The sequence below is a fragment of the Neofelis nebulosa genome, chromosome X, assembly GCF_028018385.1.
Source record: "Neofelis nebulosa isolate mNeoNeb1 chromosome X, mNeoNeb1.pri, whole genome shotgun sequence".
Taxonomy (NCBI): domain Eukaryota; kingdom Metazoa; phylum Chordata; class Mammalia; order Carnivora; family Felidae; genus Neofelis; species Neofelis nebulosa.
Genome location: NC_080800.1, coordinates 42,653,176 through 42,721,065, shown reverse-complemented (window position 1 = coordinate 42,721,065; position 67,890 = coordinate 42,653,176). Strand labels below are relative to the sequence as shown.

General features: G+C 47.5%; 5 protein-coding genes and 1 long non-coding RNA gene across 21 annotated transcripts in view; 1 reads left to right on the top strand and 5 right to left on the bottom strand.

The window, feature by feature from the left end:
- Positions 1-5,719, bottom strand: part of WDR13 (WD repeat domain 13) — a 7,424-nt gene extending 1,705 nt beyond the window's left edge. For 2 of the 6 annotated variants that reach the window (XM_058712754.1, XM_058712756.1), the window contains exons 1-8: positions 5,530-5,687; positions 5,114-5,193; positions 4,185-4,425; positions 3,420-3,529; positions 3,161-3,291; positions 1,956-2,263; positions 923-1,103; positions 679-820 (exon numbers count right to left, since the gene is read on the bottom strand). In XM_058712754.1, the coding sequence (XP_058568737.1) occupies positions 679-820; positions 923-1,103; positions 1,956-2,263; positions 3,161-3,291; positions 3,420-3,529; positions 4,185-4,425; positions 5,114-5,154 (1,154 nt within the window). In that variant the 5' untranslated portion in view covers positions 5,155-5,193; positions 5,530-5,687. Of the gene's footprint in view, positions 1-678; positions 821-922; positions 1,104-1,955; positions 2,264-3,160; positions 3,292-3,419; positions 3,530-4,184; positions 4,426-4,842; positions 5,054-5,113; positions 5,194-5,529 lie in introns of those variants that run through there. The other 4 variants (XM_058712757.1, XM_058712759.1, XM_058712755.1 and 1 more) reach the window with 4 other exon arrangements.
- Positions 5,720-21,222: 15,503 nt separating this feature from the next.
- RBM3 (RNA binding motif protein 3) lies at positions 21,223-24,813 on the bottom strand. 4 transcript variants are annotated; one of them, XM_058712885.1, is made up of 7 exons: positions 24,682-24,813; positions 23,972-24,091; positions 23,610-23,716; positions 22,861-22,966; positions 22,659-22,764; positions 22,143-22,228; positions 21,223-21,811 (listed from the first exon to the last, which is right to left on the bottom strand). In XM_058712885.1, exons 2-6 carry the CDS (start codon positions 24,072-24,074, stop codon positions 22,168-22,170), a joined length of 483 nt encoding a protein of 160 aa, XP_058568868.1. In that variant the 5' UTR covers positions 24,075-24,091; positions 24,682-24,813; the 3' UTR covers positions 21,223-21,811; positions 22,143-22,167. The 4 variants fall into 4 exon arrangements, with proteins under 4 accessions (XP_058568868.1, XP_058568869.1, XP_058568870.1 ...); XM_058712886.1 differs by having other exon boundaries at positions 22,147-22,228; XM_058712887.1 differs by having other exon boundaries at positions 22,143-22,225.
- A 5,472-nt stretch (positions 24,814-30,285) lies between these two features.
- On the bottom strand, positions 30,286-44,901 carry TBC1D25 (TBC1 domain family member 25). Of its 3 annotated transcripts, none has more exons than XM_058714809.1 (6): positions 44,666-44,901; positions 42,774-42,883; positions 41,662-41,816; positions 32,458-32,585; positions 32,159-32,347; positions 30,286-31,883 (listed from the first exon to the last, which is right to left on the bottom strand). In XM_058714809.1, the coding sequence occupies exons 1-6, from the start codon at positions 44,783-44,785 to the stop codon at positions 30,522-30,524; spliced, it is 2,064 nt and encodes a 687-aa protein (XP_058570792.1). In that variant the 5' UTR covers positions 44,786-44,901; the 3' UTR covers positions 30,286-30,521. The 3 variants fall into 3 exon arrangements, with proteins under 3 accessions (XP_058570792.1, XP_058570793.1, XP_058570794.1); XM_058714810.1 differs by lacking the exon at positions 44,666-44,901 and adding an exon at positions 44,244-44,365; XM_058714811.1 differs by lacking the exons at positions 42,774-42,883; positions 44,666-44,901 and adding an exon at positions 34,519-34,628 and having other exon boundaries at positions 41,662-41,797.
- A 2,830-nt stretch (positions 44,902-47,731) lies between these two features.
- On the bottom strand, positions 47,732-52,470 carry EBP (EBP cholestenol delta-isomerase). Of its 3 annotated transcripts, none has more exons than XM_058714808.1 (5): positions 52,356-52,470; positions 50,746-51,064; positions 49,101-49,137; positions 48,841-48,971; positions 47,732-48,223 (listed from the first exon to the last, which is right to left on the bottom strand). In XM_058714808.1, exons 2-5 carry the CDS (start codon positions 51,044-51,046, stop codon positions 48,000-48,002), a joined length of 693 nt encoding a protein of 230 aa, XP_058570791.1. In that variant the 5' UTR covers positions 51,047-51,064; positions 52,356-52,470; the 3' UTR covers positions 47,732-47,999. The 3 variants fall into 3 exon arrangements, with proteins under 3 accessions (XP_058570791.1, XP_058570789.1, XP_058570788.1); XM_058714806.1 differs by lacking the exon at positions 52,356-52,470 and adding an exon at positions 51,950-52,039; XM_058714805.1 differs by lacking the exon at positions 52,356-52,470 and adding an exon at positions 51,944-52,027.
- LOC131503221 (uncharacterized) lies at positions 52,158-52,947 on the top strand. Its single transcript, XR_009257353.1, has 2 exons — positions 52,158-52,249; positions 52,375-52,947. It is a non-coding gene; the product is annotated as an uncharacterized LOC131503221 (long non-coding RNA).
- Positions 52,948-53,053: 106 nt separating this feature from the next.
- Positions 53,054-64,910, bottom strand: PORCN (porcupine O-acyltransferase). Of its 4 annotated transcripts, XM_058714801.1 has the most exons (15): positions 64,756-64,909; positions 63,920-64,092; positions 61,542-61,734; positions 61,185-61,228; positions 60,609-60,790; positions 60,398-60,528; positions 60,265-60,282; positions 58,967-58,981; positions 58,743-58,868; positions 58,482-58,582; positions 57,227-57,303; positions 57,071-57,134; positions 56,879-56,964; positions 55,777-55,887; positions 53,054-53,533 (listed from the first exon to the last, which is right to left on the bottom strand). In XM_058714801.1, the coding sequence occupies exons 2-15, from the start codon at positions 64,053-64,055 to the stop codon at positions 53,432-53,434; spliced, it is 1,386 nt and encodes a 461-aa protein (XP_058570784.1). In that variant the 5' UTR covers positions 64,056-64,092; positions 64,756-64,909; the 3' UTR covers positions 53,054-53,431. The 4 variants fall into 4 exon arrangements, with proteins under 4 accessions (XP_058570784.1, XP_058570787.1, XP_058570785.1 ...); XM_058714804.1 differs by lacking the exon at positions 63,920-64,092 and having other exon boundaries at positions 64,756-64,910; XM_058714802.1 differs by lacking the exon at positions 58,967-58,981.
- Positions 64,911-67,890: the final 2,980 nt, after the last annotated feature.

Here is a 67,890-nt window from a genome sequence, read left to right as displayed (position 1 = left end):
CATCCTGTTGGGCAGTGGTTTTCGGACATCACTGGACAGCACTTGGGGAACTTTTCAATGTACCAATGCCCGGTCCTGCCCCAGAGCTTCTGGAATCAATGGCCTGGAGTGGGGCCTGGCCAGGATTTTGTGAAGCCCTTCAGGTCATTCCAGCATGGGCTGCAAACTGCATTTGGGTAACATGTCATACATCAGCAGGGATGGTAAACTCCTCCACTCAAAAAAATTAAAAAAATAAAAAAAGATGGGGCACCTGGGTGGCTCAGTCGGTTAAGCGTCCGACTTCGGCTCAGATCATGATCTTACAGTTTGTGGGTTTGACACAATCAAAAAAGAAGAAAAAAGGAAGGAAGGAAGGAAGGAAGGAATGAGAACAGACCTCTGCTTTCAGGGGGGCCCAGTCTATGCTATGCCTCACGTTGGTCATCTGTGAAATGAACGCGATGACAGCACCTTCCTCACAGGGCTGTTGTGGATTAAATGAAGTGGTACATATGAGGTGCTCCAACAGGGCCTGTTGCCAGCAACTGCCACGTAAGCACCAGCGACTTCTGCCATTGCTACTACCATCGCTATCATCATTATTGTAAGGAGACCAGGCTTCTCCACTCACTGAACTTAACCTGATGGAGGAGACAGGCCCTGCATCTCCAGGCAGCCCAGACAGGGAAGACCCACCTATAGAGCAACAGCTTGTTGAGGCAAGCGTTGATGAGTAGTGAGGGGTCCCGGGCCTCGCGGCTGACCCAGGAGCGGGCAGAGATGCTGGTCACAGGGCTACCCTCATGCACCACCAGACGCTTGGCTTTGGTCAGTTTCCCTGTAATAGCGGAGGGAGGGGAGGCAAAGGTGAGGGTGAGGGCCCGTGCACTGGGCCGAGGGGGAGTGCGAATACCTGGATGCAGGCCTGGGACCTGCCTACCTGTGGCCATGTCAAAAAGGAAGGAGAAAACACTGCCGCGGTCATCTCCTGCCCAGAGTAGCCGGCCAGGGGCATCAAAGGACAGAGCGAGAACCCGGCCCGTCAGCTTGCTGGAGCCACCCTTCACTTTCTTGCCCGTGGAGATGTTCATAACGTGCACGTTGTGCTTGGCATTCCCCACCTGTGGGTGAGATCTGCGTGCTGTCATCCTGCTCTCAGCCAGTCCCTCCTCGAGTCTGACCATAATGGAGCCACTGTGGATGGGACCGGCTGGTTCCTACTGGACTCTAACCCCAGTGGGGCTGTGGGAGGTAGACTAAAACGCGACCCAGGCCTGTGATCCTTCAGAGCCAGCCCCTCTTGCAACCTAACCAGGATAGACAGCTGCTCCCGGACTAAGGGGGTCTCAGACCCATAATGCTGCCCCTGAGGCAGCACCCCCTGTGACAGGCAAACCACAGGGCCGTCCTAGGCTGGTAATAATAGCCGGTCTGCTTCCTGCCTGGTCCTTGCTGGACACTTGCCCACACTGGGGCTGGTGCTGCAGCAGAAAGGATCCCAGTGCATAAGCTCATGCAGCCGGTCCCCTCTAGGCCCCTCAGGGCCAGGCCAGATTTTCACTTCCTTCCCCCACCCTCTGACTCTCCATCCTGGGGTCGGACCGCAGGATGACCCTGCCACTGAGAGTGGCAGGACCGCTGCCACTGGGACTAGCCTTCTGACTAGTCACCCTGATCCCCAGCCAACAGCCCCTGCACTTGGAAAATGGCAGCACTGCTGTTGACAGGACCGAAAGGGCTACCAGAGCTGGCACTCGGCCTCCTGACCAGTCCCCACTGGAGTCTATCATAGCAAGGTCACCCCAAGCCAAGAACCGCGTCCCCATTCTGACTCATTTCCATCTGAGTCTGACCACAGGGGGACTTTGGTGATGGACTGGAGGGGACCGCCCTGACCCTCAGACAGATTCCCTGGGACAGCTCTCCCGGCCCAGCATCCCCGCCCTCAGTGAGTGGACACCCTGGGGCCTGACCACAGTGAGGTTGTTGTTGACCGGCTGGAAGGTGCAGCAGAGCAATTCGGCGCCATCGGGGTCAGGAATCTCCCGGATGCAGCGGCCGTCTTCAGAGGCCCAGATGCGCATGGTAGCATCGAGTGAGGTGGACACAAGGATGTCGTTGGAGAGGGACCAGGCAAAGTCGGAGACGCCGCGGGTGTGGCCCCGCAGTACACGGAGCACAGTGGGCGGGGCAGGCACCAGCTGGCACAGTGAGATGCTGCCGTCGAGGGAACAGCAGGCCAGGCGGTGCCGGTCGTCATTGGCGAAGCGCACTCTTGGCACTGCAATGCCAAGGAGCCGTTCGTGGGACTCAGCACGCTCACCAGGTGCTTTCATTTACATAAGGCTCTGACGTGTGGGCCAGGGGCCAGGACCCACCATGCCAAGCACAATGGCCTCAGCAAAGGGCTTTCCTTGGCAGGGGAAGGGAGTTGGAACCCCAGAAGGCCCTTTTCCAAAAGCTCCCTACACCTCAGCAAGCACTTTACAATTACCAAGGTCTCGGCAGTTTGCAAAACCCGTGCGGCCTTTTGCAAGGAGATTTCTCTGTAAACGTTCTGAACTCTTCCAAGCAACTCACAACCCAGAAGCCTTCTGCAAAGTCCTCTTTTAAGCTGCTGAGCCCTTTTATGGTAGATAAAATACCTGAGATTTTGCACAGAGCTTTACTTTGCAGAGAGCTTTTAGGTTTGCAAAAAGTGGTTTTTTTTTTTAAGATTTTTAAAATAATCTCGGGTGGGGGAGAGGGGGAAATGGGTGATGGGCATTGGGAGGGCACTTGGGATGAGCAGTGGGTGTTGTATTTAAGCGATGAATCATAGGCATCTACCCCCAAAACCAAGAACACACTGTATACACTAGGCTCACTCAGCTGGCCCCTGTATGGACCTATATGGTAACACTGTATGTCAGCCAACTTGACAATAAATTATATCCAAAAAAAAAAAAAATAGTAATCTCTGTACCCAATATGGGACCCGAACCCACAACCCCGAGATCAAGAGTCGTATGCTCCATCAATTGAGCCAGCCAGGCACCCCCACAAAAAGCTTTATGGATCGCAATTCCTCCTTCGGAGGTGGGCCAGAGACTTTGCATTCCAGAAACATATGCACTGAATAGTTGTCACAGTTTAGGCAAATGCATGGTGATGCGACCCGCTACCGGGGCTGGCTTACCTGCCTCATCCACGTGCTGGTCGAAGACATGGTACATGCCCGCAAACGCATAGTTCTCACTCAGTGATGTGTCCCCAGCCATGGCTCGACTTGCTTCTGCTGCTGATGTGGGTACCACGCTGCCAGGGGGCCTGGGCCCCAATGGGAGTGGGAGATAATGTGAGGTGCCTGTTAGCATTCAGTTTGCTGTTGCCCCATGGCCCTTCTCCCCCCCCCCCCCCCCACAAAGCCCCAGCTCACAGCTGCCCCTGGGGCATACCTGTCCTCATAGACAGCACGGTTCATCTGTGCCTGCAGCTGGTAGGAGCCTCGGCTGACGGAACGGCGGTGCCCACGAGCCCCCAGGGCCCGAGGATCATCCTCAAAGTCCTGCAAACAGAGGGTCATGGTGGGCACATCTTAAAAGAAGCCCCCAGGAACTTATGGGGTCTGGGGTCTTGAAAATATGCCTAGAACCAGATCCCTTCTCACCCTAGCCACTGCCACCACCATCGCTTGGACTACTGTGGTGGCTTCTGTGCTGTTCTCCTGCTTGCCTCCTTCCCCCACTCAGTGGATACTCAATAAATGTTCTGTGAAGAAAGAATGAACACTTTCCCCAAAAAAACACTCAGCTCAGTCTCTTGCTTCATTCAAATCTCAGCTCAACTGTCACTTGGAGACTTTCCTGATCATCCCCATCAAAAATAGCTTCCCTCTGTCCTTCACACCAGTCTCATTTTATCCCCCAAGTCTGCTTTATTTTTCCATCTTAGCACTCCTCACTATAAGCCACGTTAATTATTGAACTTGTTTATCTGATTTGGTATGCCTATTGCACTATTTATCCTGTTTATTGCCCATTTATCAACCTGCTTATCTTGTTTATTGTCTGTTTACTGACTTTAGATTATCTCTTTTTGCTCTATGGTCATCCAAGAGCCTAGAACAGTGCCTTGCACTTAGCAGGTGCTTGACAAGTCGGCTGAGTGAATGTATATGGAGGCAGGTGGTATTTATGGCAGGAGCGTGGGGTGGAGCTCACCTCCATGCGGTCAAGGGTAGTTCGGCTGCTGCGCACGATGCTGTTGCTATAGGCACGAGCACTGCCTGGCTCGGAGAGGGGCCCGTATCGCTGGCCCAGCAGCTGCCCACGCAGCCTCAGGTACTGCCGACGCAGTGCCGGGGGGTGCCCAGCCTTGGCATTCTCCCGCAGTAGCTGGCTGCGCCGACGGATATACTGTGTCCGAAACTGTGGAAACGTTGGTGTGCGGTACGCGTTGTACCTATGATGGCAGGAGGCAGGATGGGCAGCAGGCACAGGACAGAGGGAATCAATCAGCTCAAGGGACAGGGAAAGAGAATGAGGTGTGTGGCAGTGAGAGGTCAGGATGGCAAGTGATCAGCAGCGGTGATGGGGGTCCCTCTGGTGCTGTGAGGAGGGTGGGTCTACAGTAATAAAGGGCATGATGATGAGGTCAGTGTGGGGGCAATGGAGGCCGTCTGAAGCTTTGCTGGATTTGGGATGTGGTGACCGAGTCAGTGTAGACAACAACACGGGTCAGGGTGACATGGTGATGGGGGTTAGTGTGGGGCAACGGTGGAGGTCAGTATGGGATGGTGATGGGGTCAGACTGGGGAAGTGATGATGGTAAGAGAAGTCTGCGGGGGGGGGCAATGGTGGGGAACAGGATGTCACTAGCCTGAGCTCCAACACCCCCTCCCAAAGGCTCTGGAAGCACAGCCTTTTGACGCATGCCCACATCTGACCGCACTTTCCAAGCATGCTCTTTACGACCCTCCGGCCAGCTCTTCTCTCTGCGGGCAAGCCCCCACACACTGCTACTGCGCATGCTCACCTCCGGCATGCCCACGCAGCCGCATAAGGCAAGTTCTCCGCCCAGCCTCACTTATCGCCATTGCGCATGCACCCCAGTAACTTCCGTTCCCATGGGCTTCGACCCCACGCCTCACCTCGCGTCTACTGCTAAGACCTGCTGCCACACCGCGGCCATTCCCCGGCCTCCTCTTCCGGCCTGTCCGCCCGCGGGAGCCTGCAGGATAAGGGCCTGGAATGTCAGCGTTTCAAGTGAAAGGACTTAGTTCCTCCCCTTCTGCCAGACGACCGTTGCCATAGACACTTAGTCCCTCTACGCCGGGACGTCGCGAAGTAGCACCCGGCAGTTAGCATGGTCATCACCCCAGCCCTGCCCTCCCCGGGCAGCTCCCGGAAGATTCACACCAGCGATTCGGATCTGATCCCGCCCCTCCCCGGTCGCCATAGCGACGCCCCACCCCCGGTCTAGCAATCATTGGCATTCTCCATCCATCTTCTTGCCCCCCGCCTTCCCTTTTTGGGTTCAAGAGCAGGGCCCGGGATCAGAGACCACCTCCGGGGCTGCCTCCGGCTCTTGAGGCCCCCGGGGCGGCCCTGAGACCAGTGTCACCCTTTTCTTGTGTCTCTCTTCTCCCTCTCTCAGGCTTCAGGCAAGATGGCCGCCCACTGCCAGGAAGAGCTGTCAAGCGCAGAGCGAATGGATAGCAATCCTTCGCAGGGCGTGGGAGAACCACGCAGGCGCACTAAGGGACAGCTGCTTCCGGCACAGGATAGAGGCTCCACCCCTCAAGTTCTGTCCTCCGCGGGTCCGTAATGACGTTTTTGGTATACCCAAGAATAATGTTCAGGGGCCAGAGAGTGCGAATCATTCAGTAAAAATTAGAAATACGACGTTCCTTTGAAAGCGTGGTATAAGCTGCTTTTTTAGCATCACAATCTTGGCCAAACAAGATTTGAAGCACAGAATCAAAAATAAGCACACATGCAGAGGCTCCTAGAATGTTCTTCAGTTCTTAAAGTGACTGATAGGCCTCCAGACAACCCTGGGATGAGTAGTCTGTTCTGGAGTGGGCTTGGATAGTCCCAGGAAACTTGGTCTGGGTCTGAGCCTCCAAAGACAGAAGACATTACTTAATGTACTTAAGGCACAACAAAATTTGGATCCCAGGAGACTATCTGAACCATCCTTATTTCAACTCATAACAGGAAGCTGCAACTCTTATTCACCTTTTTTAAAAAAAAGGAACCTCTATAGGGGCGCCTAGGTGGCTCAGTCGGTTAAGCCTTCGACTTGGGCTTAGGTCACCATCTCACGGTCTGTGAGTTCGAGGCCCCCCGCCCCCGTCGGGCTTTGTGCTGACAGCTCAGAGGCTGGAGCCTGCTTCAGATTCTGTGTCTCCCCTTCTCTCTGCCCCTCCCACGCTCATGCTGTCTTTCTGTTTCTCAATAATAAATAAACGTTAAAAAATTTTTTTAAAGTAACCTCTATGTCCAACGTGGGGCTCGAACTCACCACCCCGAGATGGAGTTCACTAGCTCTACCACTGACTGAGTCTGTCAGGTGCCCCTCTATTCATCTTAATGTGGTCAGGATTAACAGAATTTACAAAATTGAAATACATACTACCTTCCTATTGAATCTTAACACCCATCCACTGCTAGAATTCTCAAAAACTTTTTTCACTTTTGCACTATTTTTTGTATTTATTGCACAAATACAATAATCTGAAGTTTTTTTTTTTTTTTTTTTTTTAAATTTTTTTTTTTTTCAACGTTTATTTTATTTTTTGGGACAGAGAGAGACAGAGCATGAACGGGGGAGGGACAGAGAGAGAGGGAGACACAGAATCGGAAACAGGCTCCAGGCTCTGAGCCATCAGCCCAGAGCCTGACGCGGGGCTCGAACTCACAGACCGTGAGATCGTGACCTGGCTGAAGTCGGACGCTTAACCGACTGCGCCACCCAGGCGCCCCAACAATAATCTGAAGTTTTAAAGCCACCTGAAATGAGGAGCACACCCAAAACACGTATTGCCTTTTGTGTGTTCTAACAAAAATAGACCACTCTGTTTTGTATCGATACAGCACCTCCCTTGTCCATGTAACTAATCTATGGGTGTCTTTTCAGGATGTTAAATACCCTTCTATTTGATGGTTGGTAAAGAATAAACTATTTTACTGCATAAACATGTAACCACTAACACTTATTGGATAATGTGCTGGAAACATGGTGATTTACAAGTATTAATCCATTTAATCCTAAAAACTGAATGTTGTGGGACCCATTACTATCCCCATTTTACAGATGAGGAAAGCTGAAGCCCAGGGAGTTCAAGTTCATTTTATTGAACTAGTCTCCTATTTGTGACCAGCACTGGCTTTATTTCCAAATTTTTTTCTTGCTATAAAGGATGCTATGATCACTGCCTTTCCCGTTTGCACCTTGATCCTCCTTGGACTGAGCCCCACCCTTTCGTACCACCACTCAGCCTCCAAAGAAACATGGTGGGGGGAAAAAGTACAGGAAAGTCAGAGATGCCAGCAAGATTTACTGTCTTACTGCTGGAATTGATTCTTTTGTTGCAGTTTTTATATGTCAAAAAGTTTCAAAATTATTATTTTTTAATTTTTTAATGTTTATTTTTGAGACAGAGACAGAGTACAAGTGGGGGGAGGGGCAGAGAGACAGGGAGACACAGAATCTGAAGCAGATTCCAGTCTCTGAGCTGTCAGCACAGAGCCCATTGTGGGGCTCGGACCCACCGACCATGAGATCATGACCCGAGCTGAAGTCAGATGCCCAACCGACTAAGCCACCCAGGCACCCCTCAAAAATTATTTTTTTAAGTTTACTTATTAGGACAGAAAAAGAGAAAACGAGTGGGGGAGGGACAGGTAGAGAATCCCAAGCAGACTCCACACTGTCAGTGCAGAGCCTGATGCAGGGCTTGATCTCACAAACCATGGGATCATGACCTGAGTCAAAATCAAGAGCTGGATGCTTAACCAACTGAGCCACCCAGGCGCCATTCAAAAATTATCTGTAAAACTTCATCGCTATAAGGCGATTAAGATATTAGATAAAACAACCTAATGACAGGGTCGGTGTAAGAAGGAATTCGTTATTAATGCATAGAAAGTGTTCACAACATCTGTTGCAGGAACGTTTGCTGGTATTCTGAGAAGTACTACAGTACTTTCAGAAGGTGGTGTAACCTGGCCGCTGCTGCCAGGTCTGCTGACCAGGAGCTGTGGTCTTTGGGCAAGTCATTCAAACCCTTTGTGACTCAGTATCCTCATGTGAAAAAAAAACCAACCTGTCTCATAGGGTTATTGTGAGGACTAAATGAGTTAGCTGGCTTGCACTAGCATCTGGAAAATAGAAAATACCCACTAAATGTTGACTAATGTTAGTTGTCTTAGAACATTTTCCCAATAATGGATCCACTTGCCAGAGGTAATTCTGGTACAGAAATAATGTGAATTAACCATCACAGCCACCTGTTGCATTTGTTGTGTGCTTTGTGTTTTTTTTCTTTCAAATTTTGCTTTTAAAAGGTGTACACACCCTCACTGGATTAAAAAGGGTTTTGAACAAGCTGGTGACAGAAGGCACTTTCAGTATGCTGGGACTTATAAACTTGCAGGATTTATCTGCATGAATGGCAGGCAGGTCCCTGGGTGGGCAAAGGAGGGTCTGGGTGAATAGGAAAAGGGATACATAGGGCAGGGAGAGAAAAGGGGCCTTCAGAGGCAGAATGCAGCTACAAGTGGGAGGCTGACAAAGCGGCAGTGGCAGCAGAGTTTGGGGAAGAAGAGGATGAGATAAATGTGTTCCCATCCCGCTCGGGCTAGCTCCATGTGTGGAGTCTGACAAACTTTCTAATAAGTTCCCAGTAAAAAGCCAGGACAGAAATCCCCAGCGGTTACCTAGTCAGGACCCCTCTCGCTCTTGAGAGCTTTGTACTTTCCCTCAATAAACTCTATGGCTCTGCTCGCTCTCTGTTGTCATCCATCTGTGAGATTCATCCTTCGACTCCGTGAGGCAAGGACCAGTGTCCCTCCCACCCTCCAGTAACATTTTGGTGCCGAGACCCTGGGACCGCCAGAGGGTGAGTAACAGTGGACTCTTTCCTTTCCTTTTCTGAACGCAGGATGTCCTTACCAAGACTCTCAAAACGAGGCACCTGTCGGCCAGTTAAAAGCAGGTCGTGTGGCCGCCAGTCTCGAGTCTCAGGCTTCTGGGTAAAGGTTGGTCAATCCCCCCTTGTGAAAGGGGAACGTTGGTCTAACCCTAACCAGTTCCCCTTTCTGCTCTTGGTTTATTCTTCCTTCCCCTGTCCTTCTTAAATGCCTTCTAAAACCTCTCCAACCCCAATGATCAATATGCTCCAGCAATTAGGGGCTCGTCTCACGGTCTGGAATCCCTCGTTATAACCGTGGCTCGTTCTCCACCAAACACCTGGGGATCTCTTGGGTGCAGCAGTTTCATAGGGGGCCCTACTGATTTTGTCACTTAGGGAGGAAATGCTGTTTGTGTAGCTGTCAGGACCTCCCCTTTAAAAGTGTCTCTCGTGAGAGTCTCGATGAAGCAGAGAGATCTTTCCCGTTTTTCTGTTGTTTGGGGAGACAAATGTTTTATTGTCAGATATGACTCAGTCTTCCGTGTGGTCAGTGCTCTAGGCTTGAATGCGAGCAGACAACATTTGGGTCATTTCCCCTCATGACAAGCTAGAAGCAGCTTACTATCGTCAAGTGTTTTGTATTCCCTTGGTGTTGAACACTAAGAATGGGACAAGAGATCTACCATCAGTGCCTTCTTTGTGGGCAGCACCAGCGGGAACCTTAACAATCGGGACCCATCTGCTGATAGGATGTGAGGCATATAGGAAGGAAGGATGCTTGGGGGGGGGGAGGTGAGGAAATAATGACTGTGTGGACTAGATTCCCTGGGTTGGGGGTGCAAGCAAATTGGTACGACCGCGAGATGAGGGCCCTGTCAAGGGGCCTCCAAAGACGGAGGTCGTCAGAGACCCTCTCGGTTATGGGAAAGGTTCATCCAGGGGCACGCATAAGGACTGGAGATCCAGCACTCCGAACCTGCCCTGTGGCTCCCAGTGGGCACCCGAGACACATAAAAGGATGGAGACCGGCCCTGGGGGTCACAGCCCGGGGAAGCCTCCTCTGCACGCAGCACATGCCTCCCCGTAACCACCCCAGCTGTTTGCTCGCACCCATAAGCTTTACAGATAACAAACCTTGAATCACTAAGCTCGCCAAACTCCTTAAGACATTTAGAAGGATCCCGAGGAAGGAAGGCAGGGTTGGGTGGGGGCTAAAGCAGGGGGTCACAATGGCTACCCCACTCGTCCAATCCTTCTTAGACCCAGGGTTCGAGGCCATCCTCTCATCTTGGGGAGGGCGGGTCAGGGACGCCTTGATTCTACAGGGGAGAGCTGATATGCTGGGATGCTTCATAGTCACTCTATAATATAATAGGTACGGAGATTCTTGAAGTTCTTGACTCGTACCCGGATGGCCAGATGGGTCACAAACCCTCTGCAATGGGGAACTCCTCTGGAATGTGTTCTGAGAAGTTGGGAAAGATTTGATCCACAAATGCTCAAAAGGGAGAGCATGAAGTTTTTTTTTTGTTCCCAGGCTTGGCCTCAATATGGCCTGGGGGATGGAGAGTCCTGGCCTCCTGAGGGAAGTATTCAGTACAGTACTATCTTACAGTTAGATCTATATCGTAGAAGAGAGGGCGAATGGTCAGAAGTTCCTTATGTAAGACCTGTAAGTTAGGTGCCGACCTCCCGGCCCCTGTAAGGAGCCCAGAAGGGCAAGTACTTGCAGATTTGCCTGCTGAGGCCTCTTCTCAGGAAAAGCCACCTGTTAGACCTTCATGTCTTCCTTATCCAGGATTGGCAGGGATGAGAAATCCTCCCCCTGAAAGGAAGGCACATTCAATGAATCCATTGACCGAAAAGCCTCCTGGTGAATTTGGCCCCATGACGTTTCCATTTTTCCTTGCAAGATTCTAAGCAAATAAAAAGAACTTGTGCAAATTTGCAGACAACTATGATCGATATATAGAATTGTTCCAAAACCTGACCCAGGCTGCTGAAGAAAACACAGGCCATCCCTAATGAAGGGGACTCTGACCCTCTCTTGCTGTTTCTCCTAATACACTCTGGTTACGCTAACTGTATATGGGGGCTTATCCCTCATTCATTTCCTGGGTCAATGACCATGATGATTAGGGCCAACTGTCTCTGGTTGGTGTACCTTGGGATAGAGACACTAAGCAATATTCCCAAGCATCTGCCCAAACTCCTTTTCTTTCAGGGAAGTTCCCGGTCTTCTCTGGCCTGAAATGGACTGCTTAATTCCACTTGTTGGTAGAAGAAAATCTGTATCTGCTCATCTGTCCGAGCTGACAAGCTCTGGGACCAGGAGACCTTTTTCTCTGCCCTCTGGCCTTTTATCAGCCTCCAGACCTCTTGGTGGCACCTCACCTCTTCTGCTTTCCCCTCCCCATCCTATTTCTGTACCACGTGGGTGCAGCTTCCATAACTGACTCCTAGACCATCTGGGTGCCTCTGGCACCATGGGTTCCTCCTCCTCCCCTCGCTGTCAAGGAGCCAAGAACACCCCCTTAGACTCACACCGTCCACTTCAGACCTCCTCACTGGTGCCCCAGGTAAAAATTGACAATGGGGAACTTTTTAATGGACACAGGTGGAGCGTAATTAAGACAGACGTGTTTTTTGAATTATCAGAGTTAAGTATATAAAACTTTTTCTACGTAGGTTTACTGAAGGTCAAATAAGCTCATAAATATCTCTGTTGCAATTTGTCAACAAAAAATGGCTTAAAATGATGGTTAATTTTGTCTGTCTCAAAGTCTTCATGCGTAACTGTTAAGGTAGCTTTCAGGGTCTTTGGCTACCTAAAACATTAAAGGTTCACTTAGGTAATAAACTGGATTGAATCCATTGGACATTTAGGCCTTTTCCAAATCAAATGGAATATGAACGCATTGCTTCCTAAACATAGGTTTGTGCTTTTGGCTAAGAGGCAGAAAAACTAAGGATATTTAAATCTGTTGAAAAAAAAACATGGTTTGTGCTTAATTGATTCATACATTTGCTATCTACAAAAATATTCTGATGTCACGGACAGTTCACAATTGGTCACTACTGGAGACTAAGTTTTCTAAGAGTTAAAACTCTGCTAAATGTAATTAAGCAATGCTCCACATTTGTATTGTTTCTATTTAGCAAAGGAAAGGGTGCCTGTGCCTTACGAGGAATGGATAATATATGATGGGCTTTTACCGGGATACATGGGAGCCATTTTGCTACACTTACCCCGCGGTATGCTGATTTGTAACCAGGTAGATACTGTAAAGTGGACATCCACATGGCTGGAACATATTTATGTGGGCACTGCTGAAAAAAGCAAGGGAATAAACCTCGACTTTGGCCCTTTTAGCCCCCTCGACGGCTGATTTTATCCTTACAAAAACGGTTTTTGCCAGCCTTTTGAAATATATTTGTAAAGAGGATTACTGTTGGGCCAAAATAAAATTAGCGCATCCTTCCACAACCGGGGAAGTCTTCCACCTCAACCTCCTCCTCTTCGGGTCCTCGATCTATATATCCAGACTTAAAAATGTGAACTTCTGCTCCTTGCTGCCCACTTTACCCAGGCCCTTCCCATAATGTAACAGGCTTGTTGCCCCTACAAGAAGCTAGAGTGACAGAAGGGGGGACGCAAAGAGGCACCACCATAATAACATTACAGGTAGCTTTTTCATTGTAAGATTTAAGACAGGTAAAAGGATATCTAGGTAAATTTTCTGATGATCTAGATAAATATACAGAGGCTTTTCAGAATATTACATATGTTTTTAAATTGACCTAGAAAGATATGAATGATGGTGTTGTTAAAACAGTTGCTTAAGGAGACAGAGAAGCATGAGGTTCTGGCAGCGGCTGAAAGACGTGGGAATGGGAAACTAATGAATTATCATGGGGCTGGAGTTCTTATAGGGAATTTCCTGTTTCCTACTGGGGCCCAGGTAGATCCATCCCAAGATCCTAATTGGGACTATGACCATCCCATTGAGGAAGGATATCGCCGCCACTTCCAAGCTTGTGTTTTGGAGACATTAAGGAGGTCTAAATTTAAGCCCTTAAATTGTGCTAAATTAGCCACTATTTTATAAACACAGAATGAGAGCCTGATGGCCTTCCTGGAGAGGTAGAGGGAGGCTCTCATTAAATATTTGGCCATCTCCCCTGACACCCCTAAAGCTGAGATGATTTTAAAGGACAAATTTGTCAATCAGCCCTAGATATTCAGAGAAAATGCAAAAATTGGCTGTTGGCCTGGAAGGGACCCTGGGGGAGCTCTTATGAGCTGCCAATCAGGTATATTACAACTGAGATCAAAATAATAATAATAAAAAAAAACAGGAAAGGAGGCTTAAGAAAAACCTGAGGCCTTAGTTGAGGCCTTACACTCTATGTCAGACCAAACTTCCTGAGGTCCTGGCACCAAATGCCACTTATGTGGCCAGTTGGGACACTGGAAACGAGACTGCCCTCAGAAGGGACAACAGAAGTCAAAGCCCTGTAAGCCATGCCCCTTGTGTGGAGATAATCACTGGAGGTCTGAATGCCCTCGGGGACCTCTATCTGCAAGGGCTCAGATAACCAGTGTCCTTGAAAGGGACTGATGGGTTCTGGGACTCTTCAAGGTGGCTTCGGGAGCCAACTGTCTATTGGAAGCCCAGACCCTTGGGTAACTCTGGAAAACTCAGGTAACTAAAAAGCTGGTTCGTTTCCTTCTTGATACCGGAGCCACCTTTTCTGTCTTCCTTTCCACTCCAGGCCAACTATACAGACACAGTATACTGATTAGAGTCATTTCCAGAACACTTATGTCTAAATTTTTCTCTCAGCCCCTGGGCTGCATACGGCGAAAACTAACTTTCTCTTTCTTGATAATGCCAGAGAGCCTTACTCCCTTGCTAGGAAGGGACATTATAACTGAATTAGCGACTATAGTGCTACTAACTCCAGGACAGAAAATCGTGTGAGTTTGGGGGAATTACTGGATATTGTAGGCTGTGGATACCAGGGTTCAGGAAAATAGCTCACCTGCTCTATCAATTATTAAAGGAGACTCAATCCCACCTACTCTCCCAAGGAAATGAACTGGGGCTGACTCCCAGATACTGTCTCCAGCCCTCGGGATGGTTACAAACAGAGCCGGGCAATTACTAATACCGAGCTCCCAGAGCTGGAAGAGCATTAAAGCACTGCATCAGGCCTTTCATTTAGGGAGGGATAAAACTTATCAAATGGCCCAAAGGATGTTTACTGGGAAAAATCTGTCAAGGACAGTTCGGCAAGTAGTAGCGGCCTGTGAAGTCTGTCCTAGAAGCAATCTTCTCAACCACAGACTTGCTCTCCCAGGCAATCAAGGACCTGGAGGCTATCCAGGGAAGACTGACAATTAGATTTCACTCACATGCCAAGGTCAAAGAGGTCCCAACATCTGTTGGTACGGGTTGATACTTTTACTAATTGAGTAGAGACCTTCCCCTGCAAGACAGAAAAGGTGCAAGACGTAATAAAAGCTGTGCTTTATAAAACAAATTTTTAGGCCGGGTTCAGTTTACCTACAAATTTGCAAAGTAATAATGGTAAATGGCTGTCTTGGCTCTTTCTCCGGTAGGACTCCCAGCTTTTGGAAAAGTTTTACACTGCAAAATAGAGCAAACTGTCTGCTTGCTCAGCAGAACACCAAATGACACGTCACAAGCATTAGATGCTTTACATCAAGAATGAAACGAAGTTAGGGCCAGACTCTTGGAAAATCGAGCCACCACGGATTACTTACTGCTCCTCCATCGCCTGGGTGGTGAGAGATTCCCTGACATGTGTTGTTTCAATATGACCAATAATTCCCGTAATCTCACAGCTGATAGATGACATTTGGACACAATTAGGCAAAGTTAGGGTCTCTCCTGGATTGTTTGACCGGTTTGGGAACTGGGGACATCTTAGAGATGTCATCTTGGTGGTCAGTGTAATCTTTAGTTTGTGTTTTCCTCTTTGTGTCTGCCATTGTTTGTGCCGCCTCCTGCCTGCCAGCCTTCCTGTAGATCCACACCGTGGGCCACCCGACATCCCCTTGAGTAGACTCTGACTGCTGTACCCCCACACTGTCCCTTGTCAGCTTGAAAAAGCCAGAGCACTCATCATCCCTGTTCTCTAATGGCAGTTAGGGACCCTATTCCAGGGGGGAGAAACGAGTAGGGAAAGGGTTACATTGGTACTTACTACCATTAAAATAAGAGCTTGGTTAGGGGTGCCTGGGTGGCAGAGTCAGTTAAGCGTCCAACTTTGGTTCAGGTCATGAGTCCACCATTTGTGAGTTCGAGCCCTGCGTCGGGCTCTGTGCTGACAGCTCAGAGCCTGGAGCCTGTTTCGGATCTTGTGTTTCCCTTTCTGTCCTTCCCCTGCTTGTACTGTCTCTCTCAAAAAAATGAATGTTAAATTTTTTTTTTAAAAAAAGTCAGAGTTTGGTTAGTGTTGCTGAGCTGTTGGGGGAAAGGAGGAGGGATGAGAAATAAGTTTAAGCTAGAACCTGAATGAAAAGGAGCCAGATACACACAGCTCTGGAGGCTGAATGTGCAGATAAGGCCGATGAAGCTGGTGAATGACTGACTCAGAGAGGAGGCAGAAATCACTTCACAGGACTAGAAATGGGGTCCCTATGCTCTTAAGATCTCAATTCCATTTACTTGGTGAAGGATTTGGGGCCAGATCATGGGCTTGGGAGAGACTGGACCCTGGGTTTAGGGTACCTCAGTCCTCGGCAATATAGGTAAATAGTCCCAGGCCTTGCTTCTTCTTGTTTGTTCTGTTAATACACTGAACTACATCTCATTGCTTTTCAAAATGTCAAGGCACCCCAGCCAGGTTTTGGGGACAGCCTGAACTTACCAGGCTCTGACTACATCCATCTTCTGTAACTGTCACAACCACCCCAATGAGAAAGGTGTGACATTTAGCGCCACTTTGAAGATGAGGGAAGTGCACCCTGGAGGGGTTTACCACCTGTGGTCACAGAAGTTGAAGACATGAGTACTAGCATTTGGACTCAGGCAAGAAGTCGAACTGGACTAATTTTCTTATCCTGGATACTGGAGACCACCAACCCCTGGTAACCAGCTGGCATTGTTGATGGAGTGCTCCATTCTTCTCCTTTCTCTGTACATCCTCAACAGCAAGTCTCAAGTCCATTTCTACTCCTGTCTCTTTGACCTCCTGCGCTGGTAGGTCCACACTGAAACCCACAATAGCTCCTAGCTGCTCTCAGGCTTCCTCTGCAACTTTGCCTCTTGTTGTTCTTCCTCTGTCAGGTTAGGTTCCAGCCACTGTCTTTCTTGCACATCCTTCGAAAACTGCTCAAACTGTAAAATTGCTACATCCCTTCTATTACCTGTCACACTTAACAAATGCTAACATTTATTGACCACATCTAACTACCACTGTTCTAGGTGCTTCCTGTATCTTAACTCATTTAATGGGCTACCTTTATTATCTCCATTTTATAGGCCAGGAGAGAGTTTTTTTTAAGTTGATTCATTTATTATTTCTGAGAGAGAGAAAGCAATCACAAGCAGGGGATGGGCAGACAGAGACAAAGAATCCAAAGCAGGCTCCAGGCTCTGAGCTGCTGGCACAGAGCCCGATGTGGGACTCGAACTCACAAACTGCGAGATCATGCCCTGAGCCGAAGTCGGACGCTTAACCGACTGAGCCCCCCAGGCGCCACGAGGCAAGGAGAGAGGTTTTAAGAGTTCATCGGTATTGGGCGCCTGGGGGGCTCAGTTGGTTAAGCAACTGACTTCGGCTCAGGGCATGATCTCACGGTTGGTGGGTTCGAGCCTCACATCGGGCTCTGTGCTGACAGCTCAGAGCTTGGAGCCTTCTTCAGATTCCGTGTCTCCCTCTCTCTCTGCCCCTCCCCTGCTCACGCTCTGTGTCTGTCTCTCAATAATGAAAAATAAACGTTAAAAAAAAGAGTTCGTGGGTATGGAGGTTGGAAGGCAGGACCTCTAGGGCTGGGCAAAAGGGTAGTGCTTCTGACTGGAAAAGCCACAGAGGTCCTGAGATCTGTGATTGAGGGCGGGGAACAGGATGGGGTTCTAGGGCCAGTATCTGGAAAATAACAATGTCAGATGCGAAGAAAAGGAAGCTAGTAGGGAGAAAGGGAGGGGGGAGAGAAGAAGGGGGATAGAAAGAGAGAGAGAGACACAGAGAGAAAATATATCCCAAGCAGGCTCTGCACTGACAGTGTAAACGCAGGGCTCAATCTCACAAACCGACTTGTGCGCTCTCTCCCTCTGAAAGTAAATAAGTAAACTTAAAAAAAAAGATACCATACAGTAGGAAACACCAGGAACTCTGCACATTTCATTCACTCAACCCTTCTTCCACTACATGGACCAATGGGAAGACTGGACTCCAATGAAGAAAAATATACCTCTTATTATGGATTACAATCATAAAGGTTAAAATAGAGACTGCAAATTGTGGGTTCAGATGACTATTAAGAACTTAAAAAAGTAAAGGAAATTTCCAAAGAGTTTTACTTAAAGAAAGCTTAAGGGTGCCTGGGTGGCTCAGTTGGTTCAGCGTCCAACTTCAGCTCAGGTCATGCTCTCCTAGTTCGTGGGTTTGAGCCCCGTGTCGGGCTCTGTGTCAACAGCTCAGAGCCTGGAGTCTCCCTTTCTCTCTGCCCCTCCCCTGCTCATGCTCTCTCTCTCGCTCCCAAAGATAAAATAAAAACATTTAAAAAAATAAAAAATACAAAATTTAAAGGTTAAAAAATTTAACTCAACACTGTACTAAGAATGTTTACACAGAACACCATGGACTGTTTTTAACAATTTAGAAGCCTTAACTTTCTTTGTGCATTCATTGTATGTGAAGACCATGCAATAGAATCTAGGGTAGCTGTCCATAATCAAACTTTTCTGCAGTGTATTGTATGCATATTCACGCTAACTGGAAAAAATAAAGGTTACCAAAAGCTCTGGGGCACCTGGCTGGCTCAGTCAGAAGAGCATGTGACTCGTGACCTTGGAGTTGTGAATTTGAGCCCCACATTGGGTGTAGAGATTACTTTAAAAATAAACTTAAAAAAGAAAAAGATTACGGGGTGCCTGGGTGGCTCAGTCAGTGGGGTATCTGATTCGGCTCAAGTCATGATCTCATGGTTCCTAAGTTTGAGCCCCACATCAGGCTCTCTTCTGTCAGCACGGAACCCACTTCAGATCCTCTGTCCCCCCTCTCTGCCCTTCCCCTGCGAGTTCTCTCTCAAAATAAATAAACTTGTTAAAAAAAAAAAAAGATTAAGAAAAGCTGCAAGTCAGGTCTTGTACCAAATTTGAAAAAAAACCCAAAACCAAAAAACACCTGCTGCTTCTAGTTTCTCAGATCTTTGTGCACTCTGAATGATAAAGGATCACAGCCTTTAGGTTAGCCTGGGGAGGGATGATGGGGTGAAGATGGATCCTGGCAGGGACTGTAGGTTTTGTCCCAAGAAGCAGAGTGGTAGAACACTGGCTAGTGATCATTATCTAGTATGTCTTTTTACGTCCCTGAAGTATTCACAGCAACTTACTTTGAAAAACCTTTTGGGGGTGCCTGGGTGGCTCAGTCGCTTAAGAGTCTGACCTCAGCTCAGGTCATGATGTTGTGGTTTGGGAGTACCAGCCCCGCATCAGGTTCTGTGCCAACAGCTCAGAGCCTGGAGCCTGCTTTGGATTCTGTCTCCTCTGCCCCTCCATTAATTGCTTTCCCTCAAAAAAACAAACATTAAAAAATATTTTTTTAACTGAAAAGAAAAACCTTTTGAAAGTTTCCTACACCTGGGATGCCTGGGTAGCTCAGTTAGTTAAGCGTCCAACTCTTGGTTTTGGCTCAGGTCATGATCTCATGGTTTGTGATTTGAGCCCTGCATTGGGCTGACAGCTTGGAGCCTGCTTGGGAGTCTCTCTCCCTCTCTGTCCCTCCCCTGCTCTCAAAATAAACAAACAAAAAATTTCCTACACCCCCAAACCCAGAGTGCATGGGGCATGGGTGTGGGTTTACTATCAGTAATTTGCCATGTTCTAAAAGTCCATGAAGTGGGCATTATCATTTCCCATTTTACACCTGTTGAGCCTGAGGCAGAGAAATTTAAACTGTGAAGCAAGATCTGAAAACAGTTTTTAGCCCACATGGAGTGGGAAGAGCAGGGCCTTGGATTTATTCTTGGAAGGGGTAAGGAGGCAGGGTGTCTAAAGTAGAGGTTTGTATCAAAATTTGGGGTATAGGCAAGATCCAAGGCTTGAAATATTTGCAAGCCAGGGACTTACTTGGCCTTCACGGGCCTTAGGACAGAGGTTTCCAAGGCACCTCTGCATGGGAGTTTCTGGTCTCCATGGTTCTTGAGGAACTTGCACACTAGAGAACACTAGGTAACTTCTGGTCAAACTGAAAGCAGAGGACTGACTGATAGGTCTGCATCCCATTACCTGGGAATTTGGATTGGCAATTACAAAGAAAACAGGAGTCCTCTTAAGCCTTTTTCTTTAGAGCAAATAAACAGCAAGAGACTGGGCCTCCCTGGGCTTGATTACAAGGACCTCCTGTTTTAAGTAAACTCTACGCCCAATGCGGGGCTTTAACTCACAACCCCAAGATTGAGTCACACGCTGTACAGACTGGAGCCAGCCAAGACACCCCTGTTAAGGTACCTTCTAACATCACAACAGGTCAGGTCAACCAAGTTTTTTAGGTCTAGGAAGCTATGGTCTTCATGGGCTTCACTTAGATCACTTTGTTGCAGGAACTTTGTGGTAGGTTATGGGATCCTATCTTGGAACATGTCAAGGGTGAGGACGTTTTACTTCCTGACAGGCAGGGAGCGGAGGTGCCCCCCTGCTGTAGCCTATCTACAAGGCAGTAGTGGTATTCTTCCTGCCAGCCTCCACTGCCTTAGCCCTCCAAAGACCCAGCACAGAATGTCTCCTCAAATACCCAATATCCAAGTGGTGGTGGTAGTCATGCCTTTACCTGGTCCTGGCTCAGTGGGCGAGACAGCTCTGAGAAGTTCTCCACCTGCTAAAGATTCACAAGTGCTTGGGTGAAATGGTCCTTGAGGCCTGTCCCAACTAGCTGGGACCAGGAGGCTTCCACTACTGGGACTCTCACAATACAGGGACCCATAGTCACAGTCAGGGTGCTGTAACAATACCAGACTGGGTGGTTTATAAACTCAGTTCTGGAGGCTGAAGTCTGAGTTCAGGGTACCAGCTTGGTTTAGCTATGGTGAAAGCCCTCTTCTTGTATCCTCACATGGCTGAGAACAGAAGAGGGAAGGCACCACCCTTTATGACCGCACCTAATCTTAACCACCCAAGGGCCTCACCTCTGAATACCATCATATTGGGGAGGGGAGAATTTTAACATAGGACTTTTGAGGGAACACACAGTTCACTAACACACTCTGCATAAATGAGGGAATAAGGCCCTTTATGATGTTCTGGAACCTACAATCTGGTGGTACTTGGCTATCAGCCAGGTGGAAGCCACAGACTCACTGGAATCAGGACTGAGGAATGAAGACGAGCTAAGGTACAAAACCAGACCAGACTGGGGCACCTGGGTAGCTCAGTGGGTTAGGCATCAACTCTTGATTTTGGCTCAGGTTATGAACTCCAGATTCATGAGTTTGAGCCCTGTGTCCGCCTCTTCACTGACAGCAGAGCCTGCTTGGGATTCTCTCCCTCTTTGCCCACCCGTGCTCTCAAAATAAACTTTCAACATTTCAAAGAAACTGGAAATGCTGTTTATGCCAATGTTTAAATCCCATCTGATGCTTTAATTCTCAGAACAATCCTGTGATGGCACCCACCTGATGCTCAGAGAAACTAGGGAGATGCAAACCCAAGCAGTCTGATTCCCAAGCTGACAGTATTCAAAACAATGGGAAGAGGTCGTCTCAGGGACCCACCCCCACACTTCATGTATATATACCCCAACCAAACTCGGAGACTCTTTTGGCAACCACTGCTTACCCCCCAACTAAATTCCTTCTTGAAAGCCTCCCCTCTTGATCTCCTATTTTAAGTTTGAAAACTAGGTTGAACAAAGAAAAAGCACTATCAGTATCAGTTTGTTTTCACATTTCAACTTTTTAATCAGCTCCGTGAAAGACATCCTAAATGCTAAGTGAAACACAACAGAGTATTTTTTCTTCCAGTATTAAAGAAAAGGACATTCACAAGTTCTAAGAAACTTCTGTGTATCAGGGTGGTGACCTTGAATAAAAACAAAACAAAAACCCCAAATCACCTCTAATCATGTTCTTGCAGCTGCATTTAGAAATTGCTTCCTAATCACGATAAACATTGTATACAGGTTTTTAAAATGTCCCTAAATGCACATCATTTGAAAAAAAAAGTGACCAAACATTTTTTGCCATAGCCCGTAATCCTGAGAGCCCAAACTAAAAAACTGGTAAAAAGAAAAATACCCAGACTCTACAAATGTCCCAGGATTTGTCTTTAAATGGGAGGAAAAACTTTAAAAGACATATGGAACTTTCTAAAAGGTCTTTGTAACAAGCTACCTTGGGAGCTCAATTCAAAAATAGAAGTTGATGTACTAAACAGATTTTTCAGTGCAGCTCCAAAAATCTTTATAAATACAGCCATTTGGAAGGATGATCCTGGATCAGAAGTTTTATTCCTTGTGTATCTGAGAACAGTAAGAAGGGGGAGAATTGTAATGTTGGGAAGGCACAGGCAAACATGCTCACCTCCCAGGGTTGACAAGGAGTGCTGAAGGCTGGACAACAGCAATACCGCTTCATCTCCTCCATGCCCAGCAAGTGTAGATTATAGGGGAGACAAGTTTTTAGACACGCCCCACCCCCAGCAGACTAGCCTTGACAAGGCACCTGAGAACAAAGAGGCCTAGGAATGGTGTCAGGTGGGACAGGTGAAGAATGTGCAGGCAGAAGGGGAGTGAACGAACAGGACAGGGCTGGTGGACAGAGGTCTGCTCAGTGGCAACATATAAGCCTCACCTACATTAGGTGCACATGCCTCATCTCAGTTGTCATAATTGTCTCTGTAATTTCCTCCTGAGTAGCGGTCATAACCGCCCTGGCTTCTGGGAAAAAACACACGTCAGCATTAACAAGGATGTATTATATACACCTTGATATTAACAATCATACTTATTTACATATCCTGTCATTTTTGACATATCATAACATGCGCTTCAGTGTGTAAAATGGGATATATTCAAGCACATGAATACTGTACAGAAATCACATAATTACGTGTAGGATACTTACAGCATAAATGCAATATATACAACTAACAAATGATACATGTTATGTACATTATGTCTATGCCATCTTACAATTAATGCACTATACAGAACCCAAAACGTGTTAAATTTCATATTTATACTTTCATTGCATTTTGTAGAAACAAATGCTAGCAACACTAAAATGGGCACGTATGAACTCTCAGGCAGCTGAGCTCTTAAGAAGGAAGCAGCGCCACCAGAGTACCCCAATCCCTTGGCTACCCACCTGCCACCATAGTCTCTGGACCTTCCATATCCATATCCATATCCATACCCATATCCTCCAGGTCGACTGTCGTATCTGCCACTCCCATAGCCCTGGTCCCCACCACCTACAGCAGATCAAGAAAAAATTAAAAGGCAGTTGTCCAGACAGAGGTCACTAACAAGTGGCTCCCTCCCATACCCAAACTTACCACTGCACCTACCTCTAGAGTAGCCGCGACCACGCCCATGGGCCCCAAAGGCACCCCCTCTAGCTCCCCTGGCCGACTTGCCCGCGTGATCCACACGGATCTGGCGACCATCCAGAGACTAGGTGTGGGGAGACACAAGGAGGATGGATTGGTGGTCAGACAGGACAGTGGTAAGGGAAGAATGGGTAGGGCAGGTGGGCAAAAGAGCCCAGAAACTCCTGCTGGGCACCAGGTTCTGGGTGCCATGTTCCAGAACAAGCTCCTTTGACCACAATGGCTTTATCAGGAGCTATAGAACCCCACAAAATGACCTGAATCCACCGTGTTCCCCCTGCTACTACTTACATCTTGACTGAACTCAGGCCGAGTTCTCCTCCCCACTCCTATAAGCTGCCCCACTATTAGGGCTAGACAGACACCTCTCTTGGTTTGAGACTTCAGAGTCCATCCCAGAAGACTCACGAGGTCCTCTCCGGGCCAGGCCCGCAGGTCTGCAGACTCTACTACCTAAGCCCAGGGCAGGTCAACCATCCACAGGTGGCTTCTCGGCCTCATGCAGGACCAGTCGTCGCCTCCCAGGCAGCCCGGCTCTGTCTGCCGCTGCCCTCCACCCCCTAGAACAGAAGGCAGTCACGCTCCTGTGAGTGGGCACTGCGGGGTTTGGTGGCCGCGCTGCCCCTAGCAGACACAGAAGGAAAAACAGAAAGAATGCTGGAAGTGGCAGATGGGGGCAGGGCCCCTATGCAGGCAGGAGGCCTCACCTCTCCATTCATGGCTCTCATGGCATCTGAGGCATGCTCTGGGTTGGTGAAGGTGATGAAACCAAAACCCCGGGATCGCTGAGTCTCCCGGTCTTTGACAACGACCACTGGGGGAAAGGAGAGAGAATGTGAGTAAAAAGAAATGAAAAGCGACAAAAGACCATCGGATAGACAATGAACATCTCCCACCAATCCTCAATTGAAAACTATGGAATTCCTGTAAAACTACACCTTAGGCCTAGCAACAGGAAAAGCAAAATTGTAAAAACCTAGGGTCCTGATTTTTCTTATATTTCTTGAAATGCAAGGCTCCCAAAACTTTCACAAATACCCACTCATCACGCATCTGGCTCACGTCTCACCTTCAGAAATAGGACCGAAGCTGCTGAAGTGGTCTTCCAGAGCCTGCTCATCGGTGTTGAAATTGAGCCCTCCCACGAAAAGCTTCCCTTCTTCAGAAGACATGGCAGTCAATTCGGGTACTACGGGGAATATGAAAAAAAGGTGGGAGACACCGTGGACATGGTAAGAAAAAAATTGAAAATAAGAAAGAACGGGGAAAAAAAAGGGGGCAATAAAAAGTAGACAGTAAACAAGAGGCAACTAAAGAGAGAACACGAGCAGAAAAGGCGGGAATCTGCGGTATTGGACCAGGCAAGCGGCCATTTGCGGGCCGCCTTCGCGCATGCCCAGACCACCCTCCACCACCACGCCCGTCATTTTGTCCCGTTGCGCAGGCCCACAACATCCCCGCGTTCCCTCAGTGCCCGCAGAACAAGATGGCGCCGGTCACGTGGGGGAAGAGGAGCCCACAAACTTGACTGTCGCGCGGCCACTGCCGCCACAGATGTCGCCAACCCCTCCCAGCATTCCTCGCACTCGGATATAGCACACCAGCCTCCCACCAACAGCAAAGTTTCACTCCTGAGCACGGGACCCGCCCACTCGGGAGAAGCCCAAGCCTACGTGTCAGAAGCCGCTGCTCTCCCCACTCGTGCACCTCGCTCCTGGCCGGCACGGCGCACATCAGTGAGGCGAGGAGCAGCTAGCCCGCAAGACATGCACTGCTTACCTGCAAGTTAAGCACAATGACCAGAAGGACAGCTACCGCCGCGGAGAAGAGAGACTGGGAAGACTACCGCGCGGGAAGACGCTTGATAAAGCCTACGTAGCGAGTACGTCACGGAACGTCCCTCGCGCGCACGAGCGTGCATGTTCATTGGCTGAAGCCAGCAAGGGCGGGGTAAAGGGGGGGTGCGAAGGGTAAGGGGGCGTGGAAAGGGGTGGGAGGAAGGTACGGCAGAGCAAACGGACCAATATCCTCAGCCTCAGCACGCTTCCGGGCTTGGAGGCAACCTTCCTGTAATTGATGCGCCCTGCGGTCCACATCCCTTCACTGGCCCAGCGGTCTCCATCCCTTTTGCGCTCGGACCTTTCGCGTATACCCCTTTCCGTCCGTGACATCACCCTCGCTATCCTTGACCTGATTTTCCCCCTTGGTTCCGACGTGTCCCTCGCCATCTCAATCGTCTTCCTGAAGGGCCCTGACGACATAATTACCATCTTCAGATAACTTCCTTCACCTCTCAGTCCTCTCATATACCTGAAGGGCCCGATGTTTTATCCCTCACTGCCCCTGCCGTCCTAACCCTTCACAGTCCTTAACGTCAGACCCTGCGATTTCTCAGTGTCTAATCCTGATCCCTATTTTTACTTCTTTGTACCCAACAGCTAGCTGCTTGTCATGGGATCCTTTTTCCTGGCGTCATTACTTCTCATTTCTGACTTGAGCCCTCCTCCTTATCTGACAGCTTCCTGAAGCCAGTCTCTTGATTTCCCTGCCAGTAGACTGCCTGCGATACCTTCTACAAAACAGGATGCTCCAGTCTTCAGAGGGAATAAATCCCAATCCACAGAACCATTTTTGCTATCACTCAGGGTTCCCGAGCCCTTGATCCACAGAAAGGACTTTCACAGTACACAGTGGAATTATCTAAAGCAGAGGCTGAGCTCACTGCTCATGATTTGGTCTTTTCCAGCCTTCAGGGTGTCTGAGCTCTGCATCAAGGAGGACCGGGTTAGTCTGCTCTCAGAAACTAAATTTCTTATCCATAGAATGAACTCCTTCTGAGGGTCAGCCCTCCCAACACAGACTAGATTTGTTAACTTTCAGATTACGGTATGGTACGCATCCACAAAATGGACTTGTCTGGCTTTTGCCATATCCAGACCTCCTATGTCCAGGATAGATATGAATAGATTTCACATTGTCCACATATATAATGGCCTTAGATAGCCCTCAGAGAATCTGAGCCCCCATGAAAAAAGAAGTACTTGTTTGCCTTTCAAAGTGTCTGATCTCTGATCATATTCTTACAGTTCATGACACATCCTCCTTGTTGTTCCATGCAAAGCCCCTCATTTTATTCATTCTTTTAATCCTGCACCCAACTGTTGTTCTCTTCCTCCCACAAGTAATCATTTTATTGGACTTAAAGTGTATATTTTTCAACTTCTCTTTCCTGATAAAAGTATTGAAAGGTATAGGTTTCTCTTATTAACTGATTTTGCTGTGTGCTACAGTTTTTTTCAGTAGTGTTATATTATTTAGCTGTAAATATTTCTTTTTTAACATTTTATTTATTTATATTTTTAAGTAAGCTCTATGCCCAACGTGGGGCTTGAACTCTCAATGCCAAGATCAAGAGTTTCATGCTCTACTGACTGAGCCAGCCAGGTGCCCCTAGTTGTAATTTTTTTTTTTTTTGAGAGAAAGAGTGTGGGCACGCGGGGGGTGGGGAGGGGCAGAGGGAGAGAGAGAATCTTAAGCAAGCTCCATGCCCACTGCAGAGCCCGGCAAGGGCTCCATCTCACAACTATGAGATCATGACATGATGAGCTGAAATCCAGACTCAGATGCTTAACCGACTAAGCCACTCCGGAGCCCCTGTAAACATTTCTAAGGTTTCTTTATGATTTCTTCTTTCATCCAAGGGTTATTTAATAATGTTTGTTTCCAAAACTGGGGGCTTTTTTTTTCTTTTAGCTTTTTGATGTTTCTAATTTTATTGTATTATGGTCAGAGATAATGCTTAATATTGATACTTTTGAACTCATTGAACTTCTCTTTGTGCCCTATCGTGGTCTATTTTTGTAATTGTTAAGTATAAGCATAAAAGGAGTCTTCTCCGTTTGTTAAGTGGTGGGTTATACAGCAATGTGTTTTTATAGGGGCACCTGGGTGGCTCAGTCGGTTGAGTATCCGACTTCAGCTCAGGTCATGATCTCAAGCCCCATATCGGGCTCACAGCCTGCTTCAGATCCTCTGTCCCCTTCTCTCTGCCCTTCCCTGCTTGGGCTCTCCCAAAAATAAATGAATATTTTAAAAAAAGAAAGAAAAGGAATGTGTTTTATATATATGTAATGATTATATATCGCGCTTAAAAATATATTGTTCAGCACTCCTTAGGAGTATATGTGTTTATGGTAGACGTATCTTGTCAATCAGTCTATGTCCTTCTCTTTTGTGATCTTAAATTGTATTGTTAGCTATTGGGATGGTTATCCCAGCTTTCTTTGGGTTATTAGTCTGCCGTATCCTTTCTTCATCCTTTCATTTTCAACATTTCTTAATCTTTGTGTATGTTGTTGGACCTTTTTTTTTTTAATCCAATGAGTGTCTGTGTTCTAAATATTTGTGTTATTGCTATTATATTAAAACTTCTGACATCCCATTTCATATTCTCCATTTACAGTATTTTTCTGTTCCTTTTTCCTATTATACTCATACCTAATATTTCCTTTGGGTCCTTTTTATATCACTTGTTCTGGCTTTATTTTTTCTTTTAAAAAATTAAAAAAAATTTTTAATGTTTTTTTTTATTTTTGAGAGAGAGAGAGACAGAGACAGAGAGACAGAGCGTGAGCAGAGGAGGGGCAGAGAGAGATGGAAACACAGAATCCAAAGCAGGTTCCAGGCTCTGAGCTGTCAGCACAGAGCTGGACATGGGGCTTGAACCCATGAACCCAGAGATCATGACCTGAGCCTAAGGTCGGATGCTTAACCAACTGAGCCCCCCAGGTGCCCCACTTGTTCTGGTTTTATATTCTAATATTATCTCTTATTTATTGTACTTAAAATTCTTCATGTCTGTCCCAGTACTTCTGCTTCAGATATTATATGTTATCCAGTGTGGTAGCCAGCCTCTAATATAGCCCCCAGCGATCCCTGCCTGATGGTATTCACATCCTGTGTAGTTCCCTCCGATGTTGTACCAGGGTTGGTCTGAGTGACCAAGAAAATACAGCAGAAGTGATGGTATGTCATTTCTGAGGTTAGGTTATAATAGCCACTACAGTTCTGTCTTGGTCATGGTCTCTTGCCTGCTTGTTGGGCCCACGTGTTGTGAGGAGCTGCATGGAGAAGCTCAGGTGGTGAAAGACCGAAGCCCCCTGCCAACAGCCTCGTGAGTGGGCTACATTGGAAGTGGGTCATTCAGCCACGTCACGCATTCGGCTGACTGCAGTTTGGGCTGACAATTTGACTGAAGCCTCAGATGAGACCCTGAGTCAAAATCACCCAGCTGACTGGCTCCCAGATTCCTGACACTCAGAAAATGAGAAAATAAATGTTTGTTTTAAGCTGTGAAGTTTTGGGGGTAATTTGTTATATGTCAATGGCTAACAAATACATCCAGTTTATTTTTCTCTGGAGGCAGTTATGCTACCCTGGTGTCTAGTTGCTTTGGTGGTGAGCTCACGTTCTCCTGATGTAAGTGGCTGTTCTGGCATATACAGCATATTGAGGGAAGGCTGAAGGCCAGATTCAACTCTGCTCAGTCACCTGGAGTGAGTCAAGTGGTGTCCCATCTGCTAGCACACCACTTGACAATTCCTCTGAGAGGTTTCATCTTTAAACCCCAAGAGGAGCCCATCTCCCTAGGTGTCACCACCAGCCCTGGTGTCTGAAGGGGGGCGGGTGGAGGGGTGATTGCCTCTGGCTGCTCATTTCTTCCCCTCAACAGGGTTCTTGCTGCCCTGATGGTAGCTCCCCAGTCAACTGTAAGTGGTTTGGATGATGTCTGCAATGAGGGGCATATAAGAGCCTTCCCAACATAACATGGGGGAGAGGGAAGAGCCAGAATTTAAACCTATCCCATATTTGCTGCCTGCAGCCATCGCCACTCAAAACATAGTCCATTTAGAGACAGCCTTCCATTTTCCCATAGGTCTTCATAGCTGTGCTGTGGTTTCTGGAACTCATGTTTCCCTCTGGTTACTCCAGGGTTGCTTTCAGGCAAGGGAGTCAGTGGCTTGTGCTGTTTGCCACCTTGGCAGGGACGAGAAACCCCAAGTGTCCTCAGGGACTAATAGAGGTTTCTGCCCTTCAGGGTATCCGAGCCTCCTATTCACAGAAAGGACCCCTCTGACCCTCAGAGGTCCCAACCTGCTATACACAAAATTGACTTGTCTGATCCCTCAAATATCTGAGCTCATTACTCACAGAATGCACCCAAAGGGTATCAGCTGGTGACTGACAAAGGGGGCATTTCAGGTCCTCAGAGGGCCAGATGCTCAATCTTGGATAGCCCTTGGATGGCATATGTCTGAGCACCTTATCTGCACTTGGGAGTACCCTAGACACAGAATGGTCTTGTCCTGTTTTTCCGGTGCCTGAGCCCTCATCAGAGTAATGGTCAGCTTCCCCTCCAAATACCGGGTCATGATGGGAACCTGTTAAGGGTGATCTCCAGCTTTATATGGCATTCTTGAGGGAGACAGATGGGAGGATGGCTGCCCCAATGCCTCTCATCTCAGCCTAGTGCAGCAACTTCTGGCCAGGACCTGGTGCAGCCAGGCCAGAACCTGAAGGAACCCAGTTGCCTAACCCATCATTTGCCATGTCCTTTGGGGAGGACAGCAACTGGCCTACAGAAGAATCCACCTTCTGAGAAAGTAAGTGGGGGAAAAGGGCCTTCTTTTGATCATTATCTTCTCAAATAAGTGGGTGACTTCTTTTAGGGCCTGAGTTTTATCAGTGCTTGATTTGTGTGCCAACAAAAGTGAGAGAGAGAAAGCTGAGGAGTGGTTTCTATTGCTAACTTGTTAAGACAGGCCCTCGTGAGCTGGAAACCCAATTTAGGGCTTAGAGCCCGAGGCATGGCAAGGCCACAGTCCCTCAGGCTGGTCCCAAAGCAAGTGACAAGAATAGCCTCAGCCCCCTGCCCAGGACTGCCAGCAGTAAGACTCACAGGGGAGTGTCTGGATCCTAGAGATGGTGACATGTGGAATGGCAGAAGTGGCTGGCCCAACATTTCTAAGTAGCCTATACCGTCCAGTCTGTGTGATGAGTCTTGCCCTTTTGGAGTCAGGAACTCTCTCTCTCATCCCTCATTTGGGGCCTGTCCTGAAAACATACATTCACAGCCATAATCCAGTCGCTCCCAGGCAGACAGATGTACCACAAAACAGCCTCAGGCTATCTCCAGGCAGTCCTTGACCTGGGCTCTCCTTTGAGAACCAAGCCTCAGCACCCACTCTCCTGCCACTGGGGGAGTAGGAACCACCCTCCACCAAGTGAAGTTATTTCAGCTCCATCAGGTTAAGAGCCCCTGGGGACTCCATCTATAACAAAAACCAGGGAGAGGGCGGAGAAATACACAAGACCACAGCAACGTTCATGTGTGCAAAGTATAGTTGTTAAAAATGAAACAACATAAACTGAGAAAAGAGGCCATGGCCTCCACAGGGCAGTGCCAAAGCATAGTCCCGTACTCTCAGACCTGGGGAGAGAGGACCCTGCACTCCAACAGGTCAAGGGCTGACAGGCAGGGAGGTGGCGTCTTATGTGTAGGCCCTCATGGCAAAGAACAGAGACCAGGTGGGGCTGACGGTAGGCTGCAAGCAACCTGATCAAGATGGGGCTGTGGCCTCGGCCCCCTCCTCTGAGTCCCACACCTCTGACTGCAGGTAATCAGCGAAGAGAGACTTGGCCCGGCGAAGGACACGCCCCAGGTGGTGTTTTCGCACGAGGCGGTCAAAGTGCATGGCCAGCTCATTGTAATCTAGCCCGTTGCGCATGATGTGGTCGCGGTGCTCCAGCAGGATGGCGAGGCAGAGGAAGAGCATGAATGGGTTCCCCCGACCAAACTCCTGGGGTGGGGGCAGGCCCAGTGGGGGTGGGGGTGGCAGGGACTTCCCAGGTTCTTGTGGGGAGCCCAACTCTGGCATCAAGGGGGATCCTGCAGCCACATCACCAGCAGGAGAGGCCTCTTGGGTGGATGGTGGAGATGAGGAGGATGGGGAATCAGGGTGGGAAGAGGAGGAGAGCAGTGGGTCTGAGGAGTTCAATAAGGGCTCAGAGAGGGACTTGGAGCTGATAAGGGCAGCTGGGTGGGGCAGCTGGACCCGAGGGTCCCTCCTGGAGCCCGTGTGATCCCTGAGTTGCTGAAGGTCATCCAGACTGGCTTGTCTCAGGAGACGCCCCCCGCCACCAGGCCCCTGGCTGGTCGTGACCAAGTGGTCAACAGCATCTTCAAAAGCACTGCTTCCTCCACCAGCAGGCCTCAGCATGTGCCTCTGTCGCATGGGCCTTCCCCTGTGGCCACTGAAGCCAGTGTCTGCCACTTGACTGGGGGGTCCAACGAGCTCTACTTCGTGTTCAGGAGGATCGGGTGGCAGTGAACTCCAGGTGACCTCAAGCATGCGGAGGGCATCATCAAAGGCGAACTCACGCTTCAGTTCAAGCAACAACCAGCGGTAACAGAAGAACAGGTCATCAGCACCAGCTTCTTGTAGGTACTGATAAAAGTCAGGGTCAGCGTGTCGCAGCAGCAGCTTAAGGTGGGCGAACTTGGTGGCCATGGCTCGGCCGTCAGGATGGAAGTTCGCGGCCAGGCGCTTCATGATGCCACAAAAGCAGACGAAGGCATGGCCTTCATGGTCCATGACGGCGAGGATGGGCGAGGCAAGGTCGCTCATGCCCTGGCAGTAGGACACCTGTGGGTGGGTAACGGCATAGGTGGTGAGCAAGTCGTGCAGTGCCCGCAGGTGCGGGCCATCCTCAGGCCCCGCATAGTAGGGGTGGGCCCGGTCCGTACGCAGCACATCCTTGAGGACTGTGCTGCGGATGAATTCCAAGTCCTCAGGGCTTGCTCGCTGTGCCCACTCGCTCTTGAGCTGTTCATACTCGCGACTCTTGCGTTTCATGTAGTCCATCCGCTCGCGGCCTGTCAGCCCATCTGGGTACACATTCAACAGGTACCGCCACACCACCTGGCCAGGGACAAAAGGGATAAGGCTGAGGTTCTACAAACGAGCCACCACATCCCAGTGTATATCCGATACCATCCACCCTGTGGCCTTGGGGCCTTTGTCTTCCTTCAGAAAAGTCTGCCTTCCCACCTCTGCCTCTAGCCCTCCTGAAGGAGAGCTTGCTGCTCTGGAACATGTCCATGCCATCCCATGATGGCGTGGTCCGCTGCATGTGTCTCATGTGCTGTTCACGACTGCACGAGTGATGGATCTGATGAGTGACCGAGGCGGCTCACCTTTCGCAGGGAGGGTTCAACACCACCGTGATAGATCCGCAGGCGTAACTCCTCGGGGCGGGAGAGCTGGCCCTCGTGGTTCAGGTATGTGTGAAACTCAGCATCGCTCAGGGGTGGCTTGAAGGGCTTGACATCTTCCCCATATGACCAGCTCAACACCTGTTGGACCTTAGACAAGGTGCGGCCCACCTGTGAAGGAAGGAGGGGGAAAGGCCACCTGTCAGCTGGGCAGGTGCCAAACAGCATGCTCAGAGTCTGGGGCGCCAGCTACAGCTGGCCACAGGGGTCCCTGAAACCACCTGAGAGAGGATAGACTGCGTGAAGGGCAGGGCAGCTGTCGTCAACGATGACCGTTTCTCAGCCAGCAGCACATCAGAACCAATGACATCCTTGGGGCTGATTATGTCCCAGTCTTCCAGCAGCGGGCCTAGGCACACAGAATGAGACAATATGAGAATGGGGGTCAGAGTCCCAGACCGCAGGGCTGGGTTCCTATCCTACTACAGCCAGGCTACCCACGGGGCGATGAATGACTCCCACCTTCTCTTCCCATGTCATCCAAATCAGGCGAAAATTAAACCATGAATAATTCTTTTGTGGTAACGGTCTCACAAAATGGTCTAAGCAATATTTTAATGTATGAAGTCACGGTTATTGAGCACTTACTATGTGCCAGGCACTGTGACAAGGGCTTAAGTTTAATAGAAATAATAAGAACACTAGATAACATTACCAGTTCCATGGTGCTAAGTGCCAGGAAGTATTCTGAGCCCTTTGCAAATATTGACTCATTTAACATTCACATCCATATTCTCTAAGTTAGGCACCATTATTATCATGATTCTTTCTATGAGGGAACAGGCACAATCAATAGAAGATAGTTACCTAAGGCCTCACAGCTAGTGAGTGAAAGAACTGAAATTTGAAGCCCAGGCCCAAAGCTCAAGAGCCCAAACTCTTTTTTTTTTAAAATGCTTATTTATTTATTTTGAGAGAGAGCACGTGAGCAGGGGGGGGGGGGAGAAAGAGAGAGAGGGAGAGAGAGAAAGAGAGAGAGAGAGAGAGAGAGACAGAGAATCCCAAGCAGGCTCTGCTCTGCCAGTGGAGAGCCTGTCATGGGGCTCGAACCCACAAACATGAGATCATGACCTGAGCCAAAATCAAGAGTCAGACCCCTAACTAACTGAGCCACTCAGGTACCTCAAGAGCCCAACCTCTTTTTAAAAAATGTTTAGTTATTTTTGAGAGAGAGAGTGAGTGAGTGAGCATGGGAGGGGGAGAGAGAGAGAGATAGGAAGACACAGAATCTGAAGCAGGCTCCAGGCTCTGAGCTGTCAGCACAGAGCCGGATGCGGGGCTCAAACTCACAAACTGCGAGATCATGACCTGGGCCCAAGGCGGACGTTTAACCAACTGAGCCACCCGGGTGCCACCAAACTCTTAATCTACTATTCACACTAGCCTTCACCCCACAATCGGTAGAGATTACCATGATCATTCTCATTTTGTAGATGATGACAAAAAAGGTTGGAACGGTAATTGGCCAAGACTTGACAGCCAGGAAATGGTACGGCTGGATCTGAATCTTGTTTACCGGACTCCAGAGCCCAGACAGATTTTAGAGAAAGTATTTGTGTCTTAGAGGAAATAGCGCTATACTGGCTCTCTCCAGTTTTGACCCTTGGAATATCAATAGAAATTTGTCTCTTTCCTCTCTTCTTTACTTCCCCTCACATCCTGTCTTCCTACCACAAATGTGATGTGGTGGCTGAAGTGGCAGTGGCCACATGAAAGGAAGTTTGAGAAACTTAAGAGATGTCAGCCCTGGAACCACAGAGCTGCTAAACTGACAACAGCTATGTCAAACTCTATAAACTCTACAATATAAAATCTTACAATACTTGATACAATATCAAACTCTACAATATGAAGCAAATCAACTTTGATTTGTTTAAGCCATTGTAATTTGCAGGCAAATGCTGTCCCTAAGCAGCATGTCCATGGAGTCCACTGTGCCTTCTGCCACACAGCTGAAGGAGGAGGAAACTCGAGGCCCTATTTGGATGTCACTGCTTCTCCCTGGATGTCTCATAGAGCACTGAAAACCTAAGGGATCCAAAAAGAGAACCCAAGATCCACTTGCGACACAACCTCCTCCTCTGCTCCTCATGTGAATAGACAGTGTCTCTATCTGTTCATCTGCTTGAGCCAGAAACCTGAGAGACATCCCTGCAGACTCCCACTCTCAACTCCCAGGGCCAAACTGTCACTAAGTCCTGTGGCTTCTGCCCACAGAACATACTTAAATTCCACCTCTTCTCCCATCTTGGCTTTGTAGCCTGAACCACCACATCTCTCACCTGAAACTCCCTCTTTGTTCCTCTCCACTCTCTCCCAACAGCTGCCAGAGTGGTCTTTCCAAGTCATGAAAACACTTAACAGGTAAAATGATGAAGGTCAAACCAATGATCTGAAAGACCAAATATTAAAAAAAAAGAAAGAAAAAGAAAAACAAGGGGAACCTGGGTGGCTCAGTCAGTTAAGCATCTGACTCTTGGTTTCAGCTTAGGTCATGATCTCATGGTTCGTGGGTTCGAGCCCCAGCATTGGGCTATGCACTGGCAGCACAGAGCCTGCTTGGGATTCTCTCTCTGCCCCCCTCACTACCCCTTCCCTGTTCGTTCACTCTCTCTCTCAAAATAAATAAACATTTTTTTAAATGTAAGACAGAACAGAAGAACCCCTTCAAGGTGCAGAGCTCAAGCTTGACGATTTGAGTAAAAAAAGTAGAGATACCTGGAGGACTAAGATGCAAATAGTTCTGTTCCTCAACTCTGGAAGCAAGAAGACAGTGGCCTGTAGCACCCATGGAGCGCTGAGAAGAAACGCTTGAGATGCATGGGCCCCCCACCCAGGCAAGACAGCACATATCAATCATGGCCAAAGAAAGACATTTTTGGTCAGGGGAGTACATGTAACCTGTGCACCTTATTGGAGAATAAGAAGTTCTCTAAGCAAATGACTACTGAATAACTTCAGGGGATCAAAGTGGGGGAAGGCAAAAGGGAGAGTAAATAGTGACAGGCCACAAGTTTTTAATATGTATAGTGAAACGTGAAATGACAAAGATACCACTGATGAGGGAAACAAAGGCAATAGAAAATGTAGCTTCAATTAAATCTCCTTACAGCTTGCAGCCCACTGATAGATATTTGAAACATGCAGGGTGACCCTGTCCAAGGAACTCATGGATGCCTTACTTCCTTCATGTTTTTGTCTAATTAAAGACTAAAAGTAACCTTATGTTAACAGCAGCCCCTCAAGGTCCTAAAAGCTTTACTTTCAAATTCCTTAGAGACTTACACTATCCCTAACTCCCATTAACTTAAAAGTGTATAGTCAGTCACTTCTCACAACCCCAGTGCAGCCCTTTCTGCCCATGGGTCCTGTCCCTGTGCTTTAGCAAAGTCCCCTTTTTGCACTAAAGACGTCTCACGAATTTTTAGCCGTTTGCTCAAGAATCCCATTGCAATGATTGGGAGTTTGCAATATTAAGTGTTACATTAGGATTCCTGGGACACAAGTGACCTACTATAAAGAAAATATAATGATAGCCTAGAATTTAAAAAGAAATTACTGGGGCGCCTAGGTGGCTCAGTTGGTTGAGTGTCTGACTTCAGCTCAGGTCATGATCTCATTCATGGTTCACGGGTTCGAGTCCGTGTCGGGCTCTGTGCTGACACTCAGAGCCTGGAGCCTGCTTCAAATTTTGTCTCCATCTCTCTGCCCCTCCCCTGCTCGCACTCTGTCTCTTTCTCAAATATAAAATAAAACATAAAAAAAATTTATAAAAAGAAATTACTAACTAACCAAAACTCAGAGGTTAAAAGTTAGGGAAAAGAGGAAAAATAAGAATTAAAAGTGTCCCAAAGCTTCCATTTCAAGGGCCTGTGAGGGTGGGAGAGACTGGAGGGGAAAAGATTTCACTGTCAGTTGTGCAAAAAAAGCATAAATCCTGCTATGGGGTTTCTGTGAGAGACATACCTAAAACTAAATGATAGAGGAAGGCTGAAAGTTGAAGAAATCTAAAGGTATATGTGGTAAACACTAACAAACAGAAAGGAAGTGCAGCCATGTGAATGTCAGAAAAAGCACCGCTCAAGACCAAACATATTACAGGAAAAGAGAGAGATATCCTATATTGACCAAAAAAAGAAAGAAAGAACCCATTAATAGAATGAGCAAAGGATTTCTATGAGCACAAACTTATCCCGTGGTAAATCCTGATCTGAACTGCCATGAGACTATATATAGTCTTTATGTAATCTACTAAGTGGGAATGTGCACACATTTCCCTGAAGAAGCATCCAAGTGCTGTTATGGGGTGCTGTTCCAGGCCCTGCTTGTGGTATTACATAATATATGGTATGCGTACTACATTTTCTTATAAACTTGTCAAACTTCCCAAACCCTGAATTAATATATAAATTCTGTGCAATGCCAATCAGAAGCCTAACAGGGTTTTTCCTGGAATTGGATAAAATTATTTTAAGGATCATATGAAAGAATTCACATTTTTTAAGAATAGTTAAGAAAAAGAAGAGCCAAGAAAAAGCACAGTGGGAGGATGGCAATGCTTGCCTTATCAAAATTAACCACAAAACCAATGTGATAAAAATATGGTGTTAGCACAGCAATATAAAAATGGAGCCAATTAGTAGAATGTGATAGAAAGCCCAGAAATAAATCCAAGTACACATGAGAATTCAGTGTATGATAAAAGTGTCATTTCAAATCAGTGTAAAAAAGGTGTATCTTTAATAAATGATACTGGCATAATTAACTGTTTATCTGGCATTTTTTGAGAGCTAAGTGTACTTACCACAGTGTTCACAGAGTAGAGATTTACATGCAAAAAATGAAAATAATGAGCAGGGGCACCTGGGTGGCTCAGTTGGTTGCATGACTTCAGCTCAGATCATGATCTCACGGTTCATAGGTTCAAGCCCTGCGTTGGGCTCTGTGCTGACAGCTCAGAGCCTGGAGCCTGCTTCAGATTCTGTGTCTCCCTCTCTCTCTGCCCCTCCCCTGCTCGTGCTGTGTCTCTCCCTCTCTCTCAAAAATGAATTAGGGGCGCCTGGGTGGCGCAGTCGGTTAAGCGTCCGACTTCAGCCAGGTCACAATCTCGCGGTCCGTGAGTTCGAGCCCCGCGTCAGGCTCTGGGCTGATGGCTCGGAGCCTGGAGCCTGTTTCCGATTCTGTGTCTCCCTCTCTCTCTGCCCCTCCCCCGTTCATGCTCTGTCTCTCTCTGTCCCAAAAATAAATAAAAAACATTAAAAAAAAAATTAAAAAAAAAATGAATAAACATTAAAAAAATTTTTTTAAAGAAAATAATAAGCATATAAGAATAAAATGTAGGAGAATATTTGTATAAGCTTGTGGATGGGGAAGATGTTCCAAAGTAAGAGGAGATACTCAGAAATCATACAGGTGTGTGTGTGTGTGCATATATATATCTCCACTGTTATTCAACATAGTGTTGGAAATCCTATCCTCAGCAATCAGAAAACACAAAGAAATAAAAGGCATCCAAATCAGCAAGGAGGAAGTCAAACTTTCACTCTTCGCAGACGTGATACTCTATGTGGAAAACCCAAATGACTCCACCAAAAAACTGCTAGAGCTGATTCATGAATTCAGCAAAGTCGCAGGACATAAAATCAATGTACAGAAATTGGTTGCATTTCTATACACCAATAACGAAGCAGCAGAAAGAGAAATCAAGGAATTAGTCCCATTTACAACTGCACCAAAAACCATGAAATACCTAAGAAGAAACTTAAACAAAGAGGTGAAAAATCTATACACTGAGAACTATAGAAAGCTTATGAAAGAAAATAGAAAAACATTCCATGCTTATGGATTGGAAAAACAAATATTGTTAAAATGTCAATACTACTCAAAGCAATATACATACTCAATACAAACCCTATCAAAATAACACCAGCATTCTTCACAGAGCTAGAATAAACAATCCTAAAATTTCTAAGGAATCAGAAAAGACCCCCAAAAAGCCAAAGCAATCCTGAAAAAGAAAACCAAAGCTGGAGGCATCACAATTCAAGACTCCAAATTATATTACCAAGCTGTAATCATCAAGACAGTATGGTACTGGCACAAAAACAGACACATAGATCACTGGAACCTAGAAATGGACCCACAAACGTATGGCCAACTAATCTTTGACAAAGCAGGAAAGAATATCCAGGAAAAAAGATAGTCTCTTGGGGGCACCTGCTGGCTCAGTTGGTTAAGCATCCCAGTTCGGCTCAGGTCACGATCTCACAGTTGGTGAGTTGGAGCCCCACATCAGGTTCTGTGCTGACAGCTCAGAGCCTGGAACCTGCTTCGGATTCTGTGTCTCCCTTTCTCTCTGCTCCCTCTCAAAAATAAATAAAACATAAAAAAAAAGAAAAGAGAAAAAGACAGTCTCTTCAGCAAATGGTGTTAGGAAAACTGGACAGCAGCAACATGCAGAAGAATGAACCTGGACCACTTTCTTACACCATACACAAAAATAAACTCAAAATGGATGAAAGACCTAAATGTAAGACAGGAAGCCATCAAAATCCTATAGAAAACAGACAACAACCTCTTTGACCTTGGCCGCAGCAACTTCTTACTTGACATGTGTCCAGAGTCAAGGGAAACAGAAGCAAAAATGAACTATTGGGATCTCATCAAGATAAAAAGCTTCTGCACAGCAAAGGAAACAATCAGCAAAACTAAAAGGCAACCGATGGAATGGGAGAAGATATTTGCAAACGACATCAGATAAAGGGTTAGTATCCAAAATCTATAAAGAATTTATCAAACTCAACACCCAAAAAACAAATAATCCAGTGAAGAAATGGGCAAAAGACATGAATAGACACTTTTCCAAAGAAGACATCCAGATGGGGGCGCTTGGGTGGCTCAGCTGGTAAGCGTCAGACTTTGGCTTAGGTCATGATCTCATGGTTCATGGATTGAAGCCCCTGTCAGGCTCTGTGCCGACAGCTCAGAGCCTGGAGCCTGCTTTGGATTCTATGTCTCCCTCTCTCTCTGCCCCTCCCCTGCTGGTGCTGTGTCTCTCTCAGTCTCTCAAAGACAAAAAAACGTTAAAAAAAAAAAAAAAGGATATCCAGATGGCTAACAGACACATGAAACAATGCTCAACATCACTCATCATCAGGGAAATACAAATCAAAACCACAACGAGATACCACCTCACACCTGTCAGAATGGCTAATATTAACAACTCAGTCAACAACAGATGTTGGCGAGGATGTGGAGAAAGGCTAACCCTTTTGCACTGCTGGTGGGAATGCAAACTGGTGCAACCACTCTGGAAAACAGTATGGAGTTTCCTCAAAAAATTAAAAATAGAACTACCCTATGACCCAGCAATGGCCCTACTAGGTATTTATCCAAAGGATATAGGAGTGCTGATTTGAAGGGGCACATGCACCCCAATGTTTATAGCAGCACTATTGACAAAGCCAAAGTATGGAAAGAGCCCAAATGTCCACTGACTGATAAATGGATAAAGAAGATGTGGTATGTGTGTATATGTATATATATATATATATATATATATATATATATATACACATATATATATACACACATGTATATACATATACATACATATATGTATACACACACACACACACACACACACACAACACACCATGGAATATTACTCAGTGATCAAAACGAATGAAATCTTGCCATTTGCAACAATGTGGATGGAACTAGAGTGTATTATGCTAAGCAAAATCAGTCAGAGAAAGATATCATATGAATTCACTCATATGTGGAATTTAAGAAATAAAACAGATGAACATAAGGGAAGGGAAGCAAAAATAAGATAGAAACAGAGAGGGACACAAACCTTAAGAGACTCTTAAATACAGAGAATAAACTGAGGGTTGCTGGAGGGGAGGTGAATGGGGGGATGGACTAAAATGGATGATGGGTATTCAGGAAGGCGCTTGTTGGGATGGTCACTGGGTGTTATATGTAAGTGATGAATCACCAAATTCTATTCCTGAAATCATTATTACACTGTATGTTAACTAACTTGTACTTAAATTAAAAATAAAAATAAATAAAAATAAAAGAAGTTCTTGTCTCTGGCTACCTTTTTCCATTTGTCTCTCTGCCCATCTCTGTCATTATCTTTCTCTCTGACTCCAGTTTTTTTTTCTCTCTCTCTCTGCCTCTCTTCTTTTCAAGGCTGCCAATCTTAACAAGCCCATAATTTCACAGAATCAAATGGTTAAGAACAAGGACTCTGGAGCTAGTTTAGCCACCACCTGGGTTCAAATCCTGCTCCTCCACTTACTGTCTGTGTGACATGTACAAGTCCTATCCCTTCTCTGAGCCTCATCTATAACATAGGGATAACCATCATGCCTACCCTGTAGGATTGTTTTGACAATCTAATGAATATTATGGGTGTAGAATGGTCGTAAGTGTTCGACACATGTTAGCTATTTGTGTTAGTATGACGTTAGTAATACCTTGGTCATCCCAAATGGGCATGTGAATTTTCTGAGGCTTCCACTCCACAACTTTTTATTAAAAAAATTTCAATCTACAATAAAGTTAGAAACATGAATACATTGAACACCTATATGCCCTTCATCTAGCTCCCCTGTTCACATTTTTGCCACATTTGCTTCATCTCACTCTCTCCATATAGATACCTGTTTTTTTTTGGCTGAATTATTGACAGACATCATGACACTTTATCTCTTAATAGTTAACGGTGTTTTTACCAAGGACATTTTCCTTTGGCAGCCATGATACCATTACCATACCCAGGACATTTAATATTGATACAATATTAGCATCCAATATATGGTTTGTAATTAAGTTTTTGGGTCCCTGTCTTAATTTATCTGTGTGCTCCCAGGAACCAACACAGGCAAGAGTCAGGGAACAAATATAAGAAGAGATGAAGTGGCTGAGAGATCAAGGCAATGATGAATGAGTGAGCAAGTGTGCAAACAAATGAGTATGAGTCAGGATGAATGAATAAATACAACCATCATTATTATAATCAGTATTGTTATATTTATGTGTTATTATAACGGAAACATACAATACTATACCTCTATTGTTATACTGCATTATATAATTATAACCTATATCACTAGGTTATAACAGTAAATATAATATAATTACGGTTGTTAGAGGTAATATTTTTTGAGCTTTCACTACGCAACCATGCAGTGTTCCATGATTTTCCCTGTTTAATCCTCACGATGGCCCTAAGATACCATTTTTTCTACTTTACAGATAAAGAAATTGAGGCTTAGTGGCCAAATCAGCATTTGGACCTAATATACCTTCTTTCCAAGCCCACTGTGAGGGACTGTACTGTAAGGGGTGGAGTCATCCTTTAGGGAAAGGGTGGGTCCCAGAGCAGTGCCCCCAGGGTGCCAGATACTCACTGTCCTCAGTGGGCCGAATGTCTACACGCAGCTGCAGGTAAGGTTTGGAGGCTGTGGCGAAGGCTGTGCTGAGGTCCCAGTCAGACAGGAGTGAGAGGTAAGTTTCCTGCCCGAGCCGATCCCGGCCTAGGTAGCTGATGCCAAAGTTCTTCTTCCTGGATAGAGGAAGTATGGCAGCTCTCAAGTGCCCCAGTGCCCCAGAGGCCTCAGGGACAGTTTCCACAAGATGCCAGGGAAGACCGAGACAATGCTGAACAACTATCAAGTGTTGGGTACTGTGCCAAAGACTGTGGGCAGCTTGAGATCGGATTGATTATCTCTACTTTGTTACACAAACCCAGAAGCAGATACACACCTGCTTGAATCTAGAGGGCACACTGAAAAAGAATATTGGTCCCCTCTAGGGAGGGTAACAGGGTAGTTCAGGGAAAGAGGTGGGAAGAAAGCAGCCTTTCTACTGCATAAAAAATAAAGCAATCTGTATGTTTATTTTTCACAACAAAAAATGTTTATGCAAAAAAGTCAAACAACAACTAAGAATTTGTTCTTCACTTACACTTGTGCAACCATGCAATGAAGTATGTTGTGTGATAACTAAGGTAACCATGGACACAGCCTAAGTATTCAATACTTTCATACTCTTTGAATTTGCTACCATGTGCATGTATTCCTCCAAAATAACAACCACAACAAAATAACCATCACATTACACCTGTCCCCAAGAGACACCACTTTTCATGTATCAGGTTGGCAAATTTTCCAATGTTTTCTAGTAACCAATGTTTTTGAGGAAAACAGGCATGTTATATGCTGCTGGTGAGACTGTAAATCAGTAAAAAAAAAAAAAACCTGTCTGGAGAGCATTTTGGAAACATCCATTGAATTTTTAAAAAGCATACACCCTTTAACCCAGAAATACTACTGCTAGGAATTTATCCTGAGTACATTTCCCCAAATATTCCCAGATAGGCAAAAGTGGCAGTTCACTGGGGGAGTGTTTGTAATAATAAAACAAACAAACAAAATCCCTACCAAACAACAACTTAAAAGCCAAACAACCACTGTTGAGGTGGGTGGCCTAATGGTTGGTCCCCCAGCATCCCATAACTCACCCGTTTAAGTCAAAGGCTCGGATGAGGATGTGCTGTAATACATCGAGCGAGGTGATCTGGGGGTCGACAGCGAAAGAGCGGAACTCGGGTGGCAAGAAGTTCTCACACTTCTGGGGAGAGAAGACACAGGGTAGGCCACCAGGGTCTACATCACCACGATGAAGTGGAGTGAGGGATAGGAGGCAAGGTCATACAAGTTGGGGGAGGGGCAGATGGAGGCAGATGTTCTGGGCCATGGTGAGGGCTTTGGTTTTTGACTTGGAGGGTCCTGTGCAGAGGAAGGATGTGATCTGACTTAGGATTTAACAGGATCCTCTGGATGCTCTTGGAGGAATAGACTGTTGGGGGCAAGGGAGAAAGCAGCAGTCTAGTGAGGAGGAGGCTACTGCAATAGTCCAGACACCCAATCCTTCTTTTTAAAAAAAATGTTTATTTATTTTTGAGAGAGAGGGGTGGGCAGAAAGAGACGGGTACAGAGGATCCAAAGCGGGCTCTGTGCTGACAGCAGACAGCTCAATGAGGGGCTCGAACTCAAGAACCACGAGATCATGACCTGAGCCGAAATTGGATGCTTAACCGACTGAGCCACCCAGACGCCCCCACCCAATCCTTCTTCTGTGTCCCCCCGATTGGTTGTCAGGATCACCATGTCCGGTCTGGCCTCCATTAAATCAATACTCCATGCTGCACCAATTTGGCACATCTATCGACAATACTCCCCTGCTTAAATCTCTTCAAAGGCAATCTGAGGGTCCCCAGAAGGCGGGTCTATAGGACCCTAGCCAGCCTCTCTTCAGTCAGCTTTTTTGAACTTTATGCTCTGGTACTACCAAATGGCTGGAAGTTACTTTGAATACATCCTGGCTCCAGGACTTTGCTTGTGCTGATCCCCCTCTCTGGAAAGTCCTTCCTGCTTTCTTCAACTGGCTCACTCACAGCTCAGGCATCAATTCTTCTGAATTCCCAAACCTCTACCTTAGAGCTTCCTGTATTACCCTGAGGTGATCTGTTTACTTCTTTCCAGAATCTACCTTCTTCTCATCAACACCAATGCCACCACCCTAGTCCCAGCCACTATCACCACTTGCTGGAACTATCGCAACAGCTTTCTTAGAATACATGCCACAGGCCCTTCACAATATGCCCCTCTTTTAATTCTTTGCTTTACCCCCCTACCCACTCTTGACCTTGCCCTCTCGCTCCAGAAATATGGGAACCTAAGGGAACATGCCAAGCTCATCCCCACCTCCCAGCCTTTGCCCTTGCTGTTCTCTCTGCTTCCATTCTTCCTCCGGTATGCACATAGCTGACTCCTTTTTTATTTGGGTCTCTGCTCCTTCAATATCTCTGTAGGGACTTCCCGGTACAACCTTGGCTAAAGTAACACCCTAGTTCAGAGGCTTTTTCGTTATTTCCTCATGGCGTTCACCAGTGTCCAAAGCATCTCATTTATTTAGCTGTTCGTCTTACCGACAAGCGTGTCAGCTCATCCAGGGTGGGGACACACAAGAAAAGTGTAGTCTTAACACACATGTTAACTGACCTCAGCACCTCCTTTTCAGACACCAGCAGCTCCCCCTCATTCCTCAGGGCCTCACTTCTTAACTATTAGGGCCCCTCCCCCAGCCCTAGAGCCCCTCCCCTCTACCCATAATCTCCACCCATCCATTTCTGAGGCCCCTACCCCTCCATTTTCTCAAGCCCTGCCCAGCACTCCCAGGTCCTGCCTCCCCCCGCCCCACCCCCGTCCCCACCACTGTCATTCCGCCCTCAAGCCTCGCCCCTCAGGTAACACCCCAGATCTCGGGTCCCGCCCTCCAACCTAGGGCAGTCAACGCCTTCCCCTCCTGTGGACACCCCAGTCGGGCTGGCCGACCAGCTGTCAGCCTCACCTTGACTCGGACCCGTACCACCTCTCGCTCCTCCTCTTCAGCCGCCGCCGCCTGGGCTCCCCCACCAGGTGGGGGCGCTCCAGAGCCGGCCAAGTCCGAGGATCCTAAGGCCGACGCCATCCCGCCGCCACCCGTCTCAGGGCGACGGTTGACCGTTGCCCCCTACTCTCGTGAACACTCTTGAGTGCAGGCGCCCGCGGCCCCACCTTGCGCCTGAGCGCAGGCGCAGAGGGCGCCGTGCGACCCTGCCCGCCCCCCCTACTGCCCCTCCCACCTGGCACAGGGTGGAGACGGCCTCTACGCATGCGCATAGGATGCTGTTGCCAGGTATCCCGCCCCCAAAGCCGAGTGTATTGCCTCACTTCAGCCAGTGCGCAGGCGCTTACTGAGGTCCCACCTCCCCTCGTCTGCGGTTTGGTTGTTTGGGCACTTTACTTCCGGATTCACCTACTTGTGTTACAGTAACCACCCATTCAGGCGAGAGGCATGGGCGGGGAAAGGAAGCTGCTGCGCTTGGCGTCAAGACCCCCGCGTCCCGCTCCTAGTCGCCTCCCCCTTCTGAATAGCAGATGATGTCATCTATTTCAAATGCCTGTGTCCCTCGCTTCAAAAGAGTATGCTGAACGGAAAAATAATCCTTTTTCCAGAATCTTTTAAGAATAGTTTACTTTGTGAAAATTCGTGAAGCGTGACTTTTACAGTTTCTGCCTGCATAATGTATTTCAATAAATAACTTACCAAAAAAAAAAAGCGATTTTTATGCTCTCTGGAGGTCCTGGTTTTTTGTTTGCCTTCGTTTTACTTAATCCTCACAACACGTTGAGGTCAGTCCTGTTATTAAATAACATTGTATGTCCACTAAATATCAGCTGAATGATTGACCATATTTTAGATTCTTCGAATCACAATATGCATGAAGGCATGCTTCTCACTTCATTGCACATCCATATGGTTTGACAAAATACAGACAAAATACATTTACAAATGTAATTTCTAACAAAGGAGTCCTGCAAGATGCCTGGACCTCAGTTATGGTTGCAGTGTTATATGAATGCTACTCTTTAACATTAATTTTTTAGGTAAGTCTGCAATTTTATTTTGGTATCTTTTTGTTTCCTTGGTATTAATATTAGATAATCAATTTCCTAGAAGGTATAAAATAATGGGGAATTTTTGAGAGCCAGCTCAGAGCCTGGAGCCTGCTTCAGATTCTGTCTCCCTCTCTCTGCCCCTCCCCTGCTCGTTCTCTTTCTCTGTCTCTCAAAAATAATAAAAAAAAAATTTAAAACTTTCAGTCTGCTTCTCATTAAAATTATCATAGGGTGGGATGAACAAAATATTAGCCTGGATTTTGGAGTTTAATCCTGAGGGCACTGATGCACAGATTTTAAATGGGGTATAATGTGGTCAGAGGTCTGTCTTGGTTGTGGAGGGGGCCTTGGATAGAAAGATACTGCTGGAAACAAGGAGATAAAAAAATTCCTTGTCAGGGGCGCCTGGGTGGCTCAGTCCGTTAAGCGGCCGACTTCGGCTCAGGTCATGATCCCGCGGTCCGTGAGTTCGAGCCCCGCGTCGGGCTCTGTGCTGAGAGCTCAGAGCCTGGAGCCTGTTTCAGATTCTGTGTCTCCCTCTCTCTGACCCTCCCCCATTCACGCTCTGTCTCTCTCTGTCTCAAAAATAAATAAACGTTAAAAAAAATTAAAATAATTCCTTGTCATAGTCCTGGGGAGAACTTTGTTTCATCTGTTTATTTATCCTTCCATTCAACAAATACAAAGTGTATTCCAGATAGTCTACATGTAGTAATTGATTTAATCTGCATAAAAACCTTATGAGGGAGGTACTATTATTAGAATTTTACAGATGAGAGCACCAAAGGTCAGGGAGAATCATGCTCAAGGTCAAAGGGATAGTAAGTGGCACAGAGGGTAAGTGCAATGGACAAAAGGTGGGCTGTGTCTGGCTTTAGAGTTGAGGCATTTGTCAAAAGCTACACTGTAGGCTTGAGTAGAACCAGGAATTGATCTGAAGTCCTGCTCTGCACAGGTCACCAGGAGCCAGTCTACGGATATCTGTAGTTTTTTCATCCTTTGTCATCTCCTCCACATTCCTCAAGTACCTGTTTGTTTTATGACTCAAGGTCTATGAGGTTAATGAGAGAAATTGTGGGAGAAGTGATGGGGGCAGGTCTGTAGGGAGAGGAGTATCTGTGGGTTGAATGATGGGAATCTGTGGGTACGTCATAGGTGGTTTGTAGGATGACAGGATGTGGGGTGAGTGATGGAAGATCTGTGGGGTAATTGGGGGATCTGTGGGGTATGAGGTGATAAATTCTGCAAGGTGAGTTACAGGGCTTTGTAGGGTAAGTAATGACACCCTATAGGGTAAATGATAGGGAATTTGTGGGAAGAGTGAGAGGGTCTGTGGGGTCAGTCATGGGGTTGTAGGCTGCACAACTGGAGGTCTGTTGGGGCAAGTTATGTTAAGTGAGTGATGGGTCTTGTGTGAGTTTTGTGGGGTCTGTGGGGTGAGTGATGGAGATCTTTAGGGTAGAAATAGGTGAGTCTGTGGGGTGAATAATGGTGGGGTCTTTGGAGTGAGTAATGGGGATTGAGGTGAGTGAGGAAAGATCTGTGGAGTTATTGATGGGGTGTCTGTAGGGTACCTGATCAGGAGACAAGAGGTTGAATAAATTGAAGAACTTAAAAAAAAAAAAAAAAATAAATAAATAAATAAATTGAAGAACTTAGAGATTTGGAAAGTTCTCAGCCTGTCCATATTGCAAAGGATGAGAAAGTGTGTTCTGGAGAGAATACCAAGGGTGTGAGTGGATGATTACTTCTTCAAAGAGATAATGGGTGTCTCGGGGATCTAATTAGCCATCAAGGGACGCTGTGCGGTCAGTGATAGGGAGTTTGTGAGGTTATAAATTAGAGGTCTCTGTGATGATGATGGGGGTCTATGGCTGAGAGAACGGTTACATCTGTGAAATGAATGAGTGATGGAAGGGTTTGTGGGGCCAGTCACAGGGCATCTCTGGGGTTAATAATTAAAGATCTCTCAGTGTTAGGGTCCATATCTTTTATTTCCTGATTCTAAAAACTGCCATCATCATGGACTGCCTAGGTTCCTCTGTACCTTTGTCCCAGTGCTTCCTGGCAGTAGCTCCACACACGTCCTTTCTTGCCTCTGCCTCTGGCCCTTCTGGTGCTTACCCATCAGCAGGCATTTGCCAGATCAATTCATTTTGTGCCTCCAACCTGTGGGAGTAAGGACTGGACTCTTTTGACTGGTGGAGGGTTCCTCATCAGCCAGTGTTTGAGCTTGGCTTATATTAGTTCTGCTTGCTCTTGCCTTTTGTGGCTTTGGCATCCAGCATGCTCTGGGCATGAGCGAGCTGCTTTACAGAATCAAGCACGAGGATTCCAGGTAGCACCAGCCACAGAGCGTTCATGAAGACAAAGTAAAACCAGAAGTAGAGTGGATGGCCCAGCTCCCCATGCTGGAATCCGTCCCGGTGCTCTGTCAGGAAATAGAGCACATCCCCGTAGATCTGACCTGTGGGGGGCAGAAGAGGAAAGGGAAACCAAAGTGAAGAGGAAAAGCTATTCTGAGGCATTTTATAAGTCATCATTCAAGGTCTCAGAGCTCAGGATTCCCAAATCTAGAGAGCTAAGAATTCTGAAATCATATGGCTGAAAAATTTGAGGAATTACAAAAGTGAGAATTCTAGAAATCAGAAGCTGAGCATTTCTGAACTCAGGAGAGTACATTATCACCAGAATTTAAGGAAGCTCAAAGTGCTTTCATTCAAGACAGATCAGGATTCCAGAACTAAAGAAATCTAGCCATGTAAGAACCCACGAGGACTGAATGTCAGATGAAGGGAGCTCAGAATCCTGATCCTGGAGGATCCAGGGGCTTCCCACCATGGTGGGCCACCTCATGTATCCTTCACAAGAGACTTTGTGATGAAGGAGGAGGAGAAATGAACCCTCCCTACTTGAGAATACAGACTGAGGGCGTCATGGCTGTTCGAGAACCTCAGGAATATGTCAGTCAGTCTGACTCAGCCCTGGATGGGCACAGTTGAGAGACGCTCTCTGCAGGAATGCCTCTGTGTCTGGAGATCCCTCATCAACCCCTCCAGCACTCAGTGTGGGCCCTCTCCTCACCTACAGAGACCACGAGCTGTAAGACAAAGCGGAGGGGCTGCTGGCGGAGAAAGGCAATCACAACCCATAGGCTGAGTGGTCCCCATAGGCAAGCTGTGATGGTTTCCATGCATATCGTGAAGTTGTCACTCCTGTGGGAGAAAGGATTGGAGAACGCTGGCATCACTGTGCTCTACCCACAAGGCACCCCATTAGTGCTCCTTGACTCATCACCACCCCAAACCAATTGCAGGTTTCCCTTGATGGAGGCAAACACTTACAGGATATATCGGCTGTCTCCCTTGGCATACTCTTTCCCTGAAGAAAATAAGAGGCATACATGAAGAATAAAGGCAAGAAAAGGAACTCAGACTTGTGAGAGATGAGTGCCCATGTAAGCTGGGCTTTATAACCTGTCTATGCCTCAGTTTCCTCATTTGTGAAATGGGGTAGCTGTCTGGATTCTAGAGTTAACATACATATAATGATAATTTATGCACACCTGACACAGAACAGTAAGTAATGCTGTGATTGTCTAGTATTCAATAAATGTGGAATGAAAGGAGTTAAGTGTAGGTGATGGAGTGAGTAAAGTAGCCAATGAGTGAGTAAGAGTGAGTGAGTGAGTGAGTGAGAGAGAGAGCACACAAGCAAGCGAGCATGCAAGCACAGAGGTGAACAGATTAGTGAATAAAAGAGTGGGAGGAGAATTAGTAAGAAAAAGACAGACCACCCAGTATAAAAATAGGCAAGAGACAACAATAGTTTCTTCACAAAAGCGGATTCCCAAATGGTCAATAAATATATGAAAGGTGCCCAAACTTTGATTAGTCATTAAGGAAAAGTAATGAGATATCACTCGCATCCACTAGGACTAAAATTGAAGAAACACCTGACCATACCAAGTGTTGGCGAGGATGTGGAGGAACTAGAACTCCCATATACTGCTGGTGGGAAAATAAAATGGTGCAGCCATTTTTAAAAACAGTTTGGCAGTTTTTCATAAAGTTAAACAGACATCTACCATTCTTCTCCGCCATATTTACAAGAGAAATGAAAACAGATCTCCACAGTCTTGTGTATGCTAGATCAAAATGTTATGGAAGAATAGTAGTTTCATTCATGAGGCCAAAAAGGAGTATTATCTATAACAGCAAAAGACTTGGACAAGTCAAATAATTCTGTAACATCTATGCTTTGAAAGGTCTTCATGAACCAATGAGGAGTAACCCCATTAAAAAGCAAAGTTCAGGGGCGCCTGGGTGGCTCAGTCGGGTAAGCATCTAACCTTGGCTCAGGTCATGATCTCATGGTCTGTGAGTTCAAGCCCTGTTTTGGGCTCTGTGCTGACAGCTCAGAGCCTGGAGCCTGCTTTGGTTTCTGTGTCTCCCTCTCTCTCTGCACCTCCCCCTTCTCTCTCTCTCTCTCTCTCTTTCTCTCTCTCTCTCTCTCTCAAAAATAAATATTTTTAAAAATGTTAAAAAAAGCAAAGGTCAGAGGTGTCTATAGTATATTACCATTTGTTTACACAAAAGGAAAAAAAACGATGATGATGATGATAGTTATGGCATCTACTGTCTGCCAACACTGTTCTAAACAACTTACATATATTTGGATATTACTGTTATCCCTCTTTTGCAAATGGTAAACTGAGGCTTATGTGTGTAATTTTTGTGTAAATAAACCCTGGAAAAAACATATGCAATTATAAATATTAGTTAATAATTGGGGACACTTGGTGGACAGAAGGTAGATTTTCATTGCATACCTCTTTAAATGTTTTTTTGACCCATATGAGTATATCCCCAACAAAAAAGGTAAACAAATTTTTAAAATAATGTTAGACTTGGTGGTTGGATAAATATCTAAGCCAATCCCTGCCCAGAAAATTCCCTCCCACAGCACATCAAAGAACTCAGGACTCACAGAGTTGGGACAAGAAAGCTTGGTCTTCAAGAAGATCTTCGTGGTAGAGGCTGAACCAGCCCTCAATTACCAGGTGAATGAACCCACATACTGCAAACCAGCACAGGGACAGTCGCCGCCAAGTCCCCAGGGGGACAACTGCAGCACGACCTGACAACAGCCACGTGGTCACAACCAAGACTCCAGAGACAGAGAAGAGGCCAGCCAGGAGATGCCAAGTGGGGCAGTCATTGGGCACAAAGTTGTCCAGCCTCAGGTGCCGAGGCCAGTATGGGTGCAAAGGGCTGGCATTGGTGGTCATGTCTTTGTAGGTTGATGTCTGTAAGCAGAAAGGAGAAAAAAGGACAAAAACTTGAATAGAAAGCACAGCATGAGACCATAAAATCAAATTCAAATAGTTTATTATCACCAGAAATGTAAATGGATTAAAATTATCAGTTAATATACTGTAAGACTGGATTAAAAATAATCTATATGCCCTCCTGGAGCCATAAGATGTGGGAGGTACAGTAACCAGGTCAGATCCTGGACCTCGGGGGTCACAGTCAGCTAGAGAAGATATAGAAACCAGGCCTAGCCCCTGCCCTCATTGGTCACAGTCTGGTGGGCAGACACAAGAACCATATTAGGTCCCAGCTCTCATTGGTTATGCTCTGATAAGGGAGATACAGGGGCCAGGCGTGGTCCTCGCCCTCAGGAGTCACAGTGGGCTGGGGAGACCCACCTATCAGGTTGAGTCCCATTGCAGGGGTCAGGGTCTAGCATCTTTCAACAGAAAACTATTCCCTCCCTGTAGTCCTGGAAACTGCAGGACAGAAGAGAGAAAACTAATCAGCACTACAATCCTCAGGTTCAGTGTATGGAAAGGCAGACCCTTCCTGAAATCGCGCATAAGGGTACCAACCTGCAAGAAAGAGGAAAAGCGGAAGGCGGGGGTCTTGGGCGCGGTGCTAAACATCAAAAAAAGGATCAAATACAGAGACCACCAATTAGAACTTGAAGCCTGTAGGCCAGCTGCCCAATGAGAAAGCAGATCTTCTGTTGTCCCAACAACCGCGCTGTAGCAGAGGGTCGCGCGCAGGCGCGTTTGGTGGGCGGTGGGAGTGTGTGTAAAGGGGAGGGTCTCTCGCAGGCGCTGAGGGCCAGCTGTTTAGCAGTTGGGAGCTAGGGGATGGAGTGGCCGACCGGGGGGGAGGACACTCACCCAGCGGCGCTGTCGCAGTCGCAGCGGTCTCCCTCACGCTCCAGGCTGGCTCGCTGGCGGAGTAAAGTCCCTGGTTCAGACTCATCCTCTCACAGGTCCTCGCCTTACGGAGCTAACCAATGGAGGGGCTGGGAAGGCGACCAGGGCCGCTCCTAACCAATAGGAGCTCTCTGTGTGCCGCCGGCCCTGCCTCCATGCGTGGTGCCATTTTCGCTGTTGGTTGAGACCGTGTCAGGAGTTGGGTGAAAAGGTGGGACTTGCCAAGGTTGGTGGGCGTTTTCGGGCTGAAGCCTGTCTGCAGTGAGTCTTGGCTCCGATTTCCCTATCCCATTATCAATCATATCAGAAACCTGGTGTTTATCTTCCTCATCTGCTGTTGAGTCAGCATTGCTTTGTGTTCTCTTACCTTTGCCCTCGTTTTTTAGGCAGAGCAACCGGTTCCCGGAGCAATCGTCAATCCTCACGCCCGAACCGGCAAGGACGCTTAATACGACAGGCAGATCACATTTGTACACTGAGCCTCTGCCCTCTACCTCAGCGCTCAGAACTCCTCAGCGGTCATTCTTACCTCTCCCGACTTCAAGTCAGAAGAAGCAGTGAAAGCCCAAGCTCCTCAGCCTTGCTGACCAATTGCAATGGAGACCCTCAATCTCCCTGTGCCAACTCTGAAGAGCCAATCCGAATTTCCTAACTCTAAGCCAGCAGGCACCCCAGACCGCGCAATCAATCAGAACCCAGACCTTCCTTTCCAATTGGAACCCACAAGCTTCGGTCCTAAGGACCAATAAGCAGGAACTCTTCATCTTTCTTGCTTTCCCCCTCTCTGTCCTTGTCAGAGCAACCAATCAGAATAGGGATCCCTCAGTTTTCCAGCCAGTTAAGTATCAGGACTCGCCCACATCCAACTATCCAATCTGTCCTGGCCCCACTCAAATCAAGCTATGCGGTCCTCAGGCTCATCATCCAATCGTGAACAATAATAAATTAACCACGAACCAGTCACAATGTACTCCCTCTTCATGATTTCCAGCTTCCAAACCTTTATCCATGCTGTGCCCATTCCTCACTCACCTCTATTCCCCACTGGTCAGTGAAGAAAGAGCCTTTTGTATCTTTCCTACTTTTATTTGACAATAACAAACTGTATATAAAAAGGGAGAAGGAAGGCGGGGAGGCCCTGGATCTCCCCCTCTCTGATTCCCCAAGCATCCTCCACCCCTAGGCCCCAGCAGGGACCACCCCCTTCCCGCCTTGTGGTGGGGTGGGGATAGACAGGCATGGAAATTGTGTGTGTGTGTGTGTGTGTGTAAGTGCACACATGAGCGTGTGTGTGTGTGTGTGTGTGTGTGTGTCTGCGTGTGTGTGTAGGAGTGTTGGGGGGGTTAAGGATGGAGAGGGATCAAGAATTAGAGATAGGGCCTTCCCTCATCCCCCATCCTGAGGAGGGGTCTTGAGGGAGCTTTGAGGATCCACAGATGTGCCTCAGCCTATGAGACGGTAGAAGATCCAACATCCAAAAGTGACCCAGTGACTGGCCCAGCTGAGCTCTGACCACTTGTGGACAGTGTATGCCATGCCGTAGCCCTGTGGGAGAGAAAGAGGTGACAATCCCACTCGGCAAGAATAAAAAAGATCTCCAAAAAACTCATCCTTTGCTCAAGGACATTTCTGTGACTCCATGGTAACCCTAGGTGAGGCCCCAGAGAAGAGACTGGGTACATATGAAAGAGGGTTTTTTTTTCTTTCATGTTTTCTTCTTCTTTAAAAATTATTTTAAGAACAAGACAAGGCAGTCCAACTCTCTGACCTGTACTCTTCTTAATATACAAGGAGCTCCTAGAAATCAATCTTTCAAAAAGAAAAAAAAAACTGGCAAAGGAGTATGTCATTCTCACTAAGGAAAAAAACCAATGGCTCTTAAACAAATGAAAAGATACTCCGCTTCACTCATAATCTTCCTCCTCTCAAACTGGCAAACATATCCAGGAAGTGTGAGAGGCACCCTGTTGGCAGGGCGACAGATATGGTCACACAATGCTGGTGGGAGGGCAAAAAGGTAACTTCTCCATTGTAACTATGAAGGCTAGATCCTATAGTTCTGTCTATACCTGTGAATCCACATGGGTACGAGGGTATTACTTACTGCAGCACCATTTGCAATAGGAAAAGGGCTGGAAATCACCTGGGTGTTCACTGATAAGGGGCAAATTACACTGGGTCCTATCCTCACAGTGGAAAACAAATGAATGAGGACATTCCATGTACTTTTGTGGAAGATGTTCAAGAATTATGTGAAAACAGCAACACGCAGAACGGTATCATTCACGAGTTACTTTAGGGCAAAACTTGGGGTGGGAAAGGGAATTAAAATATATTTTTATATTTGTGCTTACATTTTAGAAGGATATTTTAATAAAACCACTAAAAGTAGTTACTTGTAAGAGGGCAGGGGGTAGACAGTAGGAGCAAGACTTTTCCTTGACTATCTTGAATACTGTTTGGTTTTTGAACCTTGTGATATATGTATGAACTGTTTTTAAGTGTTTTAATAAAAATAAAACAAGAGGGGCGCCTAGCTGGCCCAGTTGGAAGAGCACGCGATTCTTGATATTGGGGTTGGGAGTTGGAGGCCCACATTGGGTGTAGAGATTACTTAAATAATTTAAAAACTTTAAAAAATAAAACAAGAAAAAATAAAAATAGAACAAAACCTAGATTTTGCACCCAACCTTAATAAAAATTAAAAATTGCTTTTAGGGGCGACTGGGTGGCTCAGTTGGTTGAGCATCTGACTTCGGCTCAGGTCATGATCTTGAGGTTCATGAGTTTGAGCCCCATATCAGGTTTGCTGCTGTCAGCCTGTCAGCCTGTCAGCACAGAGCCCACTTTGGATCCTCTGTCCCCCTCTCTCTGTGCCTCTCCTGCTTGTGCTCTCTCAAAAATAAATAAATAAACATTTAAAAAAAGTGTTTTTTTAATGTTTATTTATTTTTGAGAGACAGAGGCAGAATGCGAGTGGGTTGGGGCAGAGAGAGAGGGAGACACAGAATCAGAAGCAGGCTCCAGGCTCTGAGCTGTCAGCACAGAGCCCGACGCGGAGCTCGAACTCACAAGCCATGAGATCATGAGCTGAGCTGAAGTCGGACGCTCAACCGACTGAGCCACCCAGGCGCCCCCAAAATAAATAAATATTAAAAAAATTAAAAAAAATTGCTTTTAATGACAGAAAGCATAAAATAAAGTAATAAAATAAAGTATAAAATAAAGTTTTATTTTCAATTAAAAATAAAAAATTTAAAAGAGAAGCAACACCTGAATCCTGCAAGAGCCATAGGAAGAAACAGTCTTTTTAAAATTGCTTTTCATTTAAAAAGGAGTAAAATCTGGAATGTGCATACTCCACATGAATAAAAATAGTATATACATTTTAATGTACATTCTTAAAGCAGAATCCAGACTTTGCACACTCAACCTGAGTAAAAATACTTTTTTAATTAAATAAGAAGGAAACCATGCGAATTCTACCTAAACAAAAATATGATGAAATAATTAATTCTTTGACAAGTTAAACTTGGATTTTGCACTCTATCTCTGTGAAATCAATTCTGTAAGTAAAATAGTTTGCACACTTCGCCCTAATGAGAGCCCCAACAATACGAATCAACCAGAAGGACAATGGGAAAGAGCAACTGAGGAGCGCAAGCTTCACAGGCTAGAGATGCACGACACAAGGTCCTCATGCCTCGGCCTCTTCACCTTTGTCCTCGTGGTTCCCATGAGCAGGTAGCACAACCCTAAGTAACCTCCAGCCCAGGGCCCCGCCTCACCTGCTCCTCTGTGGTGTCATCCACATCGACATCAAACAGGGAGCCCAGGTAGGCCAGATGGAAGATGGCCAGGGCCCCAAAGAGCAGGTTTAAGGCTCGCACCCCCAGGCCCTGTGGGGGACAGATGGATATGTTTGGCAGCTGGATCTACTCGCTGTCTCCCAGCCCCACCTGGGCAGGGGAACCCAGGGAGATGCAAGGCACAGTAGGTCCTGGGAATGAGGATGTCTAGTGCACAGGGCATGCCCTGGGGTAGGAAAAAGATGGTTCAGATCTTCCCATGGGAGCTCATCCAAGGATGAGGGTACTTTAGCCTGAGGGCATCCAGGGGGAGATATTCAGGCAGAAGAGGAAGAATGGAGAGACTTGAGTTAGGGGGCTTAGGGTGGTAAACGTCAGTTGCTGGGTGGGACACAAATCTGAGGTTGTCCATATTTCTCATTGCAAGCAAATGAAAAACAAAAACAAATCCTCACCATGACCTACAAGATCCACCACTCTCCCCACCTCACTCGCTCTGCTCAAGCCACACTAGCCTCCTTGTTGTTCCTCAAATATTCCAGGCTCTCTCCCATCTCAGAACCTTTACACGGGTTGTTCTCTTTGCCTGGAATGCTTCTCTTCCTCATCTCCTTCAGTTAAAGAGCTCGAAAGTCACCTCCCTATCTAAAATTAAAACCACTCATGCTCCTTGATACTTCCCCTCCCGTTTCTCTTATGTATTTTCTCCTTGGCATGAATCACAATCTAAGAAACTATTATTCTCTACTGACTTTTAAAAAATTTACTGTCTCATCTGTTAAAATATTTGTCCCATAGGGCTGGGACTTCAGTCTGTTTTGTTCACCATTGTGTCTCCAGTGCCTAGAATAGTGCCTGATACCAGTAGGTACTCAATAAATGTTCAGTGAGGGGACAAATGCCAGGTGTGTATAGAGCAGGTGCTTGATAAATGTTTGTTATAGAAATGGATGCTAGTGAATAAAAGCGAGGTTCTGGGGATGGCTCAGGTGCCAGAAGAGGAAGCTGGGCATCCTGAGACAGAAAGAAGATGGAGACAGATGTAACGATTTTGAGGGGGAGTGTTGGGCTGAACCCTCACCAAGCGATGCTGGTGCGAACAGTTTGGTGGACACCGTTTCGACAAGACACAGGCACTGAGGATCCGAGCCAGGCGCTTCCGGAGGACTGGGGTGGATGTCAGGAGATAAGGGGGTCAGGTTAGCCTCAGGGGACAGTGGTCCAGCCCTGTCCCACCTTCCATCCCATCTGCTGGGCTGGGCTCTGTGCTTACCATGTTCCACGTAAGTGATAAATGCCAGGGACAGCAGCACCGCAGCCAAATGGAAGCTGAAACCCTAGGGGGCCCCGGGGGCGATGAAGTGAGTGAGGAGGTGCTGCCACCCCTGCCCAGCTCCCCCCACTCAATATCCCGCTCTGCCCTGCTCACGTGCAGGAGGGCACTGGCTGCATAGGTGACCAGCACGGCAGAAAAGGTCCCCAGACGAAGAGCATTCTTGAAAACATCTGGAAGGGGGAGATGCGGGTCAAGAGGCTCCTGGGATCCCCTCTGCCCTTCCTGGGGGGCTGTAGGGCAAGGTGAGGAACCCATGACCTGCTGGAGCTCCCAGGATAAAATCTTTATAATGGCCTCAAACTTAGCGCCTGATCTTCCCTCCCAACCTGCTCCTCCCACGGTATCCCCAAGTTCAGCTGATGTCAACTCTACTCTTTTAGTTCCTCAGGGTAAAAGCCTAAGATCACCCTTGCTCTGCTCTCCCCCTATTCCCACAACTAAACTCTCAGCAAATCCTGTCAGACTTACCCTCAGAATTTTTCCAGAATCTGACCTCTCCTCTCCATGGCCACTGCCACTACCACCATTGCTCACTTGTGCTGCTGCCATGGCCTCTTTACTGCTTCCACCCTTGCCCCCTTCCCACCTGCTCTCATAGCAGCCAGAGGGTCCTGTTATGACCCAAGTCAGCCCTCAGCCATCCTCTGCTCAGACCCCTGCTTTGGCTCCACTTCCCAGAGAAAAAGCCAAAATCCTTCCTGTGGTCAGTGAAGCCCTAGGGGACCAGGCCCCTATCACCTCTCTAACCTCACCTCCTTCCACTGGTTCCCTCACTCACTCTGCTCCTGCTGTACTGGTTTCTTCCCTGTTCCTCCAAGTGCCAAGTATGCTCCTACCTCAGGGCCTTTGCACTGGCTGTGCTTTCCATCTGTTACACTCCTCCCTCCATCTGTTACACTCCTCCCTCACACATTTGCATCGCTTGTTCTCTCACCTTGCTCAGGTATTTGCTCAAATGTCACCTCCTCAGGGGGGCTTGCTCTGGCTAATTTATTTAAAATTGCAAAACCCCCTCCAACACACACACACACACACACACACACACACACACACACACACACACACTCGTGCCAACACTCCCAGATTATCTTTACTTGCTTCATTTTTTTTTTTTACCATAGTACTTGTCACCACTTGAGATATGTATTTTTTTCTCTTGCTGTCTGCTCTCCCCACAAAACTGCCACCACCACAGGGGCAGAGATTTTGGTTTTTCTCCCCCCTGGTCCTTGCAGTATCTTCAGTGCCTAGCACACAATAGGTTCTCAGTAAATGTTTGTTATATGAATATGGGGAAGGGCCTGGGTTGGGGACTCTCAACTCTTGGAGTGGTGACTTGGTGACTCACAGTTATTTAGCCAATAAGACATGGGCAAGTTCCAGCTTGTAACAACTTCCACCATGGACCGGGGCAGCTCCACGTTCAGTGGCTTGGACACCGTCAGGTCCCTGTGGGCAAAAGAGACATGCAAATTCATGTGGTGTCTCACGCCAGCTGACCTCCACACCTCTGTCTTGGCTGTTCCCTCCCCTGGGAGCACCCTCCCCCTCCCTGCGGCTCCTCTAGGCAGCACCCTGTGGGAGAGGGGGCCCCCCCAGCCCTCCCCACCATTCCAGGTGATCCTTCTCCTCGGTGAAGCCAGCCCCTGCCAACGTGGCCGTGGCCTCGGACAGAAAGCCCACAAAATAGTTGCTGAAGTGGAAGGAGACAGCACTCTCGTAGGCTCGCAGCCACCTGGGGAGAAAGGGGCAGGGGAGAGAGGGATCATTCCTAGGCACCGGCATGATACCCCGCCATGTGTCAGCATCCCCAGCCCCACTCTGTAGACTCACCTTACCATGGTGCCCCTAGGGCCCCCAGGGGTCAGGAAGGCAGCAGAGAAGAAAGGAAAGAGAGTCAGAGAGGCCCTGGAGGCTGGCCTGAGTTGTTTGCAGACAAGACAAGACAAGACAAGACAGAAACATGGTGGCAGAAGAGGGGCACTGTGACAGTCACACGCATCTACACACCGTCAGTTCGTTTCACGTGCCTCAAACAGATGTGTGAGCTGCCCTATAATAGGACACAGCCCTACAGTCTCACAAGGCCAGACATCTAGACCCAGCCACTGTCGGAGACTTGACCTCACCACGCTACACACTGACACAGCCATGTGGCCAGACACAAATACCATCAGACTTCCAGCCTCATAGCTCCCTAGTCTGACTCAGTCACCATAAGATACACCCAAGTCCTTTATTTAGGCACAGACACCACCAAGCACCCTGCTATGCACATGTACATGATACTACACTCAAGACAGTCATCCCATCCGTTGTACAGTCAGACACGGTGAGAAACAGACAGCATCCTGGAAAAAGCATAGGGTCTGGAATCATTCCTGCGAATGATGCCTGGCGGCTTAGCTAGGTGACACTGGGCGAGGCACTCCACCTTTGGGAGCCTCATCCAGCATCAGACACCATCAGCAGTGAGTGAGTGGGAGACAGGGTCATACAATCAAACAGTTGGATTAAATCCTACAGTCACACCACAGGTGGATGGACGGTCCTGCAGCCAGGCATAGGCGCACGGTCAGTCACAATCCCTCAGCTAGACGACACCAGGCAGCCAGAGAAGGCTGACTCACCAGTGGAATCCATCACAGACAGGCAAACAGCATGCTACAGCCAGACCCATCCCCAGCCAGAGTTCCAGTCAACCCAGCTTTATCTTCTCCAAAGACAGGCACACAGCTCATCATTGACAATGACACAGCTAGACAGCCAGAACACCAGTCTCACACAGTGAGTGAGCGGCTGGTAGGCAAACAACCCATATACGCCCCTAGCTAGAGTCACAGACAGGTCAGCATCACCCACCAACACATACTTGTCACTCCCCATTGTGGTTGCATAACTTGTTCCTAACAGTGGAACAGCTGGATAGCCAGACCCAGTTATGTGGTACGATGTCAGTCATACAAATTCACAGAGCCAATCTTGGTCATACAAGAGCTACAGGCATTCAGTCTATGTCTAGTCACGGGATAGATGGTCAGATAGCCTCAGATTAAAGAACAAAGCGGTCACAGACTGTGCCCCCACCCCCCGGTCAGCCCCGCTCGCCCTCAGCACCTGCCCTCATTTACCTGGCTTTGCGTTTCTTGCTGTAGTAACAGAAGACAGATAGAAGCATTAAGAGACAGGCTCAGAGCTGGGGAGACCCCAGGCCCCTACCCAACCCCCTCACTGTGGGGCAGAGGCCTCAAAGGCTGTGCTCACTTGCGAAGGAGGCGGTCACCATCAAGGGGGATGAAGTATGGGAAGAGGTAGGGGCCCACACAGGTGGACAGCACAAGGCACAGCAGGGCCAGCGCCAGGCTCCGGGCCACCTTCTGCAGCCATCGGCGGCTCTGTAGGGATCAAGGCTCCATGAACACTGCCCCGTGGTGGCTCCCACAGTCCCTGCCCACCTGTCTACCCAGGACCTCACCAGTGGGCGGCCTTGGACAGCCTGTAGGTAGCTGTGGAAGGATATCCAGGGCCCAAAGACGATGGTGCCCACGAAGTAGAGGTAGCCCATGAACTCCACGGGCGAGGGCACTGCACCCACCTCGCCCCGGTCCAGGTCGAAGCCCAGAGACACCGCCTTCATGGCCACGATCATCTGAGCCCCTATGTGTGGCGCCCGTGGTCAAGTGGGCAGGCAGAGAGCAGGTCCGCGTAGGGAGATGGGGGGGGCACCAGGTGAGAGGTGGTAGGAAAAGAGGAGGACAAGTGTGGACAGGTGGGCACAGTGTCAAAGAGGCAGGTGAGCAGGTGGGCCCAGGACCAGCAGATACCCTTCCTCACGTGTCAGGCATGGACATGAGATAGGACAGACAGACGGGAGGGGGAAGTCATGGTGGAGAGAGAGAGACACAGATGTGAGGGGCATCAGAGGCCTGCGTGTCCACCGGGGTGGGCGGATGAGGGAGAAAAGTGGGGAAGGAAAGACAGGGTTGGGGAATTAGGAGATGTGGAGTGGAGCAGGAGGGCTGGGGCAGGTGAGAGGGCCAGGGCTGCCTACCTCGCATCTTGTGCCATGTCACGGTGTCCACCATGTGCATCTCACTGAGGAAAGAAGGTGGTCTTGGCCCATGACTCCCATGGTCTTAGAGACCACAAAGGAGAGGGTTTTATCTTCCCCGAGCCCGCATAATGTCCTGGAGGAATAATTCTCCAGGACTCCCTCCTCCAGTGGGGAGAGCCCAAGCCCAGCCTGTCCCGCACAGCCTTTAGAAAGAACACGTCTCCCAGATTCCCTCTCCCCCATCCGGGAATACCCCCATGCCCTCCCCGTCCTGATCAACCTCACGAGGAGTGACCTGGGGGGCCCCACTGGCCCTTTTGCCAATGGTGTGGGGATGAGGACTCGCACCCGTACCCCATGAGTAGGTAGATGAGGATGGTGACGGAGAGGAAGACGCCACGATGGGAGGAATGTCGGCAGAGGAACAGCACGAGGTAGCACAGGAGGCTGAGCAGCACGACCCAAACCATGTGCAGCTGGAAGAAGTGGTAGAGGCTGAAGAAGCCACCTGCCACGGTGCTTGCATGCTTCAGGTAGGATGGCAACCCTTCAGGTGTCAGAGAGAGAGAAAGAGAACAAGAAAGGGAAGTTGGGGGCTGCCTGGGTGGCTCAGTTGGTTAAGTGTCCGACTCTTGGTTTCGGCTCAGGTCATGATCTTATGCTTCACCAGTTTGAGCCCCACATTGGGCTCTGCACTGACAGTGCGGAGCTGGCTTGGGATTCTCTCTCTCGCTCTCTGTCTGCCCCTGCCCCTGCCCTGCCCACACTGTCTGTCTGTCTCTCTTAAAATATAAATAAAGTTAAAAAAAAAAAAAGGGAAGTTAAATGGCCTGGTAGGGAAGGGAGGGCAACCCAGGCAGAGGGCACAGCATGGGCAAAGGCCTAGAGGTTGGAATGGGGTGAGATTGCAGGAGGCCCAGAGCGGGTGTTGGGTGTTGGGGAGCTGGATAGGTGGTAGGGCCTGGGTTTCAAGAAAAGAAACAGGGGTGCCTGGGTGGCTCAATTGGTTAAGCGTCTGATTCTTGATTTCAGTTCAGGTCATGATCTTGGAACTCGTGAGATAAAGCCCCACATCAGGCTCCACACTAGGTGTGGAGCCTGCTTAAGATTCTCTCTCTCCCTCTCCCTCTGCCCTTCCCCAGCTCATGCGCATGCTCTCTCTCTCTGTTAAAAAAGTTTAGGGTGGCTCAGTCGGTTAAGTGCTGACTTCGGCTCAGGTCATGATCTTGCAGTTCATGAGTTTGAGCCCTGTGTCAGGCTCTGTGCTGACAGCTCAGAGCCTGGAGCCTGTTTACGATTCTGTGTCTCCCCCCCCCTCTCTGCCCCTCCCCTGCTCTCAAAAATAAAATAAACATTAATTTTTTTAATGTTTAAAAAACCAAAGAAAAGAAACATCTATAAAGGACATTTTGGGAACTCTGAAAAATTTGAATATCAATTTATGTCGGATACTATTACTGCATCCAGATTAAATTTCTTGAGAGATGATGGGTGAGGGTGCATTTGTTGGGGGAAGAAGTTCTTGGGGGACACACATTGAAGGATTTGGGTGTAGTGTCAGCACGTTCTTCATATGATTCAGGAAGATCATAGGTAGATAGATAGATAGGCAGATAGAGCTAATGTGTCAAGATGTTGACGTTTGGAGAATCTGGAAATGCATATATGGTTGCCCATGACATTCTTTCACCTTAACTTTTCGGTAACTTTGAAATATTTCAAAATGATGAACCTGGGAAAAAACAAAACATCCATTTAAAATAAAAGAAAAAAGGAGTGCCTGGGTGGCTCAGTCGGTTAAGCATCCAGCTTCAGCTCAGGTCACAATCTCCCGGCTTGTGAGTTTGAGCCCACATCGGGCTCTGTGCTGATGGCTCAGAGCCTGGAGCCTGCTTCAAGTTCTGTGTCTCCCTCTCTCTCTGCCCCTCATCCACTTGCACTCTGTCTCTCAAAGATAAATAAACATTAAAAAAAATTTTAATACAAGAAAGAAAGCAGAGTAGGAGTGCCTGGCTGGCTTGGCCAATAAAGCATGCAACTCTTGATCTCGGGGTCATGAGTTTGAGCCCTATGTTGGGTGTAGAGATTACTAAAAAAATAAATAAATAAACTTAAAATAAAGAAAAGAAATTATAGAATCTCTGAATCTCAGATTTCTAAAATTCTCAGCATCCAAGAGGAACCTTGGGAACTTGGAACCTCATCATTTGGATATAGGCTTGCCATCATTGTGGAAACAATTCCAGAATCCTACAATCCAGAAATCTCATCATGCCCTGATTTTAGAAATCCAGAATGCCAGCATTTTGGATGCCTTGAAATGTGAGAATTTCAGTTTGTCAGAATGCCCAAGCCCTGCAACATGATACTTTGGGACTCAATAACTCTGTGACATCAGCATTCCAGAATCTAATAACCTTGGGATGTAGACATTTCAGGATCCCAAGACTCAAGAACCTTAGCTTTCCAGAATCCCAGAACCCAGGCGTACTGAAAAACCTGGCTTGCCATGGCAGGATGTGGCTTGGCATGGTGTGGCATGGGGTGGCTGAGCATTAAGGACATGGTGTGGCAGAATGGTACTTGGGCTGGTGGGATGCAAGGGGCTAGACATGTTGGAGTATGGCTTGGTGTGGCAAAGATGTAGCAGGGTAAGATGTGGCTTGGTATGGATGAATGGGATATGTGTGATATGGTCTGGCATGGTGGCACATGGTGTGGCAAGCACTTACCAAGCCTCCAGAGGAGGCGGCAGGCGAGGCAGATGGCAAGGAGCAGCCAAATCTGGTCAAGGCCCTGCTGGGCAGTGGGCAGGAGACAGCCCTGCAGCAGCTGCTGGAAAAATTCCTGGCGGCTGAAGGTGGCCATTGCTGACCCCCACGGATGGATGGACAGATGGATAGACCTGTCAAAGTGGGGACATAGAAGGAGCCAGGATGTATCATGTTCAAGATGGACTTGAACATTCAGATTTCAGTCTGGGGCCCTTCACGTAGAGACATGGTACCCGGGGACTGGGGGAGGGTGTGAATGTCGGGTACATTAGACTGTGCCACCAACTGTGTGTGTGTGTGTGTGTGTGTGTGTGTGTGTGTGTGTGTCCTGGGTGTACACACACAACCCATGACCTGTGGTGAATGTGTTTCTCCATTGTTGTGAACAGTCCAGGTCCGATGGTAATTAAATGGTGTACATTCTAGGCCCATAGAGCAAATGGGGGCAGGAGGCTCCCTGGTTTCTAAGGTAGAGTCATTCTGTGTGGAGGGCAGAGAGGGAGATCCTGTGACACTTGGGAGCCGTGTGCATCTCTTCTTGTACGGATGTGGGGGGTGTCCTGTATCCCCTGCGTGCCCCATCTCACCCCCACCTGGCCTCTTGCAGCCACCAACAAAGCTCTGCCCAGGCCCGGGGGACTGCAGGGAGGTGGGGTTGGTAGTAGGGGATGTAGCCATTGGAGGAGTGGGAAAGGTGATGGAGAGGGGCCCCAGGACGTGCGCTGCAGACCCGCGCGGGGAGGCCGGCTCAGGATGGGAGCCAGGCAGCCGCACGCGCCCTGCTGGCGACTTACCTGGCAGGAAGGAAGCCGCGGTCCTGGGGGCCAGGGACGCACCGCCACCGCCACCGTCGCCGCCTCCTCCGGGCAGCCTCCCCCGCAGGCCGCAAGGCCGGGACCAGCTGCGGTTCCCAGGGCGGCGCGGAGAGCGGGCCCTTTAAATCCCGGGGAGGCCTGGCCGGCCAGCTCCGCCAATGAGAGGGCAGAAGAGGGGCGGGGACGGAGGAGGAGGGGAGCCGGAGGATGGAAGGAAGGAGGAGCAGGAGGTTGAGAGGAGCCGGGAGCGGGAGGACGTCGGCGCGCGGAACGTTGGCGCCAGCACCTTTCCGGCCTCTTGGTGCTGATGCAGCCCCTTGAAGGTTCGCTTCGGGAGGTCTTCTGACGATTCGAGAACCAACTTTCAAATCGTCAAATTCCTAACCCTTGGAAGCTGAGATGGGAAAGATGGGGGAGGGAGAAGGAAAGCCTGCTCCCGCGAGCCGGCCAAACTGCCCACCAGCGCAAGTCTGGCTACTTTTGTCCCCCCATTTCACAGATGGGAAAATAAATCGAGATCTCTCCTTCCCCCTCCGGTGAGGGAACTAAAGGAATCTTCAACCCTACTCACCTCCAGAGACGGGCCAGAAGCGTTTATAATTACTGTGTCACCTAGGGGCACGAATTAGGCGCCTGTACTTCCCCTGGGGATTCCTTGTCAGCACTTAGCTTGTCTTTGAGAACTGATTTGCCTGCTTAATTCCCTGCTGGGCTCACACCTGCCTTGAGGGAGAACCCAGCAACTAGTGTTCCCTGTGAACTGGGAGGCTAGAACAGAGCATCCATTGGGAGCATGTTTAAGCACTTACACGGGGGCCTGGGTGGCTCAGTCGGTTAAGCGTCCGACTTCAGCTCAGGTCGTGATCTTGCGGTCTTTGAGTTCAAGCCCCGCGTCGGGCTCTGTGCTGATAGCTCAGAGCCTGGATCCTGTTTCAGATTCTGTGTCTCCCTCTCTCTCTGACCCTCCCCCGTTCATGCTCTATCTCTCTCTGTCTCAAAAATAAATAAACGTTTAAAAAAAAAAAGCACTTACAGTGCCCCCAACAATGATTGGCATTGGCATTGGGTTCTATCTGTACCAACACTGAGGATTTATGCAGCACCTGCTGTCTACAGCCCTTACCCTACAGCGTCGAGACACTCCCCTCTGTCCTTATCCTTAGGCTGATGAAGGGCTTTACAAAGGGGCATTTATTGGGTACATACTGCATATTTAGCATGAGTTGGAAGGAAGAAGAAAGCCCAGGTCAAGCTGCACCCCACCATGACCTGAGAAGCTAAGGAATACAGGATCTAATCAGATTAATACCTGCCAATATGAGCTGGGCAAGTCATGCCCACTCCCTGGGCTTCAATGTCCCTTTCTGTTGAACAAAAGAGTGGGATTACCACTTCTTTGCTTGGAAATACCAATGGCAGTTGAAGAGAAATGTATGTCTCGTCTCTTTAAAAAGTGTTAACATATGGGTGCCAGGGTGGCTCAGCCGGTTAGGTTAAGTGTCCAACTTCAGCTCAGGTCATGATCTCAGGGTCTGTGAGTTCGATCCTCCCAGCGGGCTCTGAGCTGACAGTTCAGAGCCTGGAGCCTGCGTCAGATTCTGTGTGTCCTTTCTCTCTCTGCCTGTTCCCTGCTCTCTCTCTCTCTCTCCCTCAAAAAATAAACATTAAAAAATGTTAGCATAAAGTTAGAGTTTTAACTCATAAGATTGATACTCACGTACTACAAGTGGAAATATTTAACAGTTAATTATTCATTAAATATATAATAATAATTATTATTATATAATAGTCCAGATGCACAAACATTATTTTCTTTCCTTAACAGCAGAATACAGACTACATTCTATGAATTACCATTTTAATTTTTCCCTCAGTTTTCAAACATACTCAAGTAGAGTCAACAATGACCCACAGCATATGCCAGAAATATTTCCCTTAGTTGCAAGACCTGGCATTTAAACTGGAAGATCCTCACTATGGGTGACCCTGAGCTTCACAGACTTGATTGTTTCCATGTAGTCTTTTGATGTGTATGACAAAGAACTAGTATCTAGACTCTAGGACATATAAAAGATGTCTACAACTCAGTAAGAAAAAGACAATACACTAGAAATATGGACAGTGGATATTCAGGTAATTTACAGCAGAAGACCCCTGAAATGACCAATATATATAATATATGAAAAGATAACCCAATCTCTTTAGTTGTCATTGAAATGCAAAATTAAAACAATAATTAGATACCATTTCACATCTACTAGATGTGGTATTTTATGTTTTTATCACTGGAGGTTAGTAGAGGGTGGGTGTATTTGTCAAATCTTTTAGTTAGCCTTTGTGGTCATTATGGATTATGATTTCTGAGGCATTTTAAATAGTCTCTCCATAATTAAAGAGATGCAAATTAAGAAAATGAGATCCCATTTTTCATTATTAGTTTGGCAAGTCAATCTAATGTCAATGCCAAGTCTCATAATAACAACATATTTTCCCTGTTTCTTTCTGTCTCTGTCTCTAATCTCTATCATCTGTATCTATCTATAGTTCTTTTAAACTATTTGATAGTAGTTGAAGATGTGATACCTTTTCAACTCAATACTTCAATATGAATTTTCTAAGAACGAGGACATTTTCTTCCATTCCTACCAGCAGAGTATGAATGTTCCAATTTATCCACACCTTCACCAGCACTCATTGTTATTTGACTTTTTAAAAAAATGTTCTTAATGTTTATTTTTGAGAGAGAGAGAGAGAGAGAATGAATGGAGGAGGGACAGAGAGGGGACACAGAATCCGAATCTGAGCTGTCAGCACAAAGCCTGATGTGGGGCTCGAACTTAAAAGCGGTGAGATCATGACCTGAGCCAAAGTCAGACGCTTATCTGACTGAGCCACCCATGCGCCCTCCATCTTTATTTATGAAAGTAGCTTAATTGAGATATAATTTACATACCATAAAACTCACCTGTCTTAGTTGTATAATGCAAGGGTAGTTAGTATATTTTATAGACTTGTGTAAAAATCACCACAGTCTATTTTTAGGACATTTCAATCACCCCCAAAAGAAGCCTTGTGCTTGTTAGCAGTCACTCCCCATCTGCCCCTGACAGTCCT

Excerpts from the sequence above, each read along its gene's own strand:
- RBM3 (XM_058712885.1), bottom strand. The coding sequence starts at position 24,074 with ATGTCTTCTGAAGAAGGGAAGCTTTTCGTGGGAGGGCTCAATTTCAAC. Across the intron at positions 23,717-23,971 it reads CTTCGGTCCTATTTCTGAAG|TGGTCGTTGTCAAAGACCGG; the intron begins GTGAGACGTGAG and ends CCTTTCCCCCAG. Across the intron at positions 22,229-22,658 it reads TCCAGAGACTATGGTGGCAG|AAGCCAGGGCGGTTATGACC; the intron begins GTGGGTAGCCAA and ends GTTTTTTCCCAG.
- TBC1D25 (XM_058714809.1), bottom strand. The coding sequence starts at position 44,785 with ATGGCGTCGGCCTTAGGATCCTCGGACTTGGCCGGCTCTGGAGCGCCC. Across the intron at positions 41,817-42,773 it reads CGAGCCTTTGACTTAAACGG|GAAGAAGAACTTTGGCATCA; the intron begins GTGAGTTATGGG and ends TCCTCTATCCAG. Across the intron at positions 32,348-32,457 it reads CGCAGTCTATCCTCTCTCAG|GTGGGCCGCACCTTGTCTAA; the intron begins GTGGTTTCAGGG and ends CTTCCTTCACAG.
- EBP (XM_058714808.1), bottom strand. The coding sequence starts at position 51,046 with ATGACCACCAATGCCAGCCCTTTGCACCCATACTGGCCTCGGCACCTG. Across the intron at positions 49,138-50,745 it reads AGCTTTCTTGTCCCAACTCT|GGAAAGAGTATGCCAAGGGA; the intron begins GTGAGTCCTGAG and ends TATTTTCTTCAG. Across the intron at positions 48,972-49,100 it reads GGAGACAGCCGATATATCCT|GAGTGACAACTTCACGATAT; the intron begins GTAAGTGTTTGC and ends TTTCTCCCACAG.
- PORCN (XM_058714801.1), bottom strand. The coding sequence starts at position 64,055 with ATGGCCACCTTCAGCCGCCAGGAATTTTTCCAGCAGCTGCTGCAGGGC. Across the intron at positions 57,135-57,226 it reads CAGCCAGTGCCCTCCTGCAC|GGTTTCAGCTTCCATTTGGC; the intron begins GTGAGCAGGGCA and ends GGGGCCCCCTAG. Across the intron at positions 53,534-55,776 it reads ATGACACCACAGAGGAGCAG|GGCTACGGCATGGCATACAC; the intron begins GTGAGGCGGGGC and ends TCTCTCCCACAG.